At 34.8% G+C, this 71,269-nt stretch overlaps 7 protein-coding genes across 9 annotated transcripts in view; 4 read left to right on the top strand and 3 right to left on the bottom strand.

Moving 5' to 3' along the window:
• The first annotated feature begins 857 nt into the window (after positions 1-857).
• On the top strand, positions 858-3,551 carry LOC117912143 (exocyst complex component EXO70B1). The gene has a single exon (XM_034826633.1). It carries the CDS (start codon positions 1,042-1,044, stop codon positions 3,004-3,006), a length of 1,965 nt encoding a protein of 654 aa, XP_034682524.1. The 5' UTR covers positions 858-1,041; the 3' UTR covers positions 3,007-3,551.
• A 1,187-nt stretch (positions 3,552-4,738) lies between these two features.
• On the top strand, positions 4,739-6,455 carry LOC117911058. The gene has a single exon (XM_034825262.1). The coding sequence runs from the start codon at positions 4,871-4,873 to the stop codon at positions 6,257-6,259; it is 1,389 nt and encodes a 462-aa protein (XP_034681153.1). The 5' UTR covers positions 4,739-4,870; the 3' UTR covers positions 6,260-6,455.
• Positions 6,456-15,183: 8,728 nt separating this feature from the next.
• On the top strand, positions 15,184-26,258 carry LOC117922773. Of its 3 annotated transcripts, none has more exons than XM_034841071.1 (11): positions 15,184-15,529; positions 17,870-17,932; positions 18,045-18,118; positions 19,138-20,013; positions 20,186-20,279; positions 20,363-20,527; positions 20,640-21,449; positions 21,539-23,674; positions 23,756-23,828; positions 24,939-25,090; positions 25,620-26,258. In XM_034841071.1, the coding sequence occupies exons 1-11, from the start codon at positions 15,454-15,456 to the stop codon at positions 25,955-25,957; spliced, it is 4,857 nt and encodes a 1,618-aa protein (XP_034696962.1). In that variant the 5' UTR covers positions 15,184-15,453; the 3' UTR covers positions 25,958-26,258. The 3 variants fall into 3 exon arrangements, with proteins under 3 accessions (XP_034696962.1, XP_034697044.1, XP_034696902.1); XM_034841153.1 differs by having other exon boundaries at positions 19,129-20,013; positions 21,665-23,674; XM_034841011.1 differs by having other exon boundaries at positions 19,129-20,013.
• An 803-nt stretch (positions 26,259-27,061) lies between these two features.
• Positions 27,062-31,566, bottom strand: LOC117910809 (4-sulfomuconolactone hydrolase). The gene is made up of 10 exons (XM_034824965.1): positions 31,344-31,566; positions 31,161-31,232; positions 30,163-30,242; positions 29,521-29,620; positions 29,385-29,438; positions 28,456-28,533; positions 28,118-28,215; positions 27,962-28,019; positions 27,569-27,690; positions 27,062-27,457 (listed from the first exon to the last, which is right to left on the bottom strand). The coding sequence occupies exons 1-10, from the start codon at positions 31,545-31,547 to the stop codon at positions 27,301-27,303; spliced, it is 1,023 nt and encodes a 340-aa protein (XP_034680856.1). The 5' UTR covers positions 31,548-31,566; the 3' UTR covers positions 27,062-27,300.
• A 2,455-nt stretch (positions 31,567-34,021) lies between these two features.
• LOC117915676 (photosynthetic NDH subunit of lumenal location 5, chloroplastic) lies at positions 34,022-50,077 on the top strand. Its single transcript, XM_034831310.1, has 7 exons — positions 34,022-34,101; positions 34,192-34,422; positions 34,959-35,109; positions 35,235-35,323; positions 47,054-47,108; positions 47,463-47,548; positions 49,556-50,077. The coding sequence occupies exons 1-7, from the start codon at positions 34,078-34,080 to the stop codon at positions 49,706-49,708; spliced, it is 789 nt and encodes a 262-aa protein (XP_034687201.1). The 5' UTR covers positions 34,022-34,077; the 3' UTR covers positions 49,709-50,077.
• Positions 50,078-56,181: 6,104 nt separating this feature from the next.
• LOC117924309 (ACT domain-containing protein ACR4-like) lies at positions 56,182-59,379 on the bottom strand. The gene is made up of 7 exons (XM_034842918.1): positions 59,030-59,379; positions 58,778-58,823; positions 58,568-58,682; positions 58,389-58,456; positions 57,229-57,819; positions 56,909-57,013; positions 56,182-56,803 (listed from the first exon to the last, which is right to left on the bottom strand). Exons 1-7 carry the CDS (start codon positions 59,101-59,103, stop codon positions 56,459-56,461), a joined length of 1,344 nt encoding a protein of 447 aa, XP_034698809.1. The 5' UTR covers positions 59,104-59,379; the 3' UTR covers positions 56,182-56,458.
• Positions 59,380-69,880: 10,501 nt separating this feature from the next.
• LOC117921287 (protein TIC 214-like) overlaps positions 69,881-71,269 on the bottom strand; it is a gene marked incomplete at its 3' end in the record, with an annotated part of 2,386 nt that continues 997 nt past the window's right edge. The window contains exon 2 of the mRNA XM_034839147.1: positions 69,881-70,946. Within this exon, the coding sequence (XP_034695038.1) occupies positions 69,881-70,946 (1,066 nt within the window). The remainder of the gene's footprint in view (positions 70,947-71,269) is intronic.

Raw genomic sequence — 71,269 nt, 5'->3', positions numbered from 1 at the left:
GTTTTTGTGTAAGCCATCAACAATATGATTAGAAAATTGTTTTGTAGAAATTATTTTGTAGGCTGCACAATAATATAGAAAAGTCAATCACAGACCAATTGATTCGCCCCAAATGCAAAATACTGAAAATATTGCAAACAAACATGACAAATGAGTAGTGTTGTGTACAATACATGATCTAAATAAGTTGTTTAATAAACATTTAAACAGGCACATGATATAAACGCTAATCATTTAATAAATATTTTTTTTTTTAATAAAAAAATTTATGGGACTCACAATATTTTTCACTTAGCCTTATCTCCATCTTAGACATGTCTCCATAGTTGGTAAACACCCAAGAATCTTCTTATTAACGCTCTAAAAAACTTAGACTCAGCATCATGGATCCATGATTCATGAGAACGTTCAGATGGGCTGAAAACCATGTTGAGTGTGACGTGGGTGCACGACGCCAAACATAACATATATTTTAATTTTATTCGATAATTCAAATTTAATCATGCATAAAGGTGAGATTTAAACTTCAACATATTAATAAAAATGAAAATTAATTTTCTAAATATGGATGTTATCTTATATTTTAAATAAAAATGACCAATAAAACAACAAATTATTGAAGGAGCTGAAAAAAGAAATATGAACATGAACACGGAGAATATAAACCATTTATAGAGCATTTTAAGACATGCGTACCTAATTTCCATGTGAAGGTGAAAGGCAGAGAATGACGGATGCATGTCAGAGAGGAGGAGATGAGAGGTCGTGATGAGCACGATGCAAGAGAGCGGGGTTCACCTTCCCAACCGGGTCAATAGTCAACGTCCAGCCACAAACCTCCCCAAAATTAAACTGCCATAACAAACAAACAAAAACACCCATAAACAACCTTCCCTTCCTTCTCTTCCATTGCATCCCAATATTTCTCCATCGTTTTCGCTTTTCTTTCTTACCCAAACACATCCTAAAAATTCTAGAGAATAAATAAATAAAATAAATAAAAATCATAGAGGAAAACAGACCATCTCTCTAGTACCTGTAATGGAGAAGCCCCCTCCTGAGAAATCCGGTAGTTTCTCCGGACACAATGTCGAGTCCCATCCACCGGAGTCAGAGGCTGAAGGAGAACTTGAGGATAGGGAAAATGCGAAGGAGGCTTCCTCCATTTCCGATTCAGCCCTACCTCAAGTTTCTCAGGACATTGATGGGTTTCTCTCCCATCTGGCTCTTCATGACGACAAATCTAACCCTCCGGAAGTGCCGGATTCGGTTGAGGTGTTTTGTAAGCTGGTGGAGGCAATGATCGGAAACTACGATTCTGGTGATAGTTCTGCGAGGTTTGGTCAAGTTCCAGAGGAAGATACAGCGTTTGTAGAGTCGGTGAGGCGAATTTCTAAGCTGATGAATGCTCTGCGTGGTTTCCCGGTGGAGTCGCCCGCTGGAGCAATGTACGGACGTTCCGGGAGTGTTCTGCAACGAGCAATGTCGTTCCTGGAGGATGAGCTCCGGACACTTCTAGAAGATTCTAGAAGCCATATTTCCGATTCTAAGAGTTTGAAGACGAAGCATCCGTCGTTTAACTCCAAAGAAGATCAAGATCGGTGTCCGCTGCCTGAATCGGAGTCCACCGGCGATGATGAGTATCCGGCGTACCCCCCGGAGGTCGTCGCCAGCATGAAGAAAATTGCGATGGCCATGATCTCCGCAGGGTACGAGACAGAGTGTTGCCAGGTTTTCAGCATTCTCAGGCGTAACGCGTTCAAGGAGGCAATCAACAAGCTGGGGTTTGACAGTATCAGCATCGACGATGTGCAGAAGATGCACTGGGAAACTCTGGAAGGAGAGATTGCGAAATGGATCAAAGTCGTGAAGCACTGCTCCCTCATCCTCTTCCCCGGCGAACGGCGATTCGCTGAATCTGTCTTCGAGGACTATCCAGAGATATTCAGCAGCCAATTCAGCAACCTAGCACGTGCTACTGTGATACATTTCCTCAATTTCGCAGAAGCGGTGGCAATGACGAAGCGATCGGCAGAGAAGCTGTTCAAATTCCTGGACATGTACGAGTCCTTGCGAGATCTGGTTCCGGCCATCAGCAGCCCGACCTCCGACGACAACGGACACGAACTCAAATCGGAGACAATGACGGCCGGAAGCCGCCTCGGGGAAGCCGCAGTGAGCATTTTCTGCGATCTGGAGAACTCAATCAAAAGCGACGTCAGCAAAACTCCGGTCCCAAGCGGCGCAGTTCACCCCCTGACTCGCTACACCATGAACTACCTGAAATACGCCTGCGAGTACAAAGACACCTTGGAAGAAGTCTTCCAACAGCACCAGAAAATCGAGCGCACCGACGAAGCAGGTTCCGACGTCGATGAGCGGTCCAGCCAAAACAACTCCCGACTGCCGGTGAAGCAAACGCCATTCGCAACACAGCTAATCGCAGTGATGGACCTCCTGGACTCGAATCTCGACACCAAATCCAAGCTCTACAAAGACATGTCACTGCGCTACATTTTCCTGATGAACAATGGCAGGTACATTCTCCAAAAGATCAAAGGCTCATCAGAGATCCACGAGGTGATGGGAGACACCTGGTGCCGGAGGCGATCTTCGGATCTGAGGCAGTACCACAAGAACTACCAGAGAGAGACGTGGAGCAAAGTGTTGCAGTGCTTGAGAGACGAAGGCCTACAAGTGAACGGAAAAGTGAACAAGCCAGTGCTGAAGGAGAGGTTCAAGACCTTCAACACCTTGTTTGATGAGATCCACAAGACTCAAAGCACTTGGGTGGTGAGCGACGAGCAGCTTCAGTCGGAGCTCCGAGTGTCCATCTCTGCAGTGATGATTCCAGCTTACCGATCATTCCTAGCGCGGTTCAGCCAGTACTTGGACTCCGGGCGGCAGACAGAGAAATACGTAAAGTATCAACCAGACGATATCGAGACCTCCATTGATGAATTGTTTGATGGAAACCCTACATCGATGACAAGGAAGAGAACATGATGGATCATGATTATTAACATCAGTAACATTGAAGGACAAGATGGATTATACTAAGAGAGCAGGAGATTATACATGTTGCGAGGCGGTGGTGGTGGTGGTGGTGGGGTTTCTGCGTTTCATTTCATATTTATCGTGCTGCATTTCGTTTCGAATTTAATGCGATGGCTCCTCTCCGATGGAAGGATATATAGGAGGGCTTTACTATTGAGAGCACCCATTGTCCGTACAAGGTACTGTCATACAGCAAATTTTGGAATTCCGCACATTAATTATTTAGAAATAATGTTTTTTTATAACAAATTAAATAAGCATCAAAAGGGGAAAACAATTGATTTTCTTCAAAAAAAAAAAAAAAATTGTAAAAAAGAAGTGAAGTAAAGAAATATGATGGGGCATGTTTTGGAATCATTTATTCAGGACTCTGTGTTGTGTCATTAACTTGTAATTGGAGAGGAACCAGATGTGAGAAGATGTATGTAAACTCTGAAGTCTAAACTCTATTTGATTTTGATAATTTTGTTGATATTACAGGAAACTTTGAAAGATATTATTGTTTTCATGTTTGGTCTGGTCTACCGAATCGGCACACCACTGGTGTATGAAATTGATGTTTCCATTGCAAAACTCACCGTTGATGGGTGCCTTTGGTGGACTAACGTAAATAAAAAGTTTGTACTCTTTGGTGTACATTATATGAAATTCAACTTATTTCCTCACTTGCAACACTTCTTTAATTGTTAGTTTCTTTATGCATATTAGATGTGCACAATTTTTGCACTATCCCAACTCAATTCCAAGTAAGAATAGAGTTCAACTTAATGCAACCTCTAATATAATATACTTAATTTAAGTCAAGTGTGATCATTTTTCTAAATTTGAATTAAGTTCAAATTTAGATTTGGCTTAATTGAGTTGTATGTTTTTTAAAAATTCTTTTTTATATTTATACAAAAATTTAAGTCATAAATGACATAGAATTGCAATATAAAAATAAATTTATATTTATATTCTTAAAAATATTTAAAATTTTAAATAAAATAAATATTATTGAGTTTAGGTTAAACTTTGTCACAAAACCTAGGTCAAGCCCAACTTAAATTCAGATTGGGTTAAAAAATCTCATTTTAAGCCTAACTTGAGAATTAATGAAGATTGTACAAACACATGCAAAAGTTCTATTGGATTTAAATTAAATCATCTCATATATTCGAATTATAACTTAAACCATTATGAAACCTTTATTTAGTGGGTCTTAGACTCAAGCATAGCCTGAATAAGTTAAAAAGAAAAAGAAAAAAATTTAAAAACCTTTCTGGCAAAAATAAAAACCTCTTATCCAATTCCAATTTATTTTTGATAAAAAAAAAAAAATAAAAGCACTTAATAAAAGAAGGCAAAATAAAGCACATCAAGTTCTAAATTAGGACGGATATATTTATAATTTTATTTTAGAAATAAAGCGAAGTATCCCTATTGCATCTCGTTAATTTTTAAATCAGTATAAATTATATCATTAATAAGTTAGAAATTAGACGGAATTTGGGCCTGACCCGGCCAAACTTCTTTCGGGCCCGATATGGTTACACCTAGTCTCCTAGAGGGTTCTTTATGTAAAATAGAAGAGTCGAGGATTTTCTGGAAGAAGATAAACCTATATAAAGCATCGTCTTCAAAAATATCTCCTGAAACTTCTGGAACTTAAAAGAAACTTCTCATAACTTCTGAGAGCAGCCGAAACTCCATCTATAAGAACTAACCCGAAAGCCATATCTTCACAGCAAGCAGGATCTCAAATATTTCAACGAGTGAAAGCGATACTTACGAATTCTTTCATATCTGATTTTCTCGATTTTTCGGTTCGATTATGGATAGTCCAGTTTTCGGAAGCCAGTGGAATCTCCCATCTCGCACTCGCCGCTACCCCGCGACGAGACAAGTACCGGTTCACCGTCAAATGCCCGTGCCGTCTCCGAAAGTGGTGTCGATTCCGGTTCACTTCGTCGGATCGGAGCGGACCAGGTCGGCGTCTGCGGTGAAGATCCAAAAGGTGTTTCGGGGTTTCTTAGTGAGGAAGAACATGAAGAGGATTGTGGCTGTTAAGAGGGAGATTGACGAGGTCGAGCGGAGGATATCAAGGGAAGAGATTGTTGATCTGATTCGGAGAGATTCGAAGGAGCGGTTGAAGGTGAACGAGACGCTGATGTCTCTGCTTTTTCGGTTGGATTCTGTTCGTGGAGTGGACTCTGGGGTTAGGGATTGCAGAAAGGCGGTGATTAGGCGTGCGATTGCGCTGCAGGAGAAGGTTGATGCAATTGCTGCTTCTGATCAAATCGTAGACTCGGAGACACATACGGAGACTAGTGATCCATCTTCAGAGCTGATCGATGGCAGTAGATCTGAAGCTGTTGATAGAATCCAAGAATTATTTGTTGATTGTGATAGCGCAGCTGATGAAACCCTGGAAATTAAAGATTCAATTTGTGAATCCTCTGCAAATGGAGTCTTAGAAACAGCGTCCGATCCCGCTGTTGTTTCTGATGATTGCAATGTTGATGGAGCCGTACAATTGCAAAATCCGGTAGAGCATGTGATCGATTCAGGTGATTCTAAGGTAATGTCCGAATCTACCCTGGACTGCTGTGTCGACTCTGCTGATGAAAGCAAGGAGGAGATGGATGTTACTGAAATTGGAGTAGATTCTGAAATCAACGCAAACAAAGACGTTTCAACTCCGAAAGAAACTGTTGAAGATCCAGACGATTCTAAGGCACTACCCAGATCTACTCCGGACAGCTGTGACGACTCTGTTCATGAAATCAAGGAGGACGTCGATGTTGCTGAAGTTATTGATGAAATTAAAGAGGATATGGATGTTACAGAAGTAGGAGTGGATTCTGAAATCAACGCAAACGAAGAAGCTTCGGCTCCTAAAGAAATTGTTGAAGATCCCAATTCAAATACGCTTGTGAATGAATGCGCAGGAGTTGAAGGAAACCAAGAACACGGGAAAGAGGACCAAAGTAATGGAGAACTTCTGGAGAAGATAATGGAGGAGAATGCGAAACTGATGTGTCTGATGACGAAGCTCTTTGAGAAGAACGAAGCGCAGACTCGGCTGCTAAGCTCGCTTTCGCAGAGAGTTGAGCACTTGGAGAGATCCATCATGTGTGAGAAGTTGAGGAAAAAAAAGCGGCAAGCAGCAGCTGGGCAAGAAGCATCGCCGGATGCTAAGAAATGTGGAAAAAAATTGTGAGTTCTGCCACTTTCCGGACACAGATGATTTTTTTTGTTTTTGCATTTATCTCAAAGTGTTGCGTGATGAAGTTTCGTCTCTATTTTGATGAAAGGGAAATGTAATATCTTTTGGCTTATTTGATCTGTTGGTGTTGTAAAAGCCATGTTTGGATTACATTTAATTCCCTATTTATTGTGTAAATTAATTTTAGACATATTTTTATCCCAAATAAGAATAATTATGACATTTCAAAAAATTAATTAAATAAAAATCTATTTTGAGGTCAGATTTGTCTTTACATCTTCTAGATATGAATAAATCGAGAAAAAGATCACGAATGAAGGTTCTATTTAAACGTTTTTGAAAGTTTTATTTCAAAAAAACTGTCTTTGATTTAGGTTTTAGAGGGATATTTCTATGGTTGTAGTTTAATCATTAGCTATGACCTTGACTACCTCAATATACAAAGAAATATATGAGATAGAAATATACTTTAAGATGTGTTTGGATGGTAGAAGTAATCGTGTGATTAATAATAATGTTTAAAAATATTTTTATTAATTAAAATTTTCAATGAAATAAAAAATTATTTTTTGACTTTTCTAAAATTCGAGGGTACGTTTGTGTCTCAAAAAGTATTAAGAAAAAAAAAATTAAGGTTATGGATAGGGAATGAAAATAAAGAGTAAGAATAAAAGAAAAATAAAAAAAGATAGATTTAAATTAAGTGGATGCTTGATAAATTAATTTAATAATTTAAAATGATTTAATTAATTTAAATTATTAAATAAATTAAATATATCTTATAAAATAACTTAATAATATAATTTAAAGTTAAAAATAACTTTAAATAATCAGTAAAAATAATTAATTTATTCTTAAATTCAATCTTTTTTATCTTCATTTCTCCTAGTTACTTCCACGATCTTTTTAACTATTTCATAACATTTATTATTACTTAACATCTTTTATCATAATTGTAATTTATGAAGATAAATATATCAATTTGATGATTTAGAATTATTTTTAAGTTAATTTTATTGAATAACCTTAATATTTAAAGTAAGAATTAAATAATAAATTTTAAGTTAATAATTTAAGTATAATTTAACTTAAAATAATTTAAGTCATTAAATAATAAGCATTAAATTTTATCAAACACCCCCTAAATAAATTATTTTTATACATTCTTCAAACTCATTTCATATATTTTCATCAATCATATAAAGATTAAATAATTTATATACATATAAATTTTTGAAAAATTTTAATTACGTTTTATTTTCTTTTTATATTTTTTATTATACAGTCAAATATGAAAAAACCATTTTCTTTATCTTTTTTTTTTATAGTATTTTTCAAAAATCAAATATAGCTTAAGAAAAATTATTTTCTCATTTTTGGTTTTATCATGAAAAATACAAAAAAAAAAAAGATATAATTAAAATGAATATGAAATTTATATATTTTTATATTATTTAATCTTTATATAGAATAATTAAATAAATAAAAGGAATTTGAAGTAATATTCCAAAAGTAAAAATATGTTAAGGTATGGCGGCACAGGGAGCCTACTAAGGCCTAATAGCGGCACGTGTCCCCTAAAAAAATAAAATTGCAATAAGGATTTTGAACCCTTAATTTTATATTTGAATTGAAAGATTGTTTTCCATTACACTATATACCATTTTCTCTCCCATTTTTGCCCCTCTAAATAATTTCACTATTTGTGCCCATCATGGAACACATTCCTGTGGTGGAACCTTTTTGTTTTAATTTTTATTCAATAAAATGGAAACTAAACTTTTTAGGGGAAAATATTAATATTATAAAATTATTATAAAACTTGAAATGGTTATGCATATAAGTTAAATAATTACTTCTAAACAAGATTTTGAACTTTTAAATTAATATTTTTTAAGACAAAAAAAAATAATTTTAATAAAATTATTTAACAAATATACAGTTGAAATAAGGTAATGATGTCAAACGTCTTACTTTTTTTTTCTATTTTTTGAAGCAAAAATATATAAAATTAAAGAATTTTAAGAGATTGAATGGCATATTGTGGACCTCGCATTTCGGCTCATGCGTTTCCAACTCGATGGCGAGCTTGATTTTTATTTTGAAAAATGATTTTATTTGATTAAGAAAAATTGACTTGGAGTCGCCACTTATTTTTGTTTTATTTTTAAAAGGTAAACAAAATAAGAAAGAAAAACCCTAAGTGTGACTCCTTGGTTTGGAAAAGGTGGTATGTGAAAAACCGGATCGGGTTCGGGGGTCAGGTCACTTATTGGGAAGGTACAATAGAGACCGTAGCACCCCTCTAAGTCCCTAAAATCAGGTCTCTACTAATAAAATGAAGCTGACGTGGCAATTGATGAGGAAAACAATGAATACCCGGAACTATCATGCATATATGAGAATCAAAGCAAGAATATAGAAAGACTAGAATGAGAATAAATACGTACCTGGGCGATGAGCCACCATGCGCTATCAAGAGAGAGGGTTAGTGCACAATTTAGGATTAATCGCATGTATGTTAGAGAGTAGGGTAAATCAATCATGTATGATAATCAAAGCAAACAATCAATCAATCAATCACAAAGTCACATATGTCGGGCTCCCACCAAAACCCATTTATTTTGCATGAATTAATATCACAGATTCCATTATTCCGGAATTGCCAAAAAAAAAACATTCATGTCTATTAAAATCAAGAGGAATAGAAGATTGCGGGCGGAAATGGATCAGGTGAATCGCGAGTGTTTGACGAGCCAAGCTGTCCGGGGAATCTGAATTGTCAGCTACAGATGCTCTCCAGGTAGGCGCTATCAGAGGATCCGGACATATCTGATCGGGGAAGTTGAATCGCCCTCCTCTCTCATCCGGCGTTAGGCGTCGGATGTGATATATCCAAAGAAGGTGGAACGTCGGCCGGACAGAAATCCGGATGTGAGACATCCGAAGAAGGTGGACATCGGCCGGACAGAATTCCAGATGTGAGACATCCGGAGAAGGTGGGACGTCGCCAGACAGAATTCCGGATGTAAAACACCCGGAGAAGGTGGGATGTTGGCGGACAGAATTTAAGATGTGAGACATCCGGAAAATGTGGGACGTCGACCGGACAGAATTCCGGATGTAAGACACCCGGAGAAGGTGGGATGTCGGCGGACAGAATTCCGGATATAAGACACCCAGAGAAGGTGGAATGTCGGCGGACAGAATTTCGGATGTGAGACATCCGGAGAAGGTGGGACGTCGGTGGACAGAATTCCGGATGTGAGACATCCGGAAAAGGTGGGACGTCGGTCAGACATAATTCCTCCCCGGGTGGAATAAGCTATGTCGCGCGTCGCAAGGGGGGCCGTCTGCATGTGCAAGGGAGAGAGAGCCACGTAGCATTTTTTTTTAAGGAGGATCCCACAGGTAGGTGAAGGTTTAGAGAGAGAAACGAGTTTGGTGGTATGGTTAAATGGGTGTACACATGGGTATGGTAGAACACGGTTATGAGTAGCATGAAGGATGGGTATGGGTTGTATGGATATGGAGGCTTGGGTGAGTGGATTTAATGAGTATGTGAAGAAGTGAAGGGTAGCATGCACCCGTGAGTCTCCATGTAAGTGAAGGAGTGGGATGGAGAATGAATGAGAGGAAAATGGGTGTGGTGGAGGATGTTTGATTCCTGCAAGCTTGAGTGAGGAAATAGGTATGGCTGACGTGAACAGTGAAGAAGGCGTAGGCATGTGGTAACTGTGTTATTCATCATGGGAACATGAAGCCTTTGCTTGGACAAGTTAAACTGGATCGAACTGACAAGCTCTTTCCCTGCTCACTCTGCAAAATATATCCAGACAGTTTGCTACTTTGCTTCACCCTCAAGCTAACGAATCTCCTCTCCAGAAAATGCCAAGAATAGAGGGGAAAGGCTGAGAAAAAGAAAAAGAACAAAAAAAAAAAAAAAGAACAGAGCAATGTATAAAGGGAGATAATACCACTAAAACCAAGCTCTGCATCACGAAGACCAAAAGAGCTTTCAAAAGAGCCTGGTGGGAGGATCTCATTGAACTTAACACACAAACACAAAATATATCCGACATGCAGCTCATACGGAAGAAGACAAAGATCAAATAAACAAAAGTCCGAAACAGGTTTACCTCCTTAGGTAATCAAAATACTCATCTGAATATCAGCAAGAAACGTAAGGTGATCATAAAAAATAAGATAAGATAAAGTAAGAGATAATCAAACCTGACTGATTCTTCTCCTACCTCTCTAAAAAAATGCCTTTTTTCCTTATTCCCCCTGTCTTCCTCTCTAGTCGTTCCCCCATTCCTTTCTTTCCTGATGTCCTCTTTTGCAAGCCACTCTTCTGCCTTCCTATTCACCGGTCAGCAAGCATGGCTTGCCCAACCACTCTCCCTGTTGCTGCACGCCTGTTGCAGCCGGCATCAAGCCCTCAGCTTCATGGCTGCCCATCCCATCTGGCTGGGATTCATGGTAAGAGAGGGGGGGTCCCCCTCACACTTTAAAAGAATCACCAAACCCCACTCTAACAGCCCAAAAGCTCTTCTGAATATCCTCCAACAGGTGTCTCCACCCCATTGCATTTCCAACTCACTACCTGATTCACTGACCACCCAACCAGGAAGCAGCATCTGGCTCTTTAAGAGCCCTCCACTTGGCAAGAAGTGTGACTTGCAGCAAATGAAAAAAACAAGCCCCATATGGGGGTCTACACATATGTATATTAGTTAAAAAATACTTGAAATGATAAAATATATATTTAAAATATTTTACAAAATATAATAGAAAAAAAGAATTAAACAAAATAGTTTATAGTAACTTTACCATGGACCCACATTTTTTTACGTGCATCTCCATTCGATAATAAGACCGGTTTTTTATTGTAAAAAACGGATTCTTGAAAAAGTTAGAATTACCTTTTTTTTGTTTATTTTTAAAAGAAAAACAAAATAATAAATAAAACCCTGAGTAACTCTTTTATGAAAGAAAAGAAAGTCTATGAAAACCAATTTTAAATTCAAGGGTTATGATACTTATTGGGAATGTACTACAGGATGACATCTTCTCAACCATAAAGAAGTTTTTACTAAACAAATGATGAAAGCTAAAATAATTGACTAATAGACAATGAATATAAAAAGACACCTGTAGAAAATAATCAACTAGGGAAGGTGAAGAATACTAAAAAAACATTGTATATATATCAAATGAATCAAACAAATAAATGAAAGAAAAAAACGTACCTCAAAAAGGCAAAAACAATGCAGTGTGCTTACATAAGAAAGAAATGGTTAGCATACAAGTAAAGAAGTAATATAGTACCAAGGAAAGAGACATACAATTCAAATTAAGGATTAAAGATAGTTTCAAGAGAAAGTTATGTTACACAAATATGCAAGGCAAAATAGGGTGACAAACATGTAGTTACAAAATAAATCAAAATAAAATAGTTAAATGGGATCTAAGCTACAAGGGAGGGCTTGTTTAACATGCAAAAGATGTCTAGAATGCAATAGACGAGCCAAAAAAAGACTAAAAGCATGCCCAAAAGGGCTGAATGGACAAATTATACAAAAGGTACAAAAATTGGACTACAAACAAGCATTTACAAAATAAATTTATTTAAAATAGTTAGAGATAGAGATAAGAGTTAAATAAAAATATTGTATAACATATATAAGATGTCTAGATCACATTTCAAAAGTCAAAAGGGTTGAACATGCACAAAATATTCTAGATTTCAAAGAACATCTCTCTACTCCAAATTAGGTCAATACATCATACATGCGGAGGTTGTTTAATTCACAAATTTAATAAAAGATTTTTGAGCGATGCCAAAGCTCCCAAACTTATTTAAAAAGTCTAGAATTTAAATATATAAAAATTAATTAAAAACCCAAGAACTAGGATCCACTTACACAAACATTTTAAGGGTGAAAAATATGATAGAACAAAATATTTAGAAAAACCAATTTATTCAACAAGCTTAGGGTTTTTTAACAAAATAAAAAATATTTGGTACATCTAAGAAGTTCAAAACACATCCCAAACCTCAAAATTTTTTAGAATTAGCCAAAAGGTCTAGATTGTAAAAACATCAGGGGTTAAAAATAAGACACAGAAAGTCAAAAGCTGAAAATTAAGATATATAATATTTGATATAAATTTATTTGAGAGTAATTTTGGAATGGTTACTATTACTTTATAATGTTTCTAAGTGATTTCCTTGCAAAAATTAGCATTTGAGTTTTAAAAACCACTTTTTAAAATCTATTTTTAAATTAGTATTTGATATATATTTCTTCTCAACTCAAAATTTGAATTTTGAATCATATGATGTTATCAAAAGCATTTTAAAAAACATATTTTTTAAAATTTATAAATTAAAAATCACTTTAAGAAATCTTTTAAGAATTCGTTTGATAGTAATTTTAAAAAATATTTCTAATATTTCTAGCATTTGAAAACAACTATTTTAATAAAAAATTTCAAACGAGAGGTTAGAAACATTTTTTAAAATTATTATCAAACAAATTTTAAAAGTGTTTTGATGAACATTCAAATAAATGTTTTCTTACAAATATTAAAAAAATTAAAAATATTTTTTAAAAAATAACTTCTAAACACATTCTAAAATTTCTTGTATCTTATTTAAAAGTTATTGTTATTTTTTTATTTTAAAATAAAAAAATAGAAACTATATCCAAACTGTCACTAGTAGTTTCTGAAGAAAAAACCGATAACAAAATCATTATAAACAAAAACTTTTTAACTAAAATCATTTCAAGCAGAGGATCATATGTCTAAACCTAGAGATAAGGTGCCAAGCCTATCCAATTATATTTTCCGTGAATAAAGTCCATGTAAGTTACGTCATGCTTCTAATACCCCACGATAAAATCTAATGCTAAATATAGAGACCTGTAATAAATTAAAATAAATATCGTAATCCATCTTATCCATTCTCGGTACAAGAATGGGCCATTTTGAGGATATTTAAATAAATAATATGTCTATATATATAAATTTCTATATTATTTTATTTCATCAAAAGTCTATTTATATTAAAAATAAACTTTATAATTTAGTTAAAATAATTTAATAATATTAAAAATGTTTATTGCTATCGAACGAGTTCTAAAAATCCGTTTAACAGTATTTTTTAAAAACGTTTCTAGTCCTAAAAACATTTTAAAGGTAAAAATAAGTGTTTGACAATATTTTGAAAATTTTAAAAAACACTTGAAGTATTTTATAAGAAAACATTTGGGATATGTTTTTTTTAAAGTATACTTCAAAATTTTGTATATATTTTTAAAATACCATTTTTCACAATCTCCTGTCCCTTTCACTCTCCTCTTTTATATATATATATATATATATATATATATATATATATATATATATATATATATATATATATATATATATATATATATATTTTGTAATAAAATTTTTTTTTATTTATTGTAATATTTTTTTAATAAATATTATTTTTAGTAATTTATTATTATTAAAAATGTTTTTATACTTATGGAATACACAATAAAAACATTATTAAAATCACTTTTCTAGATTCTTATAAAAGCATTTTTCACATAAATATTACATAAGAAAATATTTTTAATAAAAATGCTTTAAGCAGAAGCAATGCTAAATTGGGTCCAAAAATCAATAAATATTTTTCTTATATAATTTCATTAAATTATTTCTCTGGTCTTACGTATATACACAAGTCAAAGTATTACCACAAAAGTCAAAGTATTACATCACAATGATTTTGGTATAATAACGACAAGCGAGTTTAGTAATTCTAATCCAAGTTATTCATATCTTGACTTGACCAATTACATGTAGCCATAACTTTCTTAAAAACAATTATTATCTTCTCATTTTTTTCCCAAAAAAGACGACAAGTCAAAAAATTAAAAATTAAAAAAATCCATAAAATAGGGGTTCTGTAGCTTTGAATTACCCTGAAAATCGAGCTTTATCATGAAATAATTTGAAAAATAGTTTTTGAAAAATAATTTTGGAAACCAAACCCAAAGGCAAAATTGGATTTTGACTCAGTAATTTTAAAAAATAGATTAAAAAAAAAACTCAAATATTAAAAATCAATTTTATTTTCATTAATTTCAAAATATTTCAATATATATATATATTTTCATAAGTCAAATAATTCCTTCATGAAATACTTTTTACTTAATAATATTAGATAAAATTATTAAAAAATTAATTTATCATTTTAATTTGATAAAAATATCTTATAAATAACTAAATAAGTATATTATAAATTTAGTTATATTTTTAATTTTTAAAATTTATTATTTTATTTATTTCAAATCAATTCTCAATGTAAAAAATAATATCAATAGGTGTTATTAACTTGATAAGTAAAAATGTCATTTTAGGAAATAAAAGTTATGAAAAAGTGAATGTATTTTAAAATATTTTTAAATGGGTGAAGATAAAAATAATTTATAAAATTTGGGGTTAATTTTTCTATATGTTTTTAAATTTATGACCAATTTTTTGGTTATATTCTGTATAAAGGTCTAATATATTTATATATAATATAATTTTTTTAAAATATTTTCCATATTTTCAGTTAAATATATTTGCGAACAATATAATTTAAAAAAAAAATATTTTCCACATTTTTAGTTATTATTGAGAATACTTAGGGAGATAATAGATGTGTTCTAAAAAAGATTTCAAAAACCCTATTTAAGAGTTTGCCCTAATTAGTTTCCAAACACAGCTTTTATGATTTGAATCTGAAAGGGTAGAATGGTAATTTCATACAAATATTTTTTCTATATTAATTGTGTTTTTCTAATATTTATTTATTTATTTTTTAATTCATAGAACTTGATTAGCTGATTTGGCTGTTCTGACCACCCAAACAAACCCTCACCCCTTTCTCGCTCTCGTTTGCTCTCTAGCTCTCTCTTTATTTCTCTCTCTTGCTCTCGCTCCCTTGGCCTCTTTCACAAGTGTTCTACTTCTACCAAAACGCTTTTCAAAACCCTAGAATCTGTCTCTGTTACTCTCTCCATCTCCATTTCTCTAATCTCTAAAGCTTCGGTCTCATCGAAGACCCTCCAACCAACCACTACTCTTCTTCGCTCCTTCCCTCTCTCTTTCGATCTTCTCTCGCTGCTTCGCCACTCCCGATGGCCGAAAGCAAGCTCGATCTGCCCGACGATCTCATCTCTACCAAGCCCTCCGATCAGTTTTGGACCGCTACAGGTAACTTCAGAGTCTTGTGCAACTCTGGTTGTTTTGGTGCGATTTGGTGTTTCGATGGATTTGATTGTTATGTATTAGAATTGTTGTTTTCGGTTTGAATTCTGGGGTTTTTTGAGCATCTGTGGATGTTTGTTTCTTGCATTTAATGTTTAATTTCCATTGAGGCTTCAGATCAGGCTGCTTTCTGGTATGGTTTTGGAGTATGAGATTGTGTTGGCTAGTGTACGCCGCGATTTTATTTTGGTTGTTGGATTTTAGTGTATAGCTCTGGAAATTAGGAGAGGAAGCGAAGAAAGCATGGAATTTTACCATCTTGTAGAAGACTTCAAGTTTTTAGTTTATTTTCCTTCGTTTTCTCGGAAACCGAGTATTAAGTTAATTTTTAAGAATTATGTTATTTTCTTTAGATTTATTGACAATAAATCTGCATCTGCTTCATGCTTTTCATTTATTTTTTATCTATGGTGTCACTTTTGATAAAACTTTTGATGTTTTGCTGAAGATAGTTCATTTGGGATGCAATGGCAAATTTTCTTTGGATTGATTTGGCAAGAATGCCTTGCCACTTTGTGGGAAGTGATGCCCTGGTATTTTGGTGAAGATTAATGAGTGGATATGAACTATTTCTGTTTGCAGAGCATTCTACTATAGATATTTTCGCGCTCATGAGAATTTATAGATGCATGTCCTGAGATGTTTTCGCGCGCAAGAGAATTTGAATTGTGTTGATGGCTATTATGGGAATTTACTAATTAATGTAAATTACTATTGAATATCGATGGATTACTAAATTAGGAGTGTGATAAGTTTTCTAAACTGCTTCTCCAAATTACTGTTCTGCTAAACACAATGGCATGTCATGCAATATTTTGGAAAATTAAGGAGTTTCATGTATTGTTCAGAGAGATATATGGAGTTCCAATTAAAAATTACTTATAAACTTATGGTATGCAATAACTTGATATTTTCTTTCTACCTCAGTGCCAGGAGCTGGGATTTGGTGTTTAGTTTAGTCTTTTACTTTATCAGTTCCTCCAAAATCATTCAAGAAAAGTGATCTGCTAAGTTCCTTACTTGTGGGGGTGTGAATGCACGTGTAGATAGTGCCATTTTCTGTGTCACTTCTCGTGTCAAAAAACGTGAATACAATTCTCATGGCCAGTTGATTGGGTAATTCAAGTGGGAGTTGGCTTTCTTTTCATTCATATTGTCCAATTAAATCGATTAGTCTGCTTACTCAGCATGTTTTGGATGTTCTATTGGAAATCAAATTGCACATTTTGCTCAATCTGGCATTGCAGTAAATGACAATCATCATATCAGAAATGATGTTGAAGATTTGAGATTGACACGTTTTATGAAATCATAAAACCTTTTTCTTTACCATTAATTTTGGCATTGGTTCCCATTTTCTTTAACACCCTGGTCGAGATCATGGATTAAACCATCATTGGATACTTGGATTTGGCACTTCACCTGTTAGTACCTAGTTGAACATGACATGAGTACACGTGGAGATATAGCTATGGACTTGGCTATACAGAATAGTTGGTTGGAGAAAGTGTTCCTTTTTGGAAGGGTGGAGTTGAAGTATAGCGTCCAACAAGTAAGTGTAATTCAGTAACTTTTGAGTTCTATGATGGTGAACTCTATGGAGGGAGATTGAGAAGAAGATAAATAGAGGAAAAATAAAACAAAAAGGGAAAGAAGAGTGGATAAAAAACAAATGCATATCTTTGCAAAATTTTTAACTCAGCAGGAAGGTGTCACAGGGCTGCTTGGAAGTGGAACAAATCCTTGAAGGAATGCCGGGAGGTCATAGCCGTTGAATCTTGTTTTTTCACATACGCTGAAGGAGTTTCCTTTAAAATGTTATCTTATAACAAGGGATTTTGGAAATAGGTCCTTTAGCTTCTATATTTTAGATAAAGTAATTAATTGTTTTATTGCAAATCAATCCTTTATTTAGAATATTTTTCAAGGGAAATATCTTTATCTAGTTTTTGGCCACGTTAACAAATTTTCCGTATCCTTTTATCCGAAGATTTGGTGTTTCAACCAATCCAACACTTGGGCACATGCCTGCACCTGCCACTTATTCCTGGATCTGTGTAGCATAGGTGCCTCCTGATGCTGTGGATTGAGTAGTTGAATTATTTGTATATCAATATATTGACGAATAATCCATGAATATGAATTTTTTCATTTTTGGGGGTTAGAGGTGCTGAAATGACTTCTCTTTTGGATTTATCGTTTGATTGTTTGCTTCTGCTTGTGCATTGTTACTGAAATTATAAATTAAATCTATATTTTTTTCCTATTGCATTCATATGATGTCAGTGGTAGCCTCTGGAGGAAACGACGATGAAAAGGCGCTTATGGGGTTAGCTGATGAGTCAAAAGGTAGCTTTGGTGTTCTTCAGTTTTGTAGCATCCATTTTTGTTGTCAAACAATGAAATGATCTAGTCTTACATTTTTTCTCTTGCTTTCATTTTGTCTTGTAAATTACATCAGATCAACTGGCATCAGAAAGCAGCATACCTTTGTCTCCTCAATGGCTTTATTCCAAACCAAACGAGACTAAGATGGTACGTCATGGTTTGACTTGGGAACATAATACTGTTTTTTAAAGTATGTTTAGATGTTTTTATTTATTTCATTCCTACGTTGAAACAGACAAGGCAAAACTTAAATGCATTTTACATGACTGTTTAAGCAGTTGTTATATAACGCCTATTTTGTCATCCTGTGGATAAAACTTCTCTTTTTGCATGACAAATGAAACAGTATTTGGAAAATAATAACAGTGTGAGCCTTCTTTGTAAACTTTTATCTTGTTTCCTGTTTTGTCATTTCTCCTTTCAAGTTGTATTAGGATCTTGCTTATATTTTCTTTCTTGCTTTTGAATTATTATGGGTTGATTAATCATGCATGAGCCTTACAGTTCCTCTAAAATTTAAAGATATTCTTCTAACATGTTTGCTCTAAGTTGATATTTTAACTGTTGCATGATATTTTGAATTCCTAAAGTTTCATTCAACAATGTAGTATTTCAAAACAAATGTGAAAACATCAACTTAGTTTAAATCAAATTGAAGTATGATTATGTTATGTATGTACCATGTACTTGAAAGTTATTTATGCTATGTTCTATGTATGTAAAGCTAGCAATAGGTTAGGCTGGGTGGAATCATGCTAACAATAGATTGCTTCTTAATCCACCTGAGCGATATCTTGAAAGGCTTAATGTCTTCAATTTGAAATCTGCTGAATTGACTTCTATCATATCCAGCCTGCCTACCTGTGAAAGTAGGCCATTCCTTATTTGATGCTATTCCTTCCTTTCTTTACCGGAACTCCCTTTTATCTGCCAACTCCTGCTGGAAAGAAGCTACATATTACAGCATTCAAATCACATCTGTCATAGCTTTTCCTTGCCAATATTCTCTTTCCCTCTCTGGATAGGTTGAGTTTGTCCTCTAGCATATCTAGCCTGATTTTAACATTTATCTTTTTATATTTTCAACTTCTATGTGTAAAAATCTCACTCTTATATAATTAGATTGCAATGAATCACCTTTTTGCTTTTCTTTTATGGATGGGAAGGAAACGCGTGCACCAAATTCTGCAGCTCTCGGAAATTCCACCGATCCCAATCAGAAGGAGGGTTGGCGTTTAGATGCATCTGAGGACAAAAAAGATTGGAGGAAGATTGCTACTGACACTGAAAGTAACCGCCGCTGGCGTGAAGAGGAAAGAGAAACAGGCTTACTTGGTGGTAGAAGAAATCTCAGGAAGGTGGATCGACGTGTTGACACTGTGTCAATCCGGGAATCCATTGACAGTCGAGCTTTGCCCACATCTGAGAGGTGGCATGATGGTAGTAACCGTAATTCTGTCCATGAAACACGGCGTGATAGTAAGTGGTCATCTAGGTGGGGTCCTGAAGAAAGAGAGAAGGAATCCCGAACTGAGAAAAGGCCAGATGTAGATAAGGAAGATGCTCATAGTGACAACCAATCTTTTGTAGGTAGCAACCGCCCGGCTCCTGAGCGTGATTCAGATTCTCGAGATAAATGGAGACCACGTCACAGGATGGAGCTTCATTCTGGTGGGCCAACTTCCTACCGGGCTGCACCTGGATTTGGTATTGAGAGAGCACGTTTGGAGGGTTCACATGTGGGATTTGCTATTGGACGTGGAAGGTCAATCGCTCTTGGTAGCACACCAGTTTTAAGGTCTTCGTCTGCTGGCCCCATTGGCGGTGCTCAATTTGAGAGGAATGGAAATGTTACTGGGAAACTGAATCTCTTGGATGATACTCTTTGCTACCCAAGGGGAAAACTTCTTGACATATATCGTCGAAAAAAACTTGATCCATCTTTTGCTACCATGCCTGAAAATATGGAGGAAACACCTCATATAACACTAGGAGACTTTATTGAACCATTAGCTTTTGTCGCCCCTGATGCAGAAGAAGAGGTAAGCTCCATAATTGGGTTTCCCAAAATGAATATATATATAATATATATTTTAAGTATGTTTCCCAAAATGAATATACTCATTTCTTGTACTATATTTGTGTGTTCCGTGAATTATATTTGTAATTGACCTATTTTTTCTGCCTTGCCATCGTGCTATGTTATGCTTACAGGTTATCCTTCGTGATATATGGAAAGGAAAAATCACAAGTAGTGGGGTGGTATACAATTCATTTAGAAAGGGGAGAACAACTGAAAATGTTACAGGTAATTCAAAATCAATCACTTCAATCTTTGTTGATGTAACAAGCAATTATTTTTCTGAATCTTCCTAGCTGTTCCTTGTCTAGGCGTTGAAGATCTGGAATCCCCCAAGGAAAAACAGGGTATACTCCCTTCAATTACAACCAAAGAGATTGCTGATACCTTTCCTGAAGGTGTAAATGATGGTGCATACCAAGATGATGACAGTGGCATCTCCTTTAATTACAACATGACGAAGAACATGATAGATGGTGAGTGATAGTTTCTTAGCCCTTTCAAAACCAAAATTTTATCAAGTTGTTGATAGGAATTCCGCATTTACATCATTCTATTTCTGAAAAATTCTACATGTGCTTGTCTCAGAGATGGATGCTAATCAAGGGGAAGGAAAATACAGTGTTGCTGGAATGGATGATATGATATCGACAGTTTCAAAAGGCAGCAGTTTGTGTGGTGTCTCAGAGATGAGTGGTGCCAACAGAACTGCTTCTCAGCTCAAAGTTGTTGAAAATGAGCATTTGGCCAACTCTGATTTTGCCAAACATGATAAGCTTGACAACATTACCTCTGCTGCTTCTTTTGATATCGGTTGTGGGCTTCCTGATATTTCAAATTCTATATTTGCTTTGCCCTCCCCCAAGCATAGTCTAAGTAGCAATATGCAGCACTTGAACAGCACCGGTGGGGCCAATCTTTTGGGAAGGGTTATCCCACCTGAGGATTTTAGTTTGCACTACCTGGATCCTCAAGGGGAAATACAGGGACCATTTCTTGGGGTTGACATCATATCTTGGTTCAAACAAGGTTTCTTTGGAATAGATTTACCTGTCCGATTGTCTGATGCTCCAGAAGGAATACCTTTCCAAGATTTGGGTGAGATCATGCCACACCTGAAAACTAAAGATGGGGCCAATAGCACTGATGCAAGTTCTGAGCTAGAACATGCTGGCATTTTGGGAGCAAACTTGGAGGCAAGTTCACCTGCTCCTGGTCCTGTTCCTGTTCCCGACATTGCAGACACAACTGCATTAAATGATCATCACTGGTCACTGTCTGAGTTTGATGGTCTCTCATCTCAGAACTTCCAGCAAAGAAAATCTGAGCGTGAAGGTCCATTGCAACTGTCATATTCTGATGGTCAAAGCTTTCATGACTTTTCTCCACAAGATGAAGGTTAGTTGCTGTTTTTATTTTTTCTATCATTGGGTTCTAACTATTTCCTGTCTTAATATATATATATATATATATTTTGTTTTCTCCAGAAATTGTGTTTCCAGGACGACCTGGCAGTGGTGGTGGTGGTTATCCAATTGGGAAACCTTCTAGAAGCACTCAAGATCCTTTGGCAAATCCTATTACTTACTCTTCTCTTCCAAATGAATTGACAGAACCTGTTATGGCAAATCAGAACGACAATAAGTTGCACCAATTTGGCTTGTTGTGGTCTGAGCTTGAAGGTGCTCATCCAACGCATGCCCAGCCATCAAATCTGTCTTCCAGCATTGGAAGGCTTGGTCCCCTTGGTGCAATGGCTGGTTCAACCCCTGATGCAGAGGCATTCTCTGATGTTTATCGAAGAAATATACTTTCCAACCCCAACTCATATCAAGATGCTACGGCTACTCGCCATTTGTCCCACATTGAACAAGACTCCAACCGTTTTGATTTAGCTGAGCAGCTTATGCGCCAACAATTTCAACAACAGCTCCAACAGAGGCAGTTGCAACAGCAAAATCTGTTATCTTCTCATGCCCACTTGAATGAATCTCTTCTAGAACAAGTGGCTAGTCGGAATCACATGCACCACCAGCGCTTGGCCAATCAACCAGTGCCTGATCTGGAGCACTTGATGGCACTTCAGCTTCAACAACAACGGCAGCTTCAGCTACAACAAGATCATCAATTGCAACAACAGTTTCATCAAAAGCAAATGTTATTGCAGGAGCAAAAGCAGGCACAAGCTCGACAAGCACTTCTTGAACAGTTGATGCATGGTCAAATGCACGATCCTGGGCTTAGGCAGTTCCCTATGGATCCTGTCAGAACCAACAATGGTCTTGATCAGGTTTTACTAAAGCAGCACATTCTACATGAGATACAACAGCGTTCCCACCATCCTTCGAGGCATGTTGATCCATCTCTAGATCAACTTATTCAAACAAAATTTGCTCAAACACCACAAGATGAGCATCAACGTGATATATTTGAACTCATTTCACATGCAAAGCAATCACAGATGCGTTCTTTGGAACACCAGATTTCCCACCAAGAGCAGCTCCGAGCAAGGCAATTGTCAATGGGATTGAGGCAGCGTATGGAAATGGAAGAAGAAAGGCACATGGGTACTGCCTGGCCATTTGATGAAACTGCACATTTTCTCAGGTCTCCTGCTGGTACTCATCGAGTTCAGACCGCTGGGTTTAGCCCATTAGATTTTTATCAGCAACAGCAGAGGGCACCTTTGCATGAAGAGCAATTGAGTCACCTTGAGCGGAATCTTTCAAGACAAGAGCGACTTCAGCGGGGGGCCTATGAGCCTGGCTCGCTGGCCTTTGAGCGGTCAATGTCTATGCCTACTGGTGCTCCAGGGATGAACCTGGATGTTGTGAATGCTATGGCTCATCCTCAAGGTTTAGATCTGCCGGATCCTAGCTCACATATGCACTCTGGTGGTCAATTAGATCCATTCTCATCTGGTTCACATCCTCGTCACCCTCAGCACCCTCTAGTTCCTAACCAATTTCATGTTTCACATTTGGATGCAACTGAAGGCCATTGGTCTGAGAGCAATGGACATTTGGCAAATGATTGGATGCAATCCCAGGTTCAACATCTGCAGCTTAATGCTGAGCGACAGAGAAGGGAGTTGGAAGTTAAAAAGAATTCTGAAGATCCTAATTCATGGATGTCTGTTGGAATCAATGATGACAAATCAAAACGCTTACTCATGGAACTGCTCCATAAGAACTGGAACCATCAGTCTACTGAGTCAGCGGACACAAGCAATGAAGTTTCTTATGAAAGAAGGGAACCTTCTGCTCACTTTTCTGGGTCAAGCTCTTCAGAACATCCATTCAGTCTTATCCCAGACCGAGGAACAGGTCTAAACAACTCGTTTGCAGCAGGATCTTATGGTTCTAATTTGGTCGGGCAATCTCATGTTAATTTAGCTGATGGACAGGGTAGCAGTTTGGAAAGCAATGAAAAATTGCCCATTAGATCCTATTCTGGATCATTGTTTATGGACAGAGAGTTCTCAGACGTGGAGGGAAAGAAGCGTAGCTCCAAGGTTGAGGGTTTTACAAAGGGGCTAATTTTTGAGAATCAAGAAGGAATGACAGAGCAAGCAGAGGTTCCAATGAATGCCATTAGCCAGCATTCTTCACTTGGCATTGCGGGTAATTTTTCTTAAATCCGCTGTGTAGTAGCCTTCCATTTTCTTCATGTGAGTGATTGTTGCTTTCTGAAATCTTTCCCAGGTGGGGGTTCTGGTTTCTATGATGACAAGATTGGTATATCTGGTTCATTTGCAGAAGAGATTGCTAAGGATCGGTAAGAATATATTTTCTGCATATTGTGTTGTCCCCTTAATTTGAAGAAAAACCCAAATATCCAGATATGAGATTTAGTCATAGCAATTGATCTCTTTTATTTATTTATTGATAATAGGCACATAGATTGACCCCTTTTATGTAATCTGTTTGTTCTATCATGGATTCTTCTGCATTAAAAGAAGGAACTATGAGGGAGTATCTTAGCAATTCTAAAGAATTTCACTTGCTTAAACATTATGATAGATGGATTGAATAGTTGGTAAATTTGTTTCCAGTTAAGGAATCACAAATATTATGTAACGGGACCAGGATAAACATAAATTACATCAACATTGCTCCTCTGTTATCTGATTGGCCTTAGAATTTCAGTGCAAATAAACTTTTCTTCATGCCTTCTGTTCGAAGTCAGCTATCAAGATTATTGCCAACCCTGGGTTGCATGACCAACCACTCAGACATGGTCATTCTTCATTCATTGAACTGTTACTGGATCTTCATAAGTTGACTCTGGCCAGACACAATTCTGTTGCATCCACACCAATATGATTGCATGTTAATGAGGGTATTTCTTTATTTCCCCCCTGTTTCTGTTGCCCAGTGTGTATATATGTAGGTGTACATGGTTGCCCTTCATTCAATGAACTGTTATTGGATCTTCATGATTGACTCTGGCTAGTCATAATCCTGTTGCAGTCACCCACCAATGTGATTGCATTTTGATGAGGGGTTTTCTATATTGGTGACAGATGGCACTTAGATTTCTTATATAGCAACTGAATCTTCAGAGAACTACATGTTGATTGTGTCCTTACTAACATTAGATATTCTATGGATTACACTTTGATTATGTGCTGCTTGTTAATTTCTGAGATAATTAGTTTGTGATTTTGATGACCATGCTAAGCTGGTATCTTATAAATGATATATGGTAAGAATATGGGTCATATAGAGGCTGAATTGGGAGCACTTGGATATCCCATGATAAATGAGTTTGTCCATTATGGTGTGCATAAAATGTGGTGGTAAAATGATGTCAAGTTATTTCTACATGTACGGATTTGTGTGATCACCAAGATATTATACATTTCTGTTTACCTCATTTTGACAGGGTTTCAACCATCCTATCAAAAGGGCAAGATAATCTTTTGCTACAACGTCCACCTGTCTCCAGGGTTTCGTCATCACAGGAAGCATTGTCCGAATTGGCATCTGATCCAGCTCTCAGAGGGAAAATTGTTCCAAGTGGTGGTCCTCCTGATGGTATGGCATTTTAATTTAATCTATTTCTTTGTTGATGTAGCTCTGGATTTACATTGCTTTCAGGAATCCTTTTCAGTTAGTTACTACTTGTGCATTTTTTAAATGCATGACTGGTGGTTAGTTTATTTTTTAGTTAACTTGGCCTTACATTAAGTTGTGGGATTGTCAGCATCATCACTTAGATGGTCACATGAGTCTCCTATGGTGAAAGTGCAGTACCTTTTTTTTGTCCATACGAGCATTCTCCCTTTGAAGTTATAAGATTGTACCTTTGCCTCCACTTAACTTGGTCCAAGATTTTGGTTGAGGGTCTTTAGAGAGAATTTTTCAGAATTAGGACAAGCCTCCCACATTCTTCCCTTCTTTCTATTCCTCCCTTTCTGTGGCCTTTATTTATGGTATGGGTTGGAGTTTGCAAACTTGCACTATTTACACATTGCACCATCCTTTCTGTGAAGATCCTCTCTGTAAGCTAACCCAAACATTTTCCTGCTATTTGTGATCCTTACTTGACCTGTCAAACTTTCAGGGGGAAGACAAGATTTGGGTGGGAACCCAGGGAACCAAGGTTCTGAAATTCCAGCCTCAGGCAAGAAGGACGGCCATCTTCGGCGCACTTCATCTTCCAGCGAAGCTGATGTATCAGAAACAAAGTTCATAGACATGCTGAAGAGTAATGCCAAGAAACCGGCACCACAGGAGCCCCAAGGGGCGGCAGGAGCCTCAGACTCAACAGATGGAGCACAAGGGGGACGAAGTGGCAAGAAGAAAGGAAAGAAAGTGAGGCCTCTTGATTCGGCCTTCCTGGGTTTCAAGGTAACCAGCAACCGCATCATGATGGGTGAGATCCAACGCATAGATGATTAAAACCACCCCCAGCCCCCCTCTTGACCCTGTATAATTTTAATTTCTTAGACAATGTAAAGCCTTTACCAAAAAAAAAATCTCACTGTAAAGCATTTGCAGATGAAAATTCGTTGATTTTTTTTAACCTTTTCTTTTTGGCTTCCATTTTCCTCTTTTACTTTGTTCCTTTAATGATCGGGAAAGCCTGGTTTAGTTTTGAAAATGGAATCTGATTATGGTGTAGACTGACAGGTAAAAGCGTTGTATAGAGACAGATCATGTATCGGAAATTAATCAGTGCATAGAATTATATTTACAAACATATAGTCGTGTTTGTCACTCTTCCTCCAGTTGTTGTCTCTTAAATCTATATATCACGAAATGATTCTGCTGTCTTGGACCAAACTCAAGAGGGAAGTATTTCACCTTTTACCCTCTAGAGTTCTGATAAATGAAAGTAGTTCAGCCTTGTTTTAGTTTTCTACTCGGCCTTGGGGACAAAAAAAATGCCATCTGAGGATGGTGAAATTCAGGAAAGTCACATCAGATGGACATGTAAGTCTGGAAAAACTATCAATGGCAACACACCGAACATAACTAGGATGAGCTCGCCTGTCCAACTCTTCTAGTGCTTTTGAAATAAGGTTTAACCATACGATCTCTGTTTTTTGTTTTCAAATCATCAATTTCTATATAAAAATAGCACGTCTTGTATCTCATATATTTTATATCTTAGTTTATTCAAGCAATTTTTAAAATTATTACTTTTTTTTTTTTAATACAAGCTCTTATATCTTATATAAAAATTATTTCTATTTTTTGGTTATTACTTTTTTCGGATTTTAAAAACAAAAAATAGAAAGTTTATTCATATGTAAACTTAGGAAAAGCAGTTGTGCCAAAAGAAAAATAAATCACGGCTATGAATCACTGTAGGATAAACTGAAAGGCAATTGAGTATTTGATAAATTAGTAAATTATTCAAAGAAATAATAGGTAATTTAAAATAAAAAATCTTATTCTTAAAAAAATCACTTTCTAAACTATATTTATTAGCTTCTTGGCTAATAACGTGAGTCAGATTCTTGGAGAATCATTTTTTTTTTTTTTTACCAAACAGATTAGTCATAAAAAAATATTACAGAAGTCATTCTACAGGGCCAAAATTCAAGCATTATTCACCTTATATCATCAAAAGAAACAACACTGGTGTTCTCTGCTTTCTGTTCATCGTCAAAAGATGGCCAGCTAAGTATATATATCATCCATTTTATACTTCAGAAAAGCAAACATCTTCGGTACAAGTAGTATTTGGCAGTGTACCTACTTTTCATAAGCATGCAGAAGAGTTGGAAATGGGTTGTCTAAGAAGGAAGCCATTGTCCCTGGAAGAGTTCCATAACCGTTCTACCCATGATCCACTCCAACTCTGAGGATGAAAGAGGTATCTCATTGGCAATGAGAGACACTGATTCTTTTGCTCCTTTATATCCGCATTCAGGAACAACAAATGGGAAGTCACTGCAACAAAATATTCAAAACATAAGCTGCTCGTTTTTTTTCTGTTACATGTCATCATTTCATTTTCTTCCCTTTTTTTCTTTTCTGTAGAAAGAAAGAAAGACGAGTCACCTGCCCCACATGACACGGTTGGCACCAAAGCTGGAAACAACTTGGGAAAGAAGGGGAGCTAAGTCCTGGTATGGAGGTGGCAGTCTTGACACCCTGAATAGGGCACTGAATTTTACGTAAACCTGTCGCAATAAAAATTCATCCAATCCATTAAATATCCCCCAGATGTCAATTGGGCGATTTCAAAACAATTTGTATCAGTGATGTGTATAAGGTCAGGTAAAGAATTTGGACTTGGGCATATTTTAGATAAGAATCTAGACAGCGTTGGCTTTCTCAGAGAACTGGCAAAGATGGTAAAATACCAAACCAGACTTGCACATATATATATATATATATATATATATATATATATATATAAAAGCTAGTGAAATTATTTCTGCCATACTTTACCTGTGGGAATCTGGAAAGTTTTAAAAGATTAGAGAAGGCTTGATTTTCCTCGTCACTTCTGCAAAACGAAATGTGTCAGAACAGCTTTTTATGATCTTTACCTCGCAAGATATTGAAAGGCTCACTGTAACAAAGTCCAAGCATGGTGGAGCTCACGTTGGTGGTTTGCAGAAAGCCAAATGGTCAAGCAATACAACCGTTGAAGGGAACTCTGTGCAGAGTTTCTCAATTTCAGAAATATGCAGATTGAGACCCTGAAAAGTACCACTTCTATTGATATGAAATCATTTCACAATTGGGATTAAAAAATTACATATATATATTAAAAAAAAAAAAAAAACTCATAATTCATCCATTTGTTGAATTTTCATGGCGATTTAAGCAGATGAACATAGAGTACGAACGATATCTAAGAAGAATGAGTTTGCAGTTCAGGTACGCTTGGCACCTTATGACCAACTTATAAATGATTTGCTGAGTTAAGAATGAAAAACCTTCATACACATGAAAGCCACTGGCACTCCAAGCTCCCCTGCTTTTGAGAACATAGCCTTTCCAATTTCATTGGTCATCTGCAGAGATCATTAGACATTAGAATACTTCAACATTATTAAAATCATTATAATACTTTTATCTTTTGACAGAAATTCAAGAAAGTGAGCAAAGGAAGTAGTCATGTGCTCCCTCAATATCCATGCATTTGCCATGTGTGTAAAGAGCTTAGGAACACCATTTTATATCCTAGGAAGGAAATTTTCAATTTTGAACTTGTAATTCTAATCTGTATATATCCTCTTCATTGAATCAGCTACCATAGTTGTAAAAGACACAAGGCACACTTATGACACAAAAGTCTTCTAAATCTTAAGTGCAACATGCAACCCAAAGTGTGTGTCTAAGTGAAGGGAAATGCAACCTAAGGTGCATGCCAATTTTATAAAATATGATCTAAAATTCAATCCAAGTAACAAAAAATTCAAGATTCCAAGCATTTACAAAAAACATCCGAAATATAACTGATGAAACTACCTAAAATTTCAATATAAAGCTAGAAATTTCAAGAATAGAAGTGTTTTTTTTTTATTAAAAAAAAAAAAAAGTAGATGAGGTATGCCTCTCTAACAACATGCGTGTCTTGACATATAGCTATAGGAAGTCGTTGCACCTTGGGCCTAGTTGCGCTTTAACAATTATGTCAGTTATGTGTCTGGGATTTGGTGTTTTGTGTCAAAAGGTGAGTGATCATCGTCTATCATCCTCACGACTGGAGTGGTGATAAAAGAAAATGTCTGCAGCCTCTTCATCGATAGAAGTGAGCTAGCTAGTTAAAAGAGGCTTAGATAGAGCCGTTGAAAAATATCATCCGACAAAACAAAACAGAGAATAAAAAAATTAAGTCCAGTTCATGCAAGAAGTTAAATACCTGCTGACCAGATGGCCATAAATATGGATTGAAGCGAACTGCACGATAACCATCCTAGCATGAGAAAAGATTCTACGTCAGAATGATTCCTCTGAGTGAAACTACTCATTATGATAGAATTAGATTCTCCAAAGACCTTCAAAACAAGATGTTCAAGCTGCTTAACACCACTTCCATCTTCTGCTGGATTTGCAAGGCAACAACCGACAAACTTGGAAGGGTGTTTCTTTAAGACACTGTCCAATAACAAAATTTTCATCAGGCAATTCCTTATAAAATTACACAGTGGAGACCATGAAAATGGAAACAGTCAAATAACAAATTAACTACAACATGTCTCCAGTAGAATAGATGATGGTTCCATCCTGTGACCCTCCAACTCATTGTCTGTCTAATTTGATCAAAAGGCCATTTTTTGGATGGATCATGGCTGGGAAATGAGAGCAACACAACATGCTAACTCCATGCCTGTCATAAGGATGGAACTTTGTTCTCAGTTTTTGGAACTTGAGTCTAGAATGAACGAAAGAAGCCTTTAGGAAAAACATATTATTGGGCCCTATCACCCGAATCAGAAAACTTTGTTCACTCCAATTTCCAGGTATTGTCCACTATATGTTGTACTGTAATGCATCATTTAAAACTCTCATATACTTTATCCATGGTACCATAAATTATATGTGGCTTTGACTTCATAACATACCAAATTCTTACAAGTGAAAATATTGAAATTAGATATTCTGCTACTGGTATGCAAATAAATTATACTTAAACCAACCTTGTCACTAAAGAATGATCAAATTTATGATTGATAGGTTGCACAATGAGCGCACCATCTACATGTGCTTCTTCCATACACTGAAAAGGAAAAAAAGGAAGCAAGAAAAACAACATATTGTCAACTGTTATCTGCAGGACACAACGTGGCTATATTTGATAGAAATGTTAGAGATCCGTCATCATGTGCAAAATCACAATTTTTTTCCATCCTTTAGGGTGCATTTGGCACCCTGAAATAGGAATGGAAATGGGATGAGAATGGAGGTAAATCTCGATACCATGTGGAGGAGAGGAATTGAAATCCTAGGGAGAGTTGGGATTTGGTTTCCATGAAAATGGATTTTTTATTCTTATTCTTATTCTTTTTCTCAAAAACAATCCAAACACAGTGATGAATGGGAAATGAAAAGGATTTCCCTTTCCAATTCTCTATTCCAGCATTCAAAACATGCCCTTACATTGTGTTTAGAACCAAACCCTTAAGGTCAAAAGGGAATTTAGCAAATGCAAAGTAAAGCAAAAGGAAAGGGATTGGACTTCATTTCTTTCTTGCTTTTTGAATTAAGAAGGATTAAAATACCAAGCAATAGCATGTTAAAAATACTAAATTAAAAACTTTCAGGTGTTAAAGATTGAATTGCATCCAAATTCAATAATTCTTGCTGATACTGTAACATGTATGCAATTCCCTCCAAATCCCCCCTCCCAATTCCTTTCATTTTCAAATTCCTTTGATTCAAAAACCCAATAATTCAAATTCTTTAAACATAGCCTTTCTTTCCTCTTTCAGAGGCTTACTGCCCCATTACAAACAGATGTATTGAATAGCTGTTCCTAATATCCAAGTATAATACAAAAATGAAATGCAACAATTACCAACTGCAAAATTATATAATATCCTGATAAACAATGATGATAACCCAGATTTGTAATAAAGCTACTTCCATGAAATTCAACAACCCACCAAATTTTCATAGGAGTGAGGCTGAGGCATACCTGGAGCAAGAACTGGAGATGTCCAGGTAAAGTGGGTTCTTGGCCTGGAAAATAAGGGTATTTATCTGCTGCCTTTGGAACAAAAAAAAAAAAAAATGGCAAAGAAAAGGAAAAATTATAGTTAGAATTGGGGAATCTGAGAATTTAAAGGTGGTTTATGCAGTACTGGGTGTGGGGTTTTACCTCTTCAGCAGATGCCCATACATGAAGATGCGAATCAATGATTTTGGCATTGGAAGAGGCTTTGCTCTGAACTTCATTTGCAGCCATTTTTGCTGCAGAGGCTTGGAAATGGGATTTCTTTGAAAATGCGAAAAAGGGGTTTGAGGGGTTTGAATTGTGAGGGACGACAGAGAGTGGCAGCAATGGCTTCAGCCTCACTGCCATTGGAGATGGGAATAATTTTGTAATAAACCAAGGGCTTCTGAACAAATTTGTAAATAAAAAATTATATTTACCACTTCAAAAAAAATCTCTTGCTTTTTGAACACATTTTTATCAATTTTATGCATGGTATATAATTTTGAACCATGAAAAGTACTCGAAGAAAAAGGAAAAAAATGATAAAAAGTTTAAAATTTCTTGTTTGGTTAGTAGAAAATAGGAGAGAAAATTAAAAAGAATTATATTATTTAAAAATTTAGTCATTTTAAAAGATAATAATAATTCTTTTCATGTTAAAAAGTAAATTTAACAAAAAAAAACCATGTAAGAAAAAAATATTAAGATTCAATGTATTTTAATTATTTTTTACTTATTTTATTTTATTTTATTTTATTCTCTCCACGTTTCTTTAAATTTTCTAAGGTAGCCTTAGATTTTGCTGTAATGTTAAATTATTAATTGGTTTGTCATCCAATCAACTTGATTGATTTTCAAAGTATAACAAACATTATTGTAAATTTGACAGAATAACTTAGCCATTATATTTCAATTTTTTATTTTGTTATAAAGTATGATGTCTACAGCTTTCTTATAAAATCAATTAAAATTAAAATTAATTAATTATATATATTTATGAAATGAGACTACCAAATAAAATACCTACAAATATGATTGAAAGATGAGACACAATCATTTTCAAAATTAAACTTTCTAATATTATGGAAAATTTGACCACCAAATGGTTAATTATAATTTACAAATACCTTTCCTCGCTAAATAATCAACTATTCTATTTGTTTCCTATAAATATTACTACAATCATAAATATATAGATCTTTACAGAATTTACAAACATTTTCTATTAATAACATAGTAGAATTAGGAATACTGCTCTTTTTATTATAATAATCTATAACTATTTTTGAGTCATCTTCAATCTCTAAATTTAAAAACTTATTGTTTTTGGTAGCTAACATGTCATATCTTATAGGTTAAATTGTTATTAAGCAAAAATATTAAATTTAAAACATGAAGATCATCCTTATTATTTGAAGGCAAATGAAACGTAACACCATCCACTCATATTCTATCATATTAACATCAAATATACTTGAATTGAATGGAGGATCCTTCCCTTTTATGCTTGATGCCAATCAAGAGAGCCTAACTTTTTTTTTTTTTTTTTAATAATAATAATAATAATAACAAGCTTGACTACACTCCTTATCACAATGCAAACAATACCAAACCAACAAAAAAATTATCATCTTATATTTTATATTCCATATATATATATATATATATATATATATATATATGTGTGTGTGTGTGTATAGAGAGAGATGTGTATGTATATATGTGTGTATATATCAAAATAAAATTACATAACATGTAATATAATTATAATTTGACACTTTGTTCTAAAAATTATTTAAAAATATATGTAAGATAAATGTAATTGCATATGATACTATAATATGATAAAAATTACTAAAATATTAAGCATAAATAATGAAAATTGTTAACCATAAGCTATATTCAAATATCTAATAGGTCATCTTCTTAAATTTATCAATCATAGATGGATGAAGAAGAGGATATGACAAGGGTATGGATAAATTAGATATATTCAAGTATATTACATAACTTCATATAATTTTTTTAGTACTTTTCGCATATGTTTCTTATTAAAGAGCCATGTTATATATATCGAGAGGCTAATGTGGTGTTTGTTTTTTGAATAAATAGAAAAAGTTAAATATTTTAATTTTTTTTATTAAACAAAAAAACAAACACTACCTAAATCTTCTAGGTTTATTTTTTTTTTTAAAAAAGTTATTCAACGTAATATCAGAGTTTGGTTTGACGATAGGTTATGAATTCAAATTATCTATTTCCAATTATTATGTTTGTTTTCTACGAGGGTATACCCCAATTTGCAATTCTATGATGTGTTAAGCTTTAAATAAAATTAATTATTCAATATTTCTTTATTTTTTTCAGAAAAAGATAAAATAAAATTATAATAAAAAGGTATTTATTAAACATTTAGGTATAGATTATAATTTATATTACTTAAAAAAAAAAGCCTTAAAAGTATGTGGGTAAAAGTTTGTGAGTTGGGTAAAAAATATAAAGGTAATTTTATAATTTATTCAGATTGAATACAAATATGACCAATTTAATTGTAATTTTTAATGGAGTTATAATTTGTGAGATACATTCTCCATATTATACAAATTTTATGGAATAAAAGTTTTAATCCAACAAAAAATAAAAAATTAAAATTAGAAGGAAAAATGGTTTGAAAAATAAATTTTCATTATGGTGGAGTTGTGAGCCCCCAAGTCGTAGTTCAGCTAAAACCAACGATTGACGGATGTTCCAATGCGACATCAGGTGGGCAAATTTGTCATTTAAGACAAAATGGATGTCAAAAGAGTAATTTGAATATAATGGGTCTCGTTCGCCTACAACACAGACCACACTTTCGTATCAGTCCACCATCTCCACTCCTTTCACATCTCGATCAATGGCGGCTTCACTCACTACCCTGGTAAAACCCTAACTCCTCTGTTTGGTTCATCAAAAAAATAAAAGAAAATTGTTCCTATTTTTCATTGCCTTTGCATTTTCTTCTTTGCAGTCAAACGTCGGCTCGCTCTCGAGTCCACGGAGCGTCGCTCAGATCAAGGCTCTCGGCCCCACCTGTAACGCTGTGAAGCTTCCAAGATCTCCGTTCCCTTCGAATGTTTCGTCTTCGTCGTCGTCGAGCTTCGTCTCTGGCTCGTTTCGTCTGGTGCCTCTCACATCTTCGTTGAATCCTTGTTCTCGGAGAAGAACTGGTCTTCTTAGTTCGCTTAGAGCCTCTGCGCAGGTTAGGGTTTTATGCTATTGTCTGAAGTCGTCTGCCGTATGTTTGGGTGCTCAGAAAAGAGAGGAAAAGATAAAAGATAAAATTCTGGGCCCTAAATCTTTAGTTGTTTTGATTTACAAAGACTTAGAACCTGTAGTCGCTTAGACTAAATTGTTGCATTAGGTTTACTTAAATTCGTTTTTCGGTTTGGTGTATTGGTCGCGAGTAATGCAAAATATATGATCCAGAACTTTAATATTTTTATTCCGAATTGTGATAAAATAATAACCTAATCTGAATAGCAATGCTTTTGGGTTTAGTGTTATCCAGTGCGCTTGTTATCAGATATTTAATTTGCTTTCTAAAATGTAGATTCCTCAAATTTGGTTTGCCTGAAACTTGTGTAGTTGCGTGTTTGACAGTGAACTTTGGAAGTTTGAAAAGCCAAAGTATGAGATTTATACCGATTTTTAATTTAATTTCAGGAAGCACCATTACAATCAAAAGTTTGAAAAGCCAAAGTATGAGATTTATACCGATTTTTAATTTAATTTCAGGAAGCACCATTACAATCAAAAGTAACACAAAAGGTATATTTTGATATAAGCATTGGAAACCCAGTTGGGAAGGTCGTTGGACGGATTGTGATTGGATTATTTGGTGATGATGTGCCTCAAACAGCAGAGAACTTCCGTGCGCTTTGCACAGGTTGTGTTGTATGATTTTTAGCTAAATGTCAGTTAGTGATTCAGCTTTGTTGCTCTTGTTTTACTGCCCAATCACTTAAGCTTTGTATTGCATTTTCATTTGATTTTAACTTGCATATTGATCAGGAGAAAAGGGCTTTGGATATAAAGGTTCTACATTCCATCGGGTCATCAAGGATTTCATGATTCAGGGTGGAGACTTTGACAAAGGAAATGTGGGTGCTCTTGTCTCTGAATGTTAGAATCTACCATCTGCACTTCTCATTTTGTTCATGAAAACTGAGTAAATTCACCTTTATTAGTGATATATCATACTAGTTTAGTATTTATGATTTATGCCTGTATGATCCAACAATGTTGACATAAAAGCTGCACCCTTCAGGCGCTCCCTTTTGGATAATGTTCTAGAAAAAAAAATGTTGACATGAAAATCTAGCAACCAAATGGCAGCATTTAAGGCTGGTTGATTATTCTGGAAAATATTGGCTTTTTCTGATATTAAGAAATGGAAGATGCCAAGGGTATTTGATGAAGAACAGAGATAGTTAAGGTGCATCAAGATTCATATGTTGAAAAATATAGATGGTTTGCATGTTGAGTCTATGGCATGAATAGTTTGTTAAATTGAATGCATAGGGCCAATTATGCAGTGCTGACTTTTGTTATAAAAGGCTGAAAAATGCCCTCATTTGGAGTATGGATGCACCTGTACAAATACCTGGATGGACAAAGAAGATACAAAACTTTTCTTGGTTGATTTGAATTTGGATCCTTACCACCTTTCAAAATAAATTAGACACGAGGCCCACTTGATGGGGATGGATCTCTAAGATCTACTAAAGGAATGAAAAAAATAAATAAGCCTAAAGGACTATATCAAGAGTATTTAGGTACTTTTGCAGCTTTTTTTAGGCTTTATAAATTCATAATTAGCTAATAGTTGGTGTTTGATTTTCATTAGAATTTCAAAGGTTTTTATTTGAGTCCTTTTTAGCATCTAGTAAATTTTCTTTTTTTGGTAATTCTTATCACAATACATATTTATGAAGTTTTAAGTTTTTAAAATTTTGTATTTTCTTTTCAGTTTCATTATTTGGAAGATTTAGGAGTTTTAGCAAAGAAATGTGGGCCCTAATAAGTAATAGGTTCATATATATGTTAGGTTTCTTTTTGTGTTTTTTGTGCTTCTATCCAATTTTTAAGATTTCTATAGCCTATAAATAAGGTGAATTATTGCGAAATGGGATTAATGAATGAATTGATTAGATTTTCCATGCCTTGCAATTTTCAATGGTGAGACTCCATTACTTTTCTTCTATATGAGATTCTTAGAAGCCCCTAGTAAGACTCTTAAGGTTTTGTATCTTTAATTCTTTATGTTTTCTTTTCCTATATTTTATTTTACTTTTCCGTACTGCTATAATTTTTTTCCTCGTTCCTCTCTTTAAAATCCTAAAAGATTGAAACCCTTATTTATCATGGACAACCATTCTAGGGTTGTCATACATCACCACTATATGTGGGAGCGTGCCTTTTTAAGAGGATGCCTCAGCTGAGGCTTTTAGAGCATGGAAGAACATAGAGGGCAATTACTCTTTGTTATGACATGAATTTCTTGAATTATTAGTGTTGGCATGGAGAAGTTCTGTGTTATGTAGGTACAAATGATAGGAAGTAATATTTTGATAAATAACATGTTTTGGCAAATAGGTTAACATCTATCTTGTATGAACCTTGGCAAATAGGTCCCACTGCTCCTTTCTTGAATGTTTCACAAGTTATTTAAAACTTCATAGTACTTGAATTGAGATTGAAGAAGCATGACTTGTCATATAGATAGCAATAATTTCCAACTGAGGAAAGACTGAAGAAAAAATGGCTATTCTAATTTTTTTGCAAGTTTAAACCCTTGAAACTTACCTTGGTATAAATGTCAATGGATGCTACTTACAGATAAAAGGATTTTGCCTTTAAACTGTCGCTCATGAAAAGGTGAAAAAAAAATGTTGGTATAGATCTCTGCAAGAGAAAGGCACTTGTGTCACAAGTTAGTTTCGAGTAGGTTAGCTATGCTTAAAGGAGCATATTAAAGACTGTGGCACAAAGCTTTTTCTATCATAAGTGGAGATTATTAGTGTAACATCTGTTTCTATAGAGTTGAGGATGTGTTAAAGTTATGGATCATTAGAAGATGCTAAAGGTAAAGAGCATATCCAATGCTCAATTGCATGAGTTTTCTTTGCATTCCTATTCTTAATTTGGGTGTTATTCATATTCTCTCTTTGCAACCTCATCTCGCACAAGCCATGGATTGCTTTTTTTATTTCCAAAAATCAATATGTTCATTCTGAATCTATAGAACATTTTTAAAATTATCATTGGATGTGCTAATTTTCCACTTAAACTCAAGTTGTGGTGGTGGAGAGAAAAAAAGGGATCTCGTCGTGGGTACGGATGGGAATAGAGAGTCTAGGGTTTTTTCTTGAAGGGCTGGTCCAGTGCTGTAAGGACACGAGTGTGGGGAAATGGCGTAGAAGCTGGAAGGAAAATGGAAGGGCGTATTCCATGACGCGTGACGAAAACAGAGGCGGATGCTTCATAAGGTTAGGAGTGGTGGATCTGGAGGGCAAAAATGCCAGTATTTTCATCCCCAAAGGGAGAGGAGCAGTGGGGGGATGGACTTCAATGGTAGAGTCGCTAAGGAGTCTGGGCTTTGAGAGGAAAGGGGATGAGAGTCAGAAAAAGGAGGCGCTGCTGCTGAAGCCTATCACGACGAAAACCTTTGCGGAGGTAATCAAACAGCCGATGAGGAAAGACCGAGCAGTGATCAAGGTGGCGGTTAGAGAGAAGGAGATTAACAGAAATTTGGACAAACTGAGGCACTGTTTGGTTGGGTCCTGGAACCCTAAATCAGGGAGAGGGGAAGACCTGAAGACCTGGGGGACTCTCTTGGCGAGAGCTTGGGAGTTGAAGGGTAATTTGGGTATTGCAAAACTGGAGAGGGGAAAGATTCTGCTAGAATTTGAAAGAGTGGAAGAATTGAAGAGGGTCCTAAGTCTCAGAAGCATTATGGTAAGGGGGGTTTCTATCAGTCTGGAAGAATGGAGGCCCGAGACGGGATGCATGCCGGAAAGGGAAAAAAGGCGTGAGGCTTGGGTAAGAATCGTGGGCCTCCCGGTCTCCCTTTGGGACCAGACCATCCTGAGAAGGATAGGGGAGGAGTGTGGGGGGTTCCTTGCAGTTGATACTCAAACAGAGAAGCTAGAAGAGCTACAGTGGGCGCGGATCTTGGTTAAGATGAATGGGGAAGAATTACCCAATGCGGTGGAAGTATGGATTGAAGAGTTGTGCTATGTGCTAACTCTCTGGTGGGAGGTCAGGCCGGTGTTGAAGGTAGGACCGGCGGGGTTGAGAGGAGTGAAGATTGCAGCAGCAGTCGAGGTTGGGGGCGAGGCTAGTGCACGCGCGAATAAGCGCGTGATGGAGAAGGGGGGTGGCACTAGGATCGAGGCACTGCAGAAGCTGGTAGATGGGACGTTGGGGCAGTCTTGCGGGTTGGGGCAACCTGTGGATCCTCGCCTGGGTGGGCCGAACCAGAGGGGCCCCGCCAAATCCCCTGGGCGCCATGACTGGGAATCTCCTGGGCCTGATCCACCGGATCTGGAGGCTGGGCCGTCACGGGCTGGGTCGGCTAGGCTGTCTTATTCTGGGTCACCTTCTTCTGGGCCGTTAAATAGCAAGGATCTGGAGCGGGCCAAGCCATCATTTGTGCCTGGGCTGGATTTAGGCTCGGCTAGTGAGGCCCGCACTGGGGTTTGGACCGGCCCAAGTCTGCTGAAAGGGCCAGATGCAGGAATTTCTTCTTTTTGGTTGAAGAGCAAGGAGGATATGGAGGAACCATGTCCTGTGGAAAGTCCAAAGACTGACGGAGCCTTATTGGAAGAAGCTCAGAGGTATGGAAACTCATCTAGCCTTGGTGAATTATTGGTTCCGGCTGCCTTGTCTTCTTCCCCTCTTTTTTCTGGTCGGACTCCATTGGGGGAGTATTACGACTTCTCTGGGGCTGGTTGGGAGGTAGCCCAGAGAGACTCTCAGTGCCGCATTGTCAATGGGCTAGGGTCTATGGAGCATGGGGCAGCTCCCAACTGGGAGTTGATGGAGGTCAGCAATGGCAGCAATGGAGAAGGTGGAGGGGAGCTATGTCTGATCCGTTCAGTGCCACAGGATGACAAAGGATGGGAGGAGGTTGATTGGGAAGACAGTGAACTGGCCAGATTCAGTAAATTTCTGGGGTTTTCGACAAAAGGTTTGGAGAAGGAAATATTGGACTTTTTGGTTAAGATCAGAAAAGGAGGGAAAAAGTCCACAGTAAAATTCTTCTGGATAAATCAAAATTTGAAAGGGAGCTAAAAAGATTAGAATGCTCCATTAACTATGAAAGGGGGAATAAGCTGAAGAGTGATATGCAAGAAAAAGGGGAGCAGATGTTGGAAGTTTAATGAAGTTAAGGCTGCTAATTTGGAATGTGCGGGGAGTTAATGATAGCTCTAAGAGGAAGGTGATTAAGGCAATGATTAGAGTCAAAGGGTGGACCTGTTTTGTCTTCAAGAGACAAAAATTCAGTCGATGTCTGAGGGAGTGGTTAGGAGTCTTGGCTCTGGGAGGTTCCTGGATTGGGGTGCTTTGGATGCTAATGGCTCTGCGGGTGGTGTGCTGATTTGTTGGATAAAAGAACCTTGGAAGTGAGTGAGATGGAGGTGGGTCAGTTCTCTATTTCTTGTAGGATTAGGAATGTGGAGGATGGGTTCGTCTGGCTTTTCACAGGTGTTTATGGGCCGTTCTCTAGGGAGGATAGGGAGGCATTTTGGGGAGAGTTAGGGGCAATTAGAGGCATCTGGAGTGACCCGTGGTGTATAGGGGGCGATTTTAATGTCACCCTCTCACAAAGAGATAGGAGCAGTCAGGGAAGGATAAGTGGTGTAATGAGAAGATTCGCCCAGATTGTAGATGATTTAGAGCTTATTGACCTTCCGTTGCAAGGTGGGTGTTCTCGTGGAGTGGGGGTAGAAATAACCAAGCGTGGGCTAGATTAGATAGATATCTTGTAACCCAGGACTGGCTGGATAAATTTTGTGGGGTTGTTCAATGCAGATTGCCGAGGCCCATATCTGATCACTTTCCTATTATGCTGAAGGGTGGAGGTTAAGACGAGGTCCATCGCCGTTTAGGTTTGAAAACATGTGGCTGAAAGTAGACGGCTTTAAGGACCTTCTCCGGGAGTGGTGGCAGGGCACTGTGGTGAGGGGAAGGCCAGTTTTAGATTGGCCTCTAAGCTGAAGGTGATGAAGCAGAAAATCAAAGAGTGGAATAGGGAGGTGTTTGGCAGGCTAGAAGTTAACAAGAATTTGGCTCTCCAGCAGGTTGAGTTCTGGGACAGGGTGGAAGGTGAAAGGTGCCTGTCAGTAAGTGAAACGGAATTGAAAAAGGAAGCTAAGGAAACCTTCAAGAAGTGGGTTCTTTTGGAAGAACCCACTGGAGACAAGCGTCGAGGGAGTTGTGGTTGAAGGAAGGGGACAAAAACACAGGATTCTTCCATCGGATGGCCAATGCCCATCGTAGAAACAATTCCATGGACAGAATCAAAATCAATGGGGTATGGAGGGTTGAGGAGCAGGAGATAAGGGAGGGGATTGTGCAAAATTTTCAGCAACTTCTCACTGAAGTGCCAAGTTGGAAGGCGGATATTGAGGGGCTGCATCTCCCAAGACTAAACCCCTGTGAAGCTGAAGGACTGGAGGTGCCCTTCACTGTGGATGAGATTCACTCTGCCTTGATGGACATGAATGGAGACAAAGCTCCTGGGCCAGACGGGTTTACAGGGGCTTTTTGGCAAACGTGTTGGGAATTTGTGAAGGAGGAGATCTTGGAGCTGTTTATGGAGTTTTTTGTGCAAAAATCTTTGCAAAGAGTCTCAACACCACCTTCTTGGTCCTCATTCCTAAGAAAGGGGGAGCGGAGGATCTTGGGGATTTTCGGCCAATTAGCTTGCTAGGGGGGCTGTACAAACTCATGGCCAAGGTGTTGGCTAACAGATTGAAAAAGGTCTTAGGAAAGGTAGTCTCTTTGGATCAGAACGCGTTTGTGAGGGGGCGGCAGATTTTGGATGCATCTCTTATAGCTAATGAGGTGATCGACTTCTGGTACAAGCGCAAGGAGAAGGGGCTGATCTGCAAATTGGATATTGAAAAGGCCTACGACAACATCAATTGGGATTCCTTATGAAGGTCTTAAAAAGATGGGATTTGGGACTCGGTGGATGGAGTGGATGTGGTGGTGCATCTCCACTGCCAAGTTTTCTATCTTGGTTAATGGGGTTCCAGCAGGTTTTTTTTCGAGCTCCAAGGGGCTGCGTCAGGGTGACCCCCTTTCCCCCTATCTCTTTGTCTTGGGTATGGAGGTGTTGAGTGCACTCTTAAGAAGGGCTGTTGGGGGGGGGTTCGTCTCAGGGTGCAGCCTTAGGGGTAGAGGGAGGCCGGATTTGGAGTTTCCCATTTACTCTTTGCGGATGATACAATCATATTTTGTGAAGCTAAGAAAGAGTATCTAACCGCTTTAAGCTGGATCTTGGCTTGGTTTGAGGCAGCGTCTGGGCTAAGAATAAACCTAGCTAAAAGCGAGTTAATCCCTATTGGAGAGGTTGAAGAAATTGAGGAGATGGCAGTGGAGCTTGGGTGCAAAGTGGGAGCTCTTCCCTCAGTTTATTTGGGGCTGCCCCTTGGAGCCCATCACAAGGCTATATCAATGTGGGATGGGGTAGAAGAAAGAATGAGGAGAAGATTAGCTCTTTGGAAAAGACAATACATCTCTAAGGGTGGGAGAATCACCCTTATCAAGAGCACCTTGGCCAGCATTCCTATTTATCAATTGTCCATTTTCCGGATGCCCAAGGTAGTAGTGAAAAGGCTTGAAAAAATGCAAAGAGACTTTCTTTGGGGAGGGGGGCGAATGGAAAGGAAAGTACATCTTATTAATTGGGAGGTGGTGTGTACCCAAAAGGAGAATGGAGGGCTTGGTTTAAGGAAGATTGATCTCTTTAATAGAGCCTTGTTGAGTAAATGGATTTGGAGGTTTGCCTTTGATGATGATATGCTGTGGAAGAAAGTGATTGGGGTGAAATATGGTCAAGAGGGCCTTGGGTGGAGGACAAATGAAGCTCGTGGGGCGTTTGGGGTCGGGGTTTGGAAGGAGATATTGAAGGAGGCAAATTGGTGTTGGGATAACATAAGTTTTAAGGTGGGCAAGGGGACTAAGGTAAAATTTTGGACGGATCTCTGGTGTGGTGAGGAGGTGCTGTCCAGAATTTTCCCCCAATTATACACTTTGGCGGTGAATAAAAATGCAACAATCAACGAGGTTTGGGACTCTAGCCTTGGTCAAGGGGGCTGGAACATCAGATTTGCTAGGGACGCAAATGATTGGGAGCTGGATTTAATAGGAGCTTTGTTTAACATGTTGAGGGACGTCAAGATCTCCCAAGAAGAGGATTTGGTGGTTTGGAGAGGCGGAGGTAAAGGTATTTTTGGAGTTAGACACGCTTACAAGCTGCTGGCTGCTCCTAATACCCTTGCCTTCCCGGTTAAATGCATTTGGGTGAACATGGTCCCTACTAAAGCTGCCTTTTTTGCTTGGGAAGCTACATGGGGAAGATCCTAACTTTGGATAGGCTCCAAAGACGAGGGTGGCAGCTTCCTAATTGCTGTTTTTTGTGCGGTTGTGAAGAGGAAAGTGTAAATCACATTCTTTTACATTGTATAGTGGCTAGGGTTCTTTGGGATATCATTCTTGCCTTGTTTGGTGTTCATTGGGTGTTCCCAGAGACGGTCTTACAGTTTTTATTTAGTTGGAGGAGCTCCTTTGTGGGGAAAAAGAGGAAAAAAATCTGGAATTCCATACCGGTGTGTATTTTTTGGACGGTTTGGAAGGAGAGAAATAGGTTAGCCTTTAGGGGGGGCTCGTTAGACATACAGAAACTCAAAAATTATTTTGTTTGTAATTTGTGGAGTTGGGCTAGATTGTACATGGGAGAGGAGTCCTCTTCGCTTTTAACCTTTTTGGAGTGGCTAGCGGCTTGTTAAGGGCCGTTTGGGGCTGCTTGTTTTTGTTGTTTTTTGGGGTGTGGCTGCGTTTGTATACTCCCTGTATGCTTTATGGCGGTTTGCCCTTTAATACAAATTATGCTTACTTATCAAAAAAAAATTTTCCACTTCATTACAATTGATTTTCATTTTATGTGATCCACTTTCTAAACAGTTTCCCAGTTTCCCTTCCCTCCATTATCCTCGGATAATTATTCTCAAGAAGGATTTTATGGTGTGATATTGTTCTATGTGGTTTGCTTATTTTGCCTGCATTAGGTTAGGATTTTCTTATTAATGTTGAGCCTAGAGATTAAGACAGAAATTAGAAGGATTAAGTGTTTGGAAGAGTGTTATGAGAAGTCACAATGCCTAAAAATGGTTTAACCTTTTATCAACCATGGTGGGGACAGATGGAGTTGGAGCCCATTTTTTGCTCTTTATGGAGTTCACTGGGCATTCTTCTCTTGGTAAGAGTTTTAGGTAGATTGTGGCTATAGGACTGGCAGACCAAAGCATTTTGGCTTCAGAGGTTACCTTTTGTTTGCATAAAATGAAAGCAGCGGAAGAAGAAAACTTCCCCTTAGTGCAGTTTCTTGTATCTAAATTAAAGGAAATTCCTTTGTGATTCAATGTCTTAATTTTTGGTGGGTGAGAAGCTTGAAGGAGTCTAGAAGATTTTCTTACCTTGACCTTTTGGATGGTTTGTAATTTTATCAATGGGTTGAAAACATTTCTACTTTGTAATTTTTTGTCTAATGTGCATGTCCAAGGGGCTTGCACTTTCTATCTTACATACGAATATTTTGACTCGTCAAAACTGTTGTGGTGGTTAATTATTCCATGAACTAGTACTACTGCTTAACTCAGGTTAAGAGAGCCTAATTCCCATCTAGTTGGGGTTGTTAAACATGAAACCCCTTTTGTAATTCACCCAACCTGCACTACCCAACCAAGCTTGGCTTCACCTTAGCTTGACCAACCTCTACACCAAGGTCAATTGGATAGGGCTTGGCATTTTTTACTCTCAGGTGAGGCTTTGATTTGCATCAAACCAAATTCAACTCAACCTAGTTGAGCTATAGCCTACCTAAGTTGAGTGTAACCTAGTTATATGCACCATAAAAATGCATAAGCTTGCATAAAATTTTTAGATGTACAGTTGGTTTGAGCTTAGGCAGAGGCTCAAAACAATATGACCCAAGCAAGGCCAATTTAATATTTTTATCTATATATTTCATCTTATTTATTTGCTTATGCATTTAAGACAATATGTCCTCTCCATTTCCCCCAAACCATAATCTAATTGATTATTCAATCCCCAGAATCATCCATGAACTCTAAAACTCCTGATTTCCCAAATCCTTAATCATCCATGAATATCTCTAGTCCCAAAACCCATAGCTGAAGCAAAGTTTCAAAAAGAAGAAAGGAAAAGGCCCTAAGTCTGGGGTGCATAGCCATGGCTGCTGCAGAAGACAGCCATGGTAGCCATGTAAGATAAGGTTCGGTTAATTTGGTTGCTGATTTAGGTTACAAGAATGTATTGGGCAGTGAAAAAAGGTTTGATGTATCACTTTCCACAACTTATAAACACAACACTTTTATGGCATAAACACAACAGTTTTATGGCAGGGGAGAGGTCATGTGGTCAACCAGAACCTCAAAAAAAGGGCGTGTAATTTTTAAAAATAGACGGGCAGTCCGTTTTATCAAGTCAAACCTCAAGGAATGGAAAGTGTAATTTAACCTTAAGTCTATTTAAAATGTGTCTTTATTTGATTGACAGTGTGCTATAGGCATCACGAAGATAACATGTACAAAATAGTGAATACAGTATTTATTTCACCAACCTGAATAACCTTGCCTAGCTTGGCTTAATCCGACTTTGGTTAGAGCAATGTGTACGCCTTCAGGGTTGAAGTTTGATCAGCCTTAACCTGACCAAGGCCTCCTGAGTTTAGGTCTTAACCTTTTCATAAGACTGCAAACTCTCAGGATTCATGTTCAAAAATGGTTCAACTGAAGTTATTATGCTAGCTGTCTATCTAGTCAATGCCTCATGCTCCTTTTAATTGAGCTTGAGACTGGCAACGGTATATGAAGAAACTATGGAAGAGGTTGAATTTCAACATTGTCATTCATTTTAGTATATCAGTATACAAGATCTTGATGTATTTCAACATTTGCATTTAAAATTTTGCTGGTCAGAAAGCATGTAAATTATTTAATATCAAAATCAAGTTGCCCGTTGGGTTTCTTCTGCTTGTCTCAAGTCAGCATGCATTATTCAACTACTTGAGGTTGGCAATAGAAATCTATTTTCAAGTGCATGCGCACAGGCATGCTTGCAGCATAAGATTTATCTTGCTGAACCATCTCAGCCATTTTGTTTCATGCTATCCCTGATTTATGATCTCTCTAGCTTCTTACAAATGCATTTATTTTATTATATCTTTTTGGTGTCCAATTATGAGTGTGCATGTGGACCTATAAAAACTGTCTAATGTGAATACATGATACGTAACCCCAGTTATATGGACTTATGAACAAGTCCCACATAATCGGTTGTCTTCCCTGCCATGGGAGTCCACTGATATCAGACTTTGTGTTACTCTTGTATCCCATACCAGAACAATTGCATTGAGCTCCTAAAATTTCTTATGCAAAGGCAAGATTGTGCCTTAGCATGGATGTCCAAGTCTTGGGTGGATGCTTGCTTATGGTTTAAAAAAATGTCTTTATGATCCACCCTGGGAGGGAATGGAAGAAACTTAGTCTGTCGCCATTCTTCACAGGATCAAATGGGTTTAGATTTAATTCACTCTCTTATGTGCTCCTCTGTAGCAGATATAGCAAGTCATTCCTTACTATCTTTTAGTTGGTTCCCTAGGCTAGGGTAGGGGGTTGAGGGTCATTTCTCATGCTGTCTCCTACATTTCACCCTGGACAAAGGTGGGGACATCATCTCCTTCCTAGGCTGGGAATTTGGGAAGTGGCTGCAGGGTTGGGCTTCATGCACAATCTACTCTCTCCTCAATCTCAAACATCTCGCTATAGCTGTGGCTAATCTTATCCAACAGAAACCCTTTCATCAACACATCCTTTTTTGCCTTGCCACTCATCTATCATAACATTGAATGGACATGTTTCTTGGCTGGCAAAGTTCTGACATCTTTTTTTATCTATTGAGCTCTTATGCTCCAGTTACTAATACGTTATTTCAAGTTTCCAAGTAGAAGTTTGTCTGGTTCTCTCAATGATACATTGGTCTTTGTGCTTGGAAAAGGTGTCTTTACAGAATGAGTGATATGAATATAAATATTTATATTAATTCTTGCACTTTGATTCATTCATTAGGGTTTTGCTGATTTTTGGACTACAAACCACCTGCACTTCCTTTCTCTGGCTTTTAACCGACCAATGCAAACTATACTGTTGTGTACATGCATGAATTAAATTCTTCAAATATGCCTGCCCTTGAGTCCTGACTCAAGTGGTAAAGAGTTGGGGTGAGGATGTGAGGGGGCTCCAGTTTCAATTTCCAACAAGAGGAAAATATGTTACCTATCAAAAAAAAATTTCTGTGTATTCTTTTTCTGTTTCTGCCAGTTTCAGAGTTGTTACAGTTTTTTTGTCTGTTGATAATATTTTTAAACCAATTCCTGAATGCTTAACCTTGTTGTATTAAAGGAAGAAATGAAAGGCTACTGTAAGTTTATAACCTTGTATTGTCTTTAGCCAGGTTTGAAGTTTGGTTTTCCAAATTGATCTGTCAAATAATCATCTGGAATTGGAACATTATTGCAGGGAACTGGAGGTAAAAGTATATATGGCCGCACATTTAAAGATGAGAACTTCAAGTGTAAGTTGTTCCCCACTTCTTTTGTCATGCTCACAGCAGGTTGGGACCCATAAAGCCAACCTGGGGATGGGGAAATAATAGGTTAATTCCATGTGCTAAAAGGAAAAAGAGAAAAAAAAAAAAAAGGAAAGAAAAAATCTCTACAGGGTTGTGGGGTTTATTGATTGATGTAAGGGGTTGTGCCCAATGAGGGATTGGATTGTGGTGGTTTCCTCTTGTCATCGATAAATTTATTTAATGATGTGCCAGAAATGTTACTGGAAGGGGACCCATCCTGATAGTGTGTTTTCAAATGTGGTAGTTTCTTTTTCCTTCAAATTGTTGATTGTGTACTTAATATGGAATGCTTTGCAGTGGCTCATGTTGGACCTGGAGTTCTTAGTATGGCAAATGCTGGCCCTAACACCAATGGCAGCCAATTTTTCATATGCACTGTCAAGGTACTGAGTGGTTACATGTCTACTTTATTTTAAGATTACCTCTAGTGAGAAAATTCAAATTATATTATGGCATTAGATTCCTTTCTTTCAGTACTGGCTTTCTTTTTCTTATTTTTTTGGAGTTTGCAAAGAAAGATGAACTACTAAAACATTTGTTACTCATTTGTTTTCCTGAAGATAAAATGAAGAAGTTGTTACCTACTAAAGAGAAAAAAGGGGGAAGAATACGACATTGTTTGGGAATTGTTTTCGAAACTGTCTTTAAAAAATAGTTTTTGAAAACTATTTGGTAAAACAAAATTCAGTTTAGGAATTTGAAATGTTCCAAAATATGTTGTAAAAATAACTTTTATCTATAGTATTTTATTTTTAATTATTCTCCATATTTGTATAATTATTTGTTAAAACAACACTTAGAAAATGAGTGAAAACAACCAAAAGATTTTCTTTGAAAACACTTTTTTTGTTTTTGGTTGTCAAACATGTTTTCTTATTTTTTTTATTTTGAACAACAAAAAATTGCTTTAAAAAACAATTGCCAAACAAAGCCTATGTTTCTACAAGTGTTTTCTCTGCTTCTCCTCCACTTCTGCATGGGCAGTAGCTTATACAATCATTTTCTAAATACCTTTCTATTGTTAATTCCTATTGGATGGTTTTGTGAACCTTTCTTGCACTTGAGTTTCAACTAGCTATCTTATTAATTCAAATTGTGGGAGGTTTGTTTGTGTTTCGACTAGCCTTGAGTATTGCAGTCAGATATTCATAAAATAGCCGCTTCGTGATTGTAAGTCCACTTGTGTGTCATGTATGGTTAGTGTGAAAACTGAATGAAAGTTTCAATACTTTGATCCTATGTTTGGTTTTTGGAAAATTTAGGATAAACGCGAAGAAAGAAAATAGGAAGGAAAAATGGAAGGAAAAAAGTGAAGGAAAAAAAATAGATTTATTTAAAGTTAATAAATTATTTTTACATGCTTCTTCAAATTTGTATAACTTATTTTTTGTTTTTTATACAAAAATTAAATTATTTAAAAATGCATAATTTTTTAATTAATTTTAATCATATTTGATTTTCTTTTATAGTTTTCATGGTAAACTAAATGTGAGAATTATTTTCTGCATTTTTTTCTTTTCCTTGGTACTTTCTAGGAACCAAACATAGCATTAAAGTATTTTACGTAGGTTAGACCTTATTTGTATCATCTATGTATTAATTTAAAACGAAGACAACCATAATATATTTGTTTACATTCTTACTAAAATGTTCTAGTGCAGTCCACCTCAGGCATTTAGATGATAACTGACTCGGGCCAATTCTTGGCCCATTTGTTTAAAGTAGCCATTTTTTACATCATTTTTATTATGTCATAACATCTCCCATTACCAATTCATTTATTCCAAGATGCATCCAGTTAAATGAAATAATGTCGATCATAGTACCACTTAATATAGTAAAACCCTTATAAAATAGTACTCTTGAGACCAAGAGAAATTATCATCTTAATGGGGTTATTGATTTATTGATAAATACATATTTATTATTTTAGAGAGTATTATTTTTCGACTGTATAATACTTGTATATGTATGACTTATAAATCCAAAACAATGAATGTGGTCAAAAGTTTATTCATAGAAGTCTAAAGGACTTTTAACATAGAAGAGGTGATTATTAATTGTAGAAGATTGAAACTCTTAGAAGAAGGAATGTGGTGTCAAAACTTAATGTCCTAAAAGATAAAGATGTTGTATCAAGTATGCGATACTAGCTTATGCTTTTAGCGAGGTTTTTAATTTAGTACATTGAATCAAGTTGGAACCAAAAGATTTTATTATTTAAGTGAGATTATTAATTTTTTGAACATTTATTTATTGAAGTTTTGCTGTATTGTTGTATTGTTATTGTTTGCGTGGAAAATTATTTAAATAATCCGATGGGAGATCTTTCATACCTACTCTGTTTGAATCCCAGTAATTTGACTTGATGTGGTTTTCTTTATCTGCAGACCCCATGGCTGGACCAGAGGCATGTAGTTTTCGGGCAAGTTTTGGAAGGCATGGATATTGTTAAGCTGGTAGAGTCCCAAGAGACTGACAGAGGAGACCGCCCTAGAAAGAAGGTGGTTATCAGCGAATGTGGTGAACTGCCAATGGTCTGACCAAAGCTATCATCATTTCTAGATGTTCCTATCCACCTCCTTCTCCCTTTTGAAACTTCAGCTTCTCCGGCTAGTGTATCCTACCCTATTTAGAGGGCTTTTGTTCCAACCAGGTCCAATCCAACCCCCAGATTTTTGGGTTTTTTATTTAATCTTCCTCAGGATAAAAAAATTGGTATCTGGGAGCTATAGCTAGGCTAAAAAAACTCTATATTAGAGAATGCTGGAAGAGGAGCTTCCCTAAAAATTTTCCAACATTTTGAATGAAATGTAGACAATAATGACCATTGCTTCCATAAAACATTTTAACTAAAATGGATGGTATCAATCACCATTGAAGTGTGTTTTGGTTGGTGTTTTCCCCTTTCAGTTGGTTTAGTGTCACACCTTATCCCAAATGGGTCCTCACTTGAGAATTTATAGCTGCATTGGATATTTTTAGAATCGAAGTTACTCAACATTCTGCAGATATGTTGCTTGGAAAACACCTAAGTCCATGGCAGTAGGTTCATGCTTGCAAGACATATAAATGCAAGTACAGCCCACGCCAACCATTCATGACAGGGATGGTTCCCCATAATCACTTCACCATCAAAACATTGGACACAGATCTCCAATGTTGTGAAATGGGACAAGCATTAAACATTTTAAGTGAACTCTGACCTGTGGTGCAACTTGGAATTGAGTGTGAAGAGGATACAAGCAACCTTTTCTTGATGAATAAAGCTATGGACCATTCTCTTTCTGTTAGTATTCCCATATCTGAGGTGGGCTAAGCTTTATAGACCGCATAAGCTATTGGCCCATGCATTCATAACCATGGCTTCTTCTCAGAAAACTTCATGCTGATGAAAGAGATGGGTGTTTTTGGTCCTATTAGGCGGCTCTCGCCATTGCCCATGATCCGGATTCAGAGTCATTTAAGTCATCATCGTCGTTTCCTTGTCAAGTATAACCATGCAGTGGCAAGGATCTATCAAGAAAATGAGTGCTCAATCACCATCATTATCATTATCATCCTCGTTCTCTTCCTCTACTTGGTACCTCGCTTTCTATGTTCCTCTGTTACCCACCCTAAAAGGCCATGATGCTTTAATGACGTGTCTGGATATAGAGCCAAAATCTTTGAAGTTCTGCCTCTGGATAATTGAATCCAAACCCAGAATTGGCATAATTGATGGCATAATTGATGGGAGTACCACTTTGAATGGTTTGAAAACTGTCATTTCACATGGGTACTCCTTTCTCTTCCTTATATTCTATCTTTGGAATGCTACACTAAAAATTATGAATGGATAATCAATTTATTTTTCATTCGTTATCATGTTTAGGGTGTCTTTTTTTTTTTTTTTTAAAAAAATCTAAATTTAAATAAATTTTTTAACACTATCTAAGTTAAATTTCGTTCTTCATTCATCTTCATTCATATATCTTATTTCAATTTCTATTCTTACTTGTAAAACATATTTTTAGACTCCATTTGACATTGATTTTAGAAAACGTTTTTCAGTTTAAAAAGTGTTTTTCTTTAAAAAAATAAAAATAAAAATTTGATAAAATTTTAAAAATACTTTCAAAAATAAAAAAAAACCACTTATAATATTTTATGAAAAAACATGTTATTCTTCTAATAACACTTTAAATGTTTTATATTATCAATAACAATAGGAGATTGGTTATGCAAAATTTTTGAAAAAAATCATTATATTTAGAACAATTGTGTTTTGGACCCAGTTGGGTTCAAAAATTAAGCTTTAATCCATATAAATTGCATAATTGATGAAAAAGATATAAAATATGAAGAGACCAGTATACCCTTTAAAATTATTTTTTACCACTTGACAAACTTTTTGATCTTAAATATTTTTTTAATAATTATTCTGAAAATTTATTATTTTTAGAAAACTAATTTTTTTAAAAATATATTCTAAAAATGTATCATTTAAAAAAAATAAATTTGACATATTTTTAGTTATTTTTTATATACACAATTTTAAAAATATATAATTTCCAAGATATTTGATTTTTAAATAATAATAATAATAATAATAATAATAATTTATTTTTATTTTTTTTTGGAAAAGGGTGCATTTTTTTTCAAATCACTAAATTATATTACAAAAAGAGTAAAATTTAAATTAATGTTTTTTTACATTTTTTTTTTATAACAGCAAAGGTTATTTAAGAAAAGATAAAAAATTTATATCATTTTTTTCAATTTTCACGTTATTTTGAAGTCTTAAGCTTAAATGATTAACTTTTACCGAACAAAGCTTAATTATTCAATCAAAACGGTTCCAAAACACAATTCCCCTTACATTTACTATTAAAAATAATAATAATTATTATTATAGAAATCAGAACTCTTTCCCCAATATTAATTCCTCTCTCCACTCTGAAATGTCATATATTGATTTAACAGGATTCTTATTCCTTACCGTATTTTTCCCTGCCACCTTGGAGTTGGGTTTCCATGTTCATTGACCAATCATGTGATCACGCTTTTGTGAGAATGACCTATGACCCCATTCTCCAAGATTTTGCTCCTATGATTTTTTATTTTAGAATCAATTTCTGTAGCCATATTTTGAATAGACTTGATTGCCAAAGTTGACTTGATTTGAAAAGGCCAATGTGAAAAATTAATTTTAAAAACGCACATCATATTAAAGGCCAATCATGTTAATAATATAATTAAATATGAGCACTAAAGAGATAAGACTTTGCATGTGGTTTGCTTTATTTTAGATTAGACAAAAAGGTGTTCACATTCAATGAATATTTCATCATATTAATTTTTATTTTTAAAAAATATAATTTTGTTTTGAAAATAATAATAATATATCTGAGAAAATGTAGAAGAAAAAATAAATTTGAAATTAACAAATTATTTTTATATTTTAATTCAAATTTATTTTTCTTTAACTCTTTTATATAAAAATTAAATAATTTAAAAAAATCATCAATTTTAATTATATTTGACATATATATTTCACAGTGAAATAATTTTTTAAACAAATTTTTTCTTTGTATTTTTTTGAAACTAAATATAGCCGGTGATGATTTTTTAATTTAACCATTACTTTAATTGTTTTTCAAGGAATTATTCAAATCAAAATGGACTACACTAAATGGGTTACATATCACATGCAAATAGAAATAAATATTAATTCTAAAAATAAAAATAAAAATTAATTCTAAAAATATATGGTTTCTAAATGGATCTTAATTTTTATTTTATTTTATTTGAATATTTAGCTACTATTCTTTTAATTGGTTTTTAACATTGGCATTTGTGAGAGGGAACAGTAGCACAGAGGTAAAGGTGCAGTAGCTAGGTGTGGTCAGAAAAATATAAATAAATAAAAATAACTGACAGGTGCACGTGCACCGAGGAGGATTCGAAAAGATACTGAGCACGTGAGTGGGCAAGTTGTGGAATGGACCACAGAGAATATGGACAGAAAAAGGAAAGGGTCCACAAGACAAGTGGGATCGTGGTCTGGAACAGCGCCACGTGGCGACAGGGACGCATCAAGTGGTCGTCATGGAGTTGCGTGATGGAGAGAATCAAGCAATCTCTCTCTCTTCTCGTTCCGCCTCCCCTTCCAGATTCTGTCGGTGGACTTCCGGTGCCCTCCAAAAGTCGCCTCCCAAAATCATTTTTCTCATCATTTCTTTCTTTAATTCTTCACTTTCTTCAACTCCTTTCCCTCCCTTCATTAATTTATTAGTACATTTTTTTTATAAAAAAAATCTCATATAAATATATAAACTATTATATTGAAACTAGGTATATACATTATAAATATACTTTTTAAAACTTTTAAAATTTAAGTAATTCTACAAATTTATTTTAAAAAATAAAATAAAATTTAAATTTTTATATAAGATTTCTGAGATAGTTTCTTTTGACTTCAACATTTTTAAAGCATAATATTTATATTATATTTTTTATTAAATATAAAATAATTTATTCCATATATCAAAATATAACATTTATAAGAAGCATAAAAAAATATTTTTTTTAACTATAAGTTTTTTGAACAAAATTAATTAAACAAATAGAAACCATTGTTGAATTAAAAAAAAAAAAAAAGAACTTTTGACTTCCTAAGAGAGGTTTTAAATTTTGTATAATAGTTTCTATTTTAAAAAATATAAAAAAGTTAATTAAATAAAATTTGTTTTCGTCCCATATTTGAGAAAAAGATTTGAGTTTCTCTTTCCAAAATATGTATAAATAACATATTTAAATATGATACATATAATTAAGAATTCCATTCAGATAAGCCCTCCCAAACACAATGTTAAGTGAGATATGAACATTATTATTTTTTTAAGCTATGTTTTAGTTCCAAAAAGTTTGAAAAAAAATACAATGAAAAAAAGTAAAGAGGAAAAGTAAAAAAAAATAAAAAAACATATTTTAAATTAATAAATTATTTACTTCAAACCTTTTTAACTTATTTAACTCTTTTATATATAAAAATGAAATTGACTTTTGTTATTATTTTTTTGTATTGTCCATTATTATTTTTCACATTAGAATATGACAAGGAATTTACATTTTACAAACTTTAAATATGTTGCTTGATTAAATTTAGTAATATTTTTATATAATTTAATGTAAAAGTATTTGGGATATAGTATTTGAAAAGGGTGAAAAAAGCAGCAAGTAAAATTAATGGGAAGGTGACAAACAACTTTAAACATCTTTACTTTTTTCTTAATGGAAAGCTCCACTTTAAGTTCATATCCAGCAGGGTGGATGACAAGACACAAGCCACTACTAAGCAAGGTTGACAATGCTCTTGAAAATTATATAAGAAAATAATAAATAAATTATAATAGTAATTGACATTAAAATGCTTTATAAAAGCACCATAAATTTCATTATTCTCAAAGCATTTAATTTTAAATTAATTACAATAAAATTGTTGAGGAGTTTTATCTCATTAAAGTAATTTGAAATAGAGGATTGTAACTCTTGCATCTCCTTCTCCAAAACGAATAATAAATAAATAAATATTATTAAATTATTTAAAAAAAAAAAAAAAATGATGATGAAATCCCATAGGACTAAAGAAAAAAAAGGGTTTAAATAAAGGTGAAGGAGTTGGGAAAAATGCATTAAATGCTAAAATCATAGGACGGAAAAAAAGGAGATTCTCACCAAAAGTTGAATCTATCATATCTCATGTCACTTCCCCAACTCCCTCCAACACAATCCACTTAATATTATTATTTTCTATTCACCAATTTTCAAGCTCAGTCAATCTCGACGGCTCTTTTCTCTATTTCCCTATTTTTTTGGCACTTTTTTTTTCCTTCTTTTTCCACTAGAATCCAACTTGATTTGAGTGTTTTGATCTCCTTTGCCCTCTTACGTGCCGCCTCCCCAACCCGACATCAAACGTCTTGGGATTTGGCCCATTGCTATAAATAACGACAATCATATTATCTTTCTAACATTAAATTATTATTATTATTAATTGGAATGCATCACATTCATTATGATAGTGAGGCCTTGGTCTTTCGTAGTTGAAGAAAAGAGGAACTAAAAACCCCAGTAGTTTCTTCGTCTCCCAACTCCACCAAAATTGTTGGCAACGAGCTGTTTGTTTCGTTTTGATTTGTTCTTGAGCGGAAAAGAAGAAAGAACCAAGGCCAAGGCCAATGAACTAATCAGTGTAAGAGAGGGTTGTTCCAAGTAAAATATGGCACAAGAACATGCATCTTTGCCTGATTACCTACTTTTGAGCCGCTTTCGACAATCTATATAAAAATGGGTTTCCCATAATCCTGTTTAATGTTTTGTTTGACACCATGATTATCCAAAAGGGTGTCGGCCGCCGCAATTAATCTTGTCCAAATCCTAATCGATGTCATTCATCATACCAAAACGTGGAGAAATCAAGTTCTTGGCATAATTCTATGTAATCAATCTGAACAGGTACAAAATTGGATAAATCCAAAGTCTAACCACACAATCACGTGATGGGAGTTCAAGCTTTAAGATCTGAAGATGATCCGGTACATCGAATAGTTTTTTAACTGTTTTGAATTGTTTTTTTTTCCATGTAACAAAGTTAAAAGGAAAAAGAAACTGTAACATAATCTGTAGCATACTTGCATACAACAGAACTTGGATGAAAGGTGAATCCATATAGTTGAGAGCTTCCTTATTTCATGTCTTTTTTGTCATCACAACAGAGTTCCATGAATCTATCATAGTGATACGGCACTTTTGTGACAGATTCTTATTGGAAGAATCATCAACGAAACCAGCCAAATTTCATGTTTTGTCTTCCTTTTTGACCGAAAAAAGTAGGCAAGTAGCCCATTTTAGTCCAACTCACTAGAAATGGAGCAGCACTCACTCATGGCCACACTGTTTCCTTACCCTTCTTGTTTTCCTTTCCTAGCTTGGATACCCTCCTTTAAGGCCATGACAACCCGAAAAAAAAAAAACAAGAAAAGAGAGTTTGGAATTGAGATTCTGCAGAAATGAAGGAGCGATGTATGCATTTACAATGCCCTTTAAGACCAAGGAGAATTATGGGGAAAATGTATATTTTACAATGAGAATGAGCTTTACAAGGTGAAATCAGAGGCCTGACCCGAGAGTTCAACGAGGGGTTGACATAAACCTGGTCAATATGGTTATAAAGCATCATCTACGATCAACCAAACTATCCTGAACAATTTACAGGCATCAGACAGAAGCTAGGATAACAAGGAAATAGCTCAAGAATATGACCTCATTAAGCCCAAGTTGTAAAGGACCTTCTCTGATCTTGATCGGAAGAGATTACCCAACGAGAACCTCCCACTCTCCTGGGGTGGAGATTTGGAGTAGGCATCATCTTTAACGCGAAGTATTGTCAGGCCAATCTCTTTGCGGACTGCCTCAATTGTTTCACTCTTTACTGGATTTCCTGATGAATCAGTGACATAGAAAGCATTCACAGCTTGAGAACCCCTGGTAGTGACCTCAGCTCGAGTGACGGATAGACCGTTTTCTCTAAATATGCGAGTTACATCAGAGAGTAGTCCAACTCTGTCTTCACTACAGAGTTCTAGTCTTATACCCTGTATTACAAACAACCCAAGAATATCAAGAACATTAAACATAAAATCATATACAAACAAGCAAAGAAGAGCTAAAAATGAATTGATCATTTACAATCTATATACCTCAGAAGTACGTCTCCTGATAGCAGCCTCAAGGCAAAGAATTACCCTTTGCTGCTCTGCTTCAGAACTGATGGGGCACCCATCCTCATGCCTGATATAATATTCCTATTCATTAAAAACAGATGACATAATGAGATTCTGTAGACCGACCTTTGAACATACTTGTTGATTCCATGAAATGCATTTCATCATTGAAAAGTCAGGTGCTTATGCAGAACTTTGAGAAATGCAGAATTTTGAGAATGTTCTTGGACTTAAAAACTTCAACATGGGCTAATGAGAATTATGATTAAATGCAACTTGAAGTAATTATAGAAAACCTGATAAGCCTCTGGTCCTTCAGCAATGACAGTTGCATGGAATACCACATACTGCATATCAGTCAATGTGCAAACGGTATCAAAGAGAAGCTTAGGCCGGTCTGGGCACCTTAGGTTCACGACAGTGTAGCCCTTGTCCGCAAAATTCTCCACGGTTACAAGGGGTTTGCTCCGATCATTTGTGGAACCACTATCCATATCATAATCACGATCAGCATACATCATCTGATGCAGCCTCCTCTGCGTGTTAGTGGAACCCACTGAAACAGCAGTATTGGCACTCCGCTTATCTCTATCTCCTTTTAGCACATAAAGGAGAAGCTGTTTGATCTTCGCAAGCCGATCAGGATCATCAATTGGCAATCCAGTCTCATCATCAGTGATGTAAACAACCGATGCCATTCTTGAATTATGGGTCCAAACTTCTGCTGCTACCACATTGCATTTGAGGTCAGCAAGAACCGCAAACACCTCTGAAAGCAAGCCTGGTCGGTCTCGCCCTGTCAATTCTATGGTTGTATGTTCATTAGCAGCTTGGACACCCACGGACCTTCTCAAGGAACGGAAGCTCCGTGCTCTAGGTCCGAGAGACTGCAAAAAACATATATTTAATTGTGAGAATTACTTGAAATTCACATACTTCCACTCAGAATAATGCTAAACCATTATACTACAGACCGAACAACAATCACTGCTACTTCTTTGTTTAATCCTTTCATTATCTAGTTACTGATGTTGCAATGCATTCATGGGAAGAAGGCTGAGGTTGTACCAAAAAAAGAGTAAACAATAACTTCTGTTTGGCTGTTTATGTAACTGCAGCCTATTGCATTTTTAACAAAGACTGAAAACAGTCGTTTTCTTCCATTTCTTCTTTACTTCCATTATTTTTAGGGTTTCTTTAGGATCTTTTCTATCCTTAGGACTAAGGCAAATGACATCATTCAACAACTCAATAAAGCAAAAGGGCTCCAAAAATCAGGACCATCCAACAGTAGAATCAATGGAATCTATGGCTAAGAATCTGTGAACCCCCTTCACAATTCCACTATTACATTGAAAATCCGAGATCCAACAATCTGACTCTGAAGCATTTCTTATGAACCTGTAAAAATTGAGACCCATCAAATGAATAAAAAGGACTTAATTTGTAGATCTACCTGTTGAATTCTTTCAGCAACATCATCTTCAGAGAGCTTATTGCCTTTTTGATCTGTCACATGAAATACTGCAACAAACAATTGAAGCAAGAAAAAACTATTATAAATATGGAATTATAAACCCTACTGCCCCAAAAAATGAAAAACATAAAATAAAAAATCCAGAGGAAGAAGCTAACCGTCCATGAACCATTCCCCATCTGAAGAAATGTAAGCTCTTCTAATAATAAGATCCATATCATTCAGAACCTGAACCACCTCCAACAAACTCCCACGCCTATTCGCACTATCAACCTTTAACAATTCCCAAAAAAATCAAAGTTAGAAACCAATCACTATGTTTTACATTAAGATAAACCAAAAGGAATTCAATCATTGAATCAGCATACCTTAATCAAAGTGGCTGTCCTGCTTGATGCATTATCAACAGTAACCCTGAAAACCCCACATCAAGAAGAGAAAAACAGTCAAACCCATGTCCTCAAAACCTCCAAATTGGATCATTTCAGTACAAACAGATGAAAATTTTAGCCACAAACTCAACAACCCATTTTGAATAAAAGGAAACCCAGAACGAATTCAAGTCCAAAACTACACCCAATTCGAAGAACCCAACAAAAACGGGACAGAAAACGAAGTACCTCGGAGGGTTCATTCGAATCACGAGCTTCTCAAATTCATCATCAACAGTGAGAGAGGGAGACCAGCAATCCATTCTCAAAGGCTATGTGTACAAGGGGGTCGAGTTTGTTGCTTTTTATGTGAAAAACTCGCTCTTGTATGCCGGAATTGAAAGAGGAAATGGGTAAAAGACAGAGAAATGGTGGTTGTGGTGGCTCCTGAGGCGGACGAGGAGTTCAGGAACAACGCATAAAAGAAGAGAAAAATGGGAAGAGCGCATGGGACTATCAGGGGTTGTCGCTGGTGAATCTGGGGTCCACCCACCTCTCACTCACCCACCTCACACTCCCGACATTTGGTCGTCTCTCTCTCTTAGCCCCCCCCGCCTCCTCTCTCTCTCTCTCTCTCTCCCTCTCTCCCTCTCTCCTACGCCTACAAGGCGGCTCAATGTGTTTCTTGTATTCTGCCTATAGCGTACTGTGGTATAACAATATTACTAGCTTACCCCTCAATAGGAGTCTGCGCCTACTATTCTATTCTTCAGGATTTTCTTTTCTTTTTTGACTTTTTCAAAGAAATAAAAATGGTAATTAGATTTACCATTATTTTGACCTCTTTTATCCATTTTCATAAAATTTAATGTGATTTTGTTCTCTCACTGTTTGTGTAAAATTAGAATTTTTTTTGAGAATTTTTCTGAAATTTAATTTCTCTCTCTATCTGTTTAAGTAAGAGAAGAATCAGCAATTTTAAAAAATCTAAAATAAATCCATATCTAATTTGAAAAATCTAATATTAATTTCTTTTATCATGGTCATTCAAATGACACTTTTAATTTTGTTATAAAATCAAAACCATTTATGAGAAATTTACATAGTATATCTATATAAATTTAAAAAAAAAATGATAAAATTACTAAAAAATCCAAACAAATCCATCTATATCTAATTTAGGAAATCTAACATATATGTTGCTTTCAAAACTATTAACTAATTAATTTAAAATTATTTCTTTGGTGATAATCCTTCAAATTAGACCCATATAATGAAGGGTTTGTATTATTATTATTATTATTATTCAAAATCAATAATTCCTTTGGCTCAGGGGAACCCAACTCTCTCTCTCTCTCCCCTTCACACATTCATTATCTTTCCAAACCTAGTAGGATTCTGCAAAGCAGAAGGGCTTCCCTTGCCAAATCTGTTCACCTGCAAGCATAATCTCAAATTTCCGAATCTCAGATTTTGATTTATTTATTTATTATTTATTATTTATTTTTTGAACCCACTTGTGGAATAGAATCTCTTCAGCCAACCCCACTTATCCCATCATTTATTTCCTTATATTCCCCCATTTTAAAATTATTTTATTGTTTTGGTACATATGTTACTAGGAATCATACCATCAACTTGGCCCTTTACTTCAAATCACCTCAACCATCATCATCTTTATCATTATCATTATCATTTTTTTCTTTTCCCCTTTTTCTCCTTTTCAATTCATTATTAAAAACTAAAAACAACGGGAGGTGAAAGTGACCAACCTTGTGGCTTTGGATGGATTTGAAAGCTCGCTCAAATTTCAAATTTCTATTTTATTAATTGGTGGACATGGATATCCTTCTCACTCCCACACCTTCAGTGTTTGGACTCTATATATTTTATATGGGGAGAGTGGGACGGGTGATTGTACATAAGATAAAGTATTGAGAGATGAAGTCAATTTGGTGAATACATTTGGATGCACTTTATCTCAAAGGCATAAAACATGGGACATGGTCCCAGGAGCCTCCATGCTTGTGGAATTTTTTTTTTTTTTTTTTTTCAAGTCAAAAATTGACTTGATTGGATGATCTTAACTACCACACCCCAAATCTCTCTATAGTGGCTAACAACCAAACAACCAAATGCAGATGTTTTTATGGGACAAATGATTTGTTTGTAGAACCCACTTACAAATTCCTTATCATACACTTTTTTTTTTTGCTATTTATTTATAGACTTAATATGTTAATAAATTTAGAAATCCTTTCCCCATTGTTTGTGGTCCAATATTCTAAATTTAAAGATTATATTATGATTTAAGATAATAAATGAATTTTTATTGAAATTTGAGAGTTTTGTGTGTACATGAAGCAAATATATACAATCACCCCTTTCTTCTATTTGGTAAAATCATAGTTCTACTTATTGTACTATAAAGGTGAAGAATAAATAATTGCTCCTTTTGGAAATTGCTATTTATATGATAGAAGCTTCTTTTGAAGGATGAGAGGTACAATGTAGTGATATGTCAATTTAGGGCATTAGAAAATATGTTATAGTAATTTATTTTTATTTATTTATTTATATTTTCAATTTAATGTTTTATTTTTGGTAGGTAGTGAATGGATACTATAAATTTTTTGAATAAATTGATGTGAAAAATGAAGAGAGTGGAGGACTGAGGGAGAGACAAGATGACGAGGAAGAGAGCACATTGATATTGATACCCATCATTTACTGCCGTTTGCCATTAACTCCTTTTATCCTTCACATGAGAGGCACATGGAGGGAGATAGATGGATTTGATATCAACATGGTCTGATTGTCTAGGCATTTTGGGGAGCATCACATGCCATATTTATGAACTTAGATGCTTCAATCTGTCCCAAATGAACATGAAATTACACGTAAATATCAATGGTTCTTGTGATTTCACTCTGGCTTCCACATTCTTATGTAAATGTGCATTTCCCTTCAACTCTAAAATATATATATATTTTAAATTTCTAAACATCTTAAGATGTTACACATTTTGTCATCTCTTTGTTTTATCATTAATATGAAATCTAAGAGTAATGTTATTTTTTTCACCAAGTAGGGTTTGTTTGCAATTATTTTTAAAAATTGTTTTTTATTCGTCAAAACATAAAAGCAAGAAAAAGAAAATAATTTTTTATTTTTAATTCTTAAAAATAGAAAATAAATAGTTTTCAGATAATATAGTTTAATTATTTTTAGTTATTTTCACTTATTTTTTGAATATTATTTTACAAATAATTATACAATAATGTAGAAGGATTAAAAATAAAGTACTAAATATAAAAATTATTTACAAAACATATTTGAAAATATTAAAAATAAGTTAAAAACATTTCAAGTTTTCAAATAAACTTTTATTTAATAAAAATCAATAATTTTTTAAAAATTACTTTTCAGAATTATTTTCGAAAACAATTATCAAATGAGGCCTTAGTTTTTGTTTAGATACATGTTTTATTTTTTTATTTTTTAAATCATAAAATTTGACATAAATTTAAAATATCATATACAAAAAAGTATAAATTTGATTCATGTTTAACATTCATTTTCATAAATTTTTACCTCAATTTTTTTAAATACATTTAGTTGTTAGAGGAATAAATGAAAAAAAAAATCTTAAAAAAATATTTTTGATTCAATCACCACATGCCATTTAAGATGGAAAAAAGTTCCTAAGATTTTTCAAAAAGAATTATTCTAAAATTTTGTTACAAAAATCACATGTTCTAATTTTAATTATTCGATGGAATGGTTTTATTTATTTATTTGTAGTACTGTGAGGCATGTTAGAAAGAAGTTTACGTATTAATCTTTCCTTAATGATGAGTAAATTATAAATCCACCTCAACCTCCCATTGCCTTGATTTAGGGGTACCATAGTATATAATTAAAACCATTTCAACTTCCATTGCCTAGATCTAGGGCTACCCATTTGTTTAACTTGAAGAAAAAGGTATGCCATTGAGGCACATAGGGGACATAATGTCATAATGTCCCTAAGGAGATGGTGGTAGGGAGTTGGCCATTTCTACAAAAAGTGTTGCTCCATTTATTAAGGGGCTTGAACACACCAGTTGTGATTGTTCCCCACACCATTCAAAATAGAATATGGTTTGCAACTATCCAAATTCAAAAAGGTTCAATTTGGTGGATCATGGGTAGCCCATCAAATGGTGCCTTATCCCTTATGCAAGCCACCACACTATCCCACCAACCAACCCATTTAGCAATTTCCCACCTTCATCAACATGGTTAAATAAATATTTGAAGGTGTTTTTTTTTTTTTTTTTAAATAATAATTAAAAGTTTGATATAGTTTTAAAAATATTTAAAGAATCATTTAAAATATTCTTCGAGTTCGTAATTTAAAAATACTACCAACAAAAATGTTAAGGGTATTTATATATAACAAATTAAAATTATAAAATTACTTGATGAAAACACCTTGCAACAAAAATATTTTCAAGAATTAGTAAAGAATGGTCCAAATTCACATGGTAGAGGTCTTTAGAGAGAAGCACTTTGACGTGGTTGGTCCAAATTCTTTGAATAAGTTAGCCATGAAGTAGGCTGAATGTAGTGGATATATGAATGAATGTCAACCTAATTATAATGAAGAACTCCTTATTTTATTTTTTGAGATTTAATAGGAGTACCATTAATCATGTTGGTGGCAATTTTAATCTAAATTAAAGATATGAAAATTGACCTGAATGATGGCTTTCAATTTATCACTAATATGGAATCTTACCTTCTTTGGGGGTTGGATGGAAGGTCATACATATCCCATAAGGGAATTGAGTTTAATTTTTTTTAGATTTTATGTTTAAAAAATAATTTCCACTTTTTTTTTTTTAATCAAATACACTTTCAAAAAAAGAATAGAAAATGAATACTGAAAATACGTTTTTCAAACCAACACTCCTACCAGATTAACTCAAGCCCAGCCCATTCCAACCTCCAACAATCTGGCTCAAAATGAGACCAAACAACCCTGGTAATAGCCCTAGTAATAAGTAAGACTAGAGCCCAAAATAACCTTCCAAAAGGGCCAAAAGAAAAAAGAGCCCAGTGGGCTTTCGATTAGATGGTAAGAGCCCAATGAAGTCAAATGCAATTGAAGTGAAAAATGTAATATCCCGAAATACATCATTTTTCATATGGTTTTTTATATCAATCCCGGGAGTCATGGCTGAGGAATATAACTGTTAGGATAATTGGATCCACGTACCCTAGAAGAAATAAAGTTTAAGGTTATGTTGGTTTAAGAAGAATTTAAGGGAAAATGTAAGGAAAATAAAAAAGAGGAAAAGTAAAATAAAAAGTTAAAGGAAAATAAAACATAATTTTAAAATTAATAAATTATTTTTTTATGTCATTTCAAATTCATTTAACTTATTTCAAACCTTTTACATAAAGATCAAATAATTGAAATATATATAAGTTTTTAATTAATTTTAATTATATATAATTTTCTTTATTATTTTTCATAGTACCAAATCATTTTTTTTAATAGTTTTTTTCCTTAATTGTGATATCCATATTGGATAGAAAAAAAGTTTATGATACTATATATGTATGAGTTCTTTTTAACTTTGTAAACATGTTTTAAAGCCGTGAAAATCCTTTGGACTTAATGAGGACAATAATTACATGATTGTGATTGGATCTTCATAGGGCGATTGTTATATCGGATAAAAGAAAAAGTTTTTAACAGTATAAAATTTTCTTAATCTTGTAAATAATTTTTAAAGTCATGAGTTTAATCAAATTGCTTGTAGACGTTTAATCTACATTATCAGTTGAAAGCTTAATCAACTAAACTTTTCATATCAAAATTAATGGTCTATAAGAAGAATTCCTCCAACTTAATGACCATCATCCATATTTGATATTGTTGAAAAAGAAAATAAAATAGAACAAAATAAGAGGCAAGAATCCATGAGACTATACAAGACCTTATCTATTATAGCATATAAGAGGACCTTCTTTTCAACCCAAAAGGCCAAAATACAGACAAAAGAAAATTTCCACCAATTTCTTGTATTTTGTCAGCCAAAGCACATACAAAGTCCAGCCCCATGGTAGCAAGAGGCACTCAAGAACTTGCTTCCTAGGGCTTTCTTACAAGCTTCAGTGCATGCAGGCTCAGTACATGGATCCAACAGTGCCAACCCCACAACAACAAAAACAACCACAATTCCCAATCTCATTCTCACTCCACCTTCCTTTGGAATTTCACAACTATATATATATATTATCTCTTTTGCCTTCTGAGAGAAAATTCAATGGTTTATAAGGGTTCTCCATTGTATCAATCTTTGTAAGGGAAAACAAGGAAAAAATTAAGGATTGTTGGATTTCATACCCTTTTATCATATTTTTTTAATCAATTTTACTGGGTGGCAAATCTTGGTTTGAGAAACAAGGGAAGCATGTAAAACAAAATCTTAAATATATATTTTTATTTATCCACCATATCACTTAAAAAGACAGTAAAACTATAATAATTTTTTATGGAAACATTTCGGCACATATGTTTTTAAATTCCATGCAGTATGCCACTATCTATTTTATTAGAATTGATCTATTATTTTATTCTTAACCATGAATGAATTAAAAATCCACTTCAACTTCCTATTTGAAGAATAAGGTATGCTACTGAGGCATATAGGGAACATATTGTCGCAATGTCCCTAAGGAGATGGATTAGGGGGTCGGTCATTCCTAAAAAGCGTTGACCCCCATTTATTTAGAGTCTAAAACATAGCCTTTGTGCTTGCTCCCCACACCATTCAAAATAGGATATAGTTTGTATTTATCCGCATCCAAAAAATGTTCAATTTGGTGGATCATGGGTGGTCATTAATGGTGCATATCCCTTGTGTAAGGCACTACACAATCCCACCAACTAAGCCATTAAGAATTTTCCATATTAGTCTAATGGTTTCTTAATTAAATAATCATGGTTTCTTATGAAAAATATGATACAAAATCCAATAAAGAAAAGTACGACTTCAAAACAACAATGGTATTTTACAAGTTTTATTAAGATAAAACTAATGATAATTGTCCAAAATCTTTATATATGCTAGTAATATAAACCTAATTATTATGAAGTTTTTCTCAAAATGTAAAAGGAGTACAACTAATGTTGTGGCGATCTTAATTTAAATTAAATACATGAAATTTGACTAGAATGATGATTGTATATTGAATTTATCGCTCATAGAATCTTCATTTATCGAGGAGTTAAGTGAAAAGTTGTGTATCATAATTAAAAAGAAGTGAATTTACTTATAATTGAAGTCTAATTTGTTAATATGAATACTTTCGTAACAAGTTTTGTTATTTCTTTATCATATTCCACGATCGAAATAATAAATTAAATCCAGTAAAACTATTTTGTAAAAGTTACTTGATTTCTTTTTTTCATAAATTGAATTAACTCTTATTTTGAATTATTTTTATTTCTATCATGACAAAAAACTTCCTTTTAATACGAAAAAAACTTTTTTTTTATATAGTATGATTATTATTATTATTATTTATTTAATTATCTTATTATATATTTAAGGTCTTACCTAAATCTAAGAAAAACAAAGAGGAGGAAAAACATAGACAAAAATATCAAAAATTAAATATGAAACGACAATCCATGTATATTAAAATTTTTCTTTATTTCCAAACTAAACTCTTCCTTAGCGAAAGACTCTTTCAATAAAATTCAAATGGATCCAAAAAATTTTATTTGGCTTAAAATATAGCTTTTAATTTCAAAGAGCCAATAAACAAGGGCCAACAGATGAACTCTAAATTTTTATTTGGCTTAAAATATAGCTTTTAATTTCATGTACTCTAAATATTCATTACCTGGCTTATTGAATTTTGAAATCCCAAGCTTCCCAACAAAAAGAGCTCAAGTTCAACCAGACCAGCCAGCCCATTAACCTTTAACAATGAAGTTCAAAATGGGGCCAAGCAGCCCTTCTAATTACTTTAGGAGGTGGTTCGATCACAGCCTAAAATTACCTTCCAAAAGGGTAAAAGGGAAAAAAAAAAAAAAAAAAAAGCCCAATGGCTTTGGATTGCTGGTAATAAGCCTATTGTTGGTCCTTGACTTCACAATTAATGAAGTCAAATATGTGGTTAGCTAGAGTGAGAAATGTGGCTGCTAAAATACATCATTTCTCATATGATCTTTGATATCAATCTCGAGAGTCTGGTTGAAGGAAAAGAGACATTTAAAGAATTGGAGTCATGTTCTCCAAAAGAAACAAAGTTTAAATTGCCATTAAAGTTGTATTGCTTGTGTATTTAGTTAAATTCTTTATTTGTAGAGGATTTATTTTCGGATGATCAATTAAAAGGGATGAAATCATTCATCTTTGAAAAACTAATCCTTCACCTTTTTTAATCTAAAAAATATTTATTTTGGATGAAAATGTCCTCATTTTTTTCTTATAAAAATAACTTTTTTTAAAAAAAATACATATGTAAATAATGAAAATGTTAAGGGGATTTATGTAAAAGATAAGTTAATCTTTAAATTAAAAAATAGAAAAGGTTAGTTTTACAAATTTAAGATATTTTCATCCCATTTAATTAATTAATCCTTTTATTTTCACCATTTGACAATCAACCTACCCTCACTAATATTATTTGGATTTCAATCTTCCAAGCATTTTTGCACACCATAATTAGGGATAATTTATGGGCTTGAAAAAATAACTAAGAGTTAGAAATCTCCTTCTTGGAAGTGTGGGTCTAGTAGGAAATGACAAAATTTTGTTTAGACAGTCATAGTATAAGTAGAAAATGCTAAGTCATCTCACATCAGTTAAGAGACCAAGGGAAAAACTTTCTTATGGTAAAAAAAGGAGGCCTACATCCTCTACACTATTCATCTTTAAAAAATACTTTATTAAAAACTTTGGAGGTTGTAGGCTTAGGACTCTAAAACGATGTCGTTTTGATGCTGTTTTTTTTTTTTTTTTTAAAATAAAATCAATTGAACTAGCCGGTTTGCAGGGAACCGATCGGTTCGTTTGGTTCACCGGTTGGACCACCAATTCAAGCGGTCCGACCTCGGTTCGATCCTGTAAACTGCAGAGAATATGTAAGCTGTGTGTTTATTCATAACAGAAACATCTCTATTTATACATGCTATGCTAGTCTATCTAAGGTAAGTCTCCTATATTTACATCCTATAATCAAGCCTATAATCAATACATAACTAAGGTAAGTCAACTACATAAATAAGGTAGATTATGATTCTGTAACAGATCCCAATTCGGTCTAATTGACCGGACCGGAACAGTGACCGACCGATGGTCGGACCAGTTGAACCAGCCGGTCTGGTCCGGTTTTTAAAACATTGGTTTTTATATTCTCTCCTTCTAATTAAAAGAAAAGTTATAATTTTGTTTTCATAATGAATCTTTTTTTTTTTTTTTAAATCTTGTAGAGTTTCCTTCATAATTATAATGGTTTTATAAAAAGAATATCTACTTTGAAGACAATATTACAATGTTTACCAAAAAAAAATCCATTATGGAGACAAAATTACAATTTTTCTCTTAATATAGAAACTTCTATGGGCAAACTATACTAACAAAATTACAACCTCATAAAATGATTACAACCAAAATATCAATATAGAGACAAATTTACAACCTCTTAAAAGGATGAAAGCCTCTTTTAAGATTAATAATATAGAGAGTAGGGGCTCGTTTTATAGCATAAGGAAACTCCTTTTTTTGTCTCTAACCAATGTGAAATGACTTCAATACTTAATAGAAAAATTATAATGCACAAAATAATATGAAAACAAAAATGAGAATGAGGTCGGCCACTTGATTACAAGTAATTGGTTCCATCTTTCTTTTGTTAATTAACCCATCGGTTTTTTTTTAAAAGGTTTTCTAGTAATTTTGGTTTCAAAATTATAAAACATGATTTTTAACATTTCTAAGAAATAATCTATAAAAACACCTATAATTTAAGATAAATTAAGAAATAATATTTTTAGATATATGCTTTTTTTTAAAAAAAAAAAATTATGATTTATCATATTATATAATATGAATGGATGATTTTGAAATGCTAAAATATGAATAGATGATTTTACCATCAATATAGTGATATAGTTTCTTAATTGAGATAGACTAGAACAATGAAAGTCTAACAAAATTATTCTTAATCTTTTTTAACAGATTATTATTCTTAACATTTAATTGGCTCATAATTGCTTCAACAAAAAAACATTTTTTTATTATTAATTATGAAAATGGTTTTAAAAAAAACAATTTTATAAACCAATTCACCATTTCATGTACAAAAGAGCATAATTTTTTTTTTTTACAATTTTTTGGAAATTTAATTAAAAAGTATGAAATATATAAAATTTTAAATATATATTTTTATTAAATTTAATTTTTCTTCACATTTTTTCTTACCCTTTTCCCTCTCTCTATACTTTTCATGATAGAAAACACACCCTTGAAAAACTTATTTTTAACTGCCTTGAAATTATCAAGCCTACTGTCCGAGGAATTTTTCCCTCACATTTTCTTTGGTTATGTTTGATTTAGAAGCACTGAGAGAAAGAAATTAATAGAGACAAAAAATGATAAAAACTATTCTTTATTTAATTAACCATGAAAAAAGTTGTAAAAAACAAAAATCCAAAAAAATCCATGAATTTAATTAGGTTGAAACAAAGGAGTCTAAATATGGTTTCTAAGTAATAATACAAATTTGTTATTTTTAGTTACCCATCTTTTTCCATTTTTGCTTGAAAGAAAATATCCTTTAAGCTCTAGCAAGTCTATTGAACCTTTATTCCATCTCTTCTGCATGGCATTTTCTTCCATGTATTAAGCAACTCTTTGGCTTAATTTTCATATAATCTAGTAGTGACCATGTATATTTGCACACTCCTGGGCTTTGGGATCAAAACCTATGGAGAATGTGGTCAGAAATCCATAATAGAAATACTTCTGTATCAATCTTATTATTAATTTCCTACTTTTTTTTGAATCAATAAAATAAAAAATATTTAAAGAATCCAAATCCCCAAAGAGTCACAAGGGGTTTTTCAAACCATTTTTTGTTTTTATTATCTTCATCTTCTTTAAGTATTTCTAACTTCGAATTTTCTTGATTCCCATCCAGATAAGAAGTTTCATAAACTGGGCTATTTTTGTAGCATGTCTCTTTAAAGTGGAATTCATCCTTTGTTTTTTCCTTTCCATTTACTCGGATCTCTTCCGTTTCATCGATTTTGTCCGGATCCTCCTTTTCTTCCGAAAAAAGGGAAGGAGAAGGATCTTCTTCGGTGGATCTCTCTTGTTCCTGTTTAGTTCCCTTCGTTTCGGAAGTTCTTTCTATTTCTACATCTGTTTCTTCCTCACTTTCCCCTCTTTCTTCCGTTTCTGAGGTTTCTTTCATTTTCTTAGTAAGAATGGGTGACGGTATTCTGCCTAAATAGTAGACACAGGTAATAAATAAGAGAATACTAAAGATTCGAGCCATAGAATTTCTCAATTCTGACACAAGGTACTTATTAGATCGAATAAGTACATTAGATCTAATAGAAGGATTTTGCCGTATCCAGACTAATACCAATCCAACCCATTTCATGAATAAAATGTGACCAATTAACCAACCAACAAAACTACTTGTTACAAATAACATCTTGTTGTTGCATCGAAACATATAAATGTTGACTAATCTGGCTAACATTGAACTTGGTAAAATGAAATGGTTTAATAATTGAAAAATGAGATTATTCAGGAATACACATTGAATGCTGAGATTACGCATTGAATTTCTGGTAGTAGATCCATAATCAAAAAAGTGTTTGTGATTGTTCCAGAAGAAATGAAACAAAAGATACGGTAGAGCTAGGACAGTTATTGTATGAGGTCTACCCAATGCTAGATGCAGAGGCGCATAATAGATCGATATGAACATCATGAGCTGTCCCGTAATAAAACCAGTTATTGCTGATACCTTCTTCTCGGTTCCTTCTTCTCCTTCTTCCATAACCTGAGCTCGGAGAAGGAAGAGATAAGAGGGCCCTATGGAGAATGTGGTCAGAAATCCATAATAGAGAAGGAAGAGACAAGAACTTGATTAATTCGTTACCTTGTAATTTTTATTTTTATTTTCAAAATTGAAATGGATGACCAAGATCTCATTTTGCACATCCAATAGTCTCAAGAAATTCTAAGGTATCTACCCATGCTCCACTACTGTAGAATTCTCCAAGATGATGGCAACATGCCAAGCAAGAGCATAACTAAACAACACTTCATCGTTAATATCCTTTCCCACCAAACTAACCTTAAATGAAGTTCTTGTCAAACTAACCCTTAACTAGTAGCAACTAGCTTTTAGAACACTCCATATTTAGCCAAATGTGACCTTGAAACACAATCCTAACACTCATAT

This window comes from Vitis riparia, chromosome 1, assembly GCF_004353265.1.
Source record: "Vitis riparia cultivar Riparia Gloire de Montpellier isolate 1030 chromosome 1, EGFV_Vit.rip_1.0, whole genome shotgun sequence".
In the NCBI taxonomy this organism is placed as follows: Eukaryota; Viridiplantae; Streptophyta; class Magnoliopsida; order Vitales; family Vitaceae; genus Vitis; species Vitis riparia.
Note: the sequence above shows the minus strand (reverse complement) of the source record. Positions and strands in the feature narration are given on the sequence as shown.

Coding starts and splice junctions, on each gene's coding strand:
- LOC117912143 (XM_034826633.1), top strand. CDS start 1,042: ATGGAGAAGCCCCCTCCTGAGAAATCCGGTAGTTTCTCCGGACACAAT.
- LOC117911058 (XM_034825262.1), top strand. CDS start 4,871: ATGGATAGTCCAGTTTTCGGAAGCCAGTGGAATCTCCCATCTCGCACT.
- LOC117922773 (XM_034841011.1), top strand. CDS start 15,454: ATGGCCGAAAGCAAGCTCGATCTGCCCGACGATCTCATCTCTACCAAG. Junction 17,933..18,044: donor GTTAGCTGATGAGTCAAAAG/GTAGCTTTGGTG, acceptor AAATTACATCAG/ATCAACTGGCATCAGAAAGC. Junction 23,675..23,755: donor TTCTTCACTTGGCATTGCGG/GTAATTTTTCTT, acceptor AATCTTTCCCAG/GTGGGGGTTCTGGTTTCTAT.
- LOC117910809 (XM_034824965.1), bottom strand. CDS start 31,547: ATGGCAGTGAGGCTGAAGCCATTGCTGCCACTCTCTGTCGTCCCTCAC. Junction 30,243..31,160: donor ATCTCCAGTTCTTGCTCCAG/GTATGCCTCAGC, acceptor TTTCCTTTTCAG/TGTATGGAAGAAGCACATGT. Junction 29,621..30,162: donor GATCATTCTTTAGTGACAAG/GTTGGTTTAAGT, acceptor GTTATTGGACAG/TGTCTTAAAGAAACACCCTT.
- LOC117915676 (XM_034831310.1), top strand. CDS start 34,078: ATGGCGGCTTCACTCACTACCCTG. Junction 34,102..34,191: donor CGGCTTCACTCACTACCCTG/GTAAAACCCTAA, acceptor TCTTCTTTGCAG/TCAAACGTCGGCTCGCTCTC. Junction 35,324..47,053: donor GAGACTTTGACAAAGGAAAT/GTGGGTGCTCTT, acceptor ACATTATTGCAG/GGAACTGGAGGTAAAAGTAT.
- LOC117924309 (XM_034842918.1), bottom strand. CDS start 59,103: ATGGATTGCTGGTCTCCCTCTCTCACTGTTGATGATGAATTTGAGAAG. Junction 58,824..59,029: donor ATTCGAATGAACCCTCCGAG/GTACTTCGTTTT, acceptor TGGGGTTTTCAG/GGTTACTGTTGATAATGCAT. Junction 58,457..58,567: donor TGGGGAATGGTTCATGGACG/GTTAGCTTCTTC, acceptor TGTTTGTTGCAG/TATTTCATGTGACAGATCAA.